The 72089-nt window shown below is 42.2% G+C and overlaps 3 protein-coding genes across 3 annotated transcripts; 1 reads left to right on the forward strand and 2 right to left on the reverse strand.

Moving 5' to 3' along the window:
• Window positions 1-8418: 8418 nt before the first annotated feature.
• LOC145356197 (immunoglobulin lambda-1 light chain-like) lies at window positions 8419-22912 on the reverse strand. The gene is made up of 5 exons (XM_080208806.1): window positions 22908-22912; window positions 20986-21130; window positions 14470-14641; window positions 11651-11998; window positions 8419-9038 (listed from the first exon to the last, which is right to left on the reverse strand). Exons 1-5 carry the CDS (start codon window positions 22910-22912, stop codon window positions 8716-8718), a joined length of 993 nt encoding a protein of 330 aa, XP_080064932.1. The 3' UTR covers window positions 8419-8715.
• Window positions 22913-29353: 6441 nt separating this feature from the next.
• Window positions 29354-32602, reverse strand: LOC145356158 (immunoglobulin lambda-1 light chain-like). The gene is made up of 3 exons (XM_080208769.1): window positions 32554-32602; window positions 32080-32424; window positions 29354-29718 (listed from the first exon to the last, which is right to left on the reverse strand). Exons 1-3 carry the CDS (start codon window positions 32600-32602, stop codon window positions 29396-29398), a joined length of 717 nt encoding a protein of 238 aa, XP_080064895.1. The 3' UTR covers window positions 29354-29395.
• A 28480-nt stretch (window positions 32603-61082) lies between these two features.
• LOC145356159 (transcription factor HES-5-like) lies at window positions 61083-62607 on the forward strand. Its single transcript, XM_080208770.1, has 3 exons — window positions 61083-61207; window positions 61299-61479; window positions 61577-62607. Exons 1-3 carry the CDS (start codon window positions 61133-61135, stop codon window positions 61828-61830), a joined length of 510 nt encoding a protein of 169 aa, XP_080064896.1. The 5' UTR covers window positions 61083-61132; the 3' UTR covers window positions 61831-62607.
• The last annotated feature ends 9482 nt before the right edge of the window (window positions 62608-72089 follow it).

A 72089-nucleotide genomic window follows, 5' to 3' on the forward strand; every position in this document is an offset into this window, starting at 1 on the left:
TGATTCACATTCTACGATGCAACACGTTTTGAAGTCAGTTAAATGATTGATTTCTACTTGGCTAAGGTAACAATTCTCTAAAATGAACTTCCCCCATTTATTTTACTGTAAGCATTTGATAGTTTAATTTAACGCTTTCCAAGGTCTTCAAATTATGTTAACCGTGTGCAGACCCATGAAAACAACTGAAATGTTTTAAATTATTTTTGAAATCCTTTAAATTCATTTAGAACTTTGGAAAGCGCCCGGCGGAGGACTGAAGGGATTTCAACGGCCTTTCTGTCAAATGATGACTTCAATCGGGCTGCCACTTCTGAGACTCGCCTATACTCCTGGTGCCTGTCTCCGTAGACAGCTGAGTCCGGCAGCAGGGAGATGAAGACCTGAAACCTGCAGTGGTAAACGTCAAGGCAGCAGATTCAATACTGGTCAGCGGCACAGCGCCAGGGACCCGGGTCACAAATTGTGCAGAATCTGCGCTTTCTCTCCGTGTCTGCGCGGATCCTCTGGGTGAATATTAATGCGATACTTACGATTCGCATTGCTGTGATGTCACCAAGCATTGTAAGGAGCTAACTGCATTACAGTATTTTTACAGACAATAAATTAAGAAGTACAAACTCGCCCGTCATTAAAAGCCGAGACAAACCTCATTCAGGAAGATATATAAAGCAGTTTAAGCAGAGAGCCTAATGGTGTAGCAACACAAGTTCTTGAGAATTCAATAGTCTGGAGCTGATTGCAGTTGCCAGGAACCCGGCTGATGTTACCTGCGAAGATGTCCCAACCTGAAGCACCGGGAAATGGGTGTGCATAAATGTGTTTACCGGATCGGTGTGAGGAATAATGTGCAAGACCCAACGAGAACAGTGGACAGCCCGGTCGGAGTGCAACACTAATACATACTAGAAAAACGACATATATACACTAATAGCACTGTAACGATCGACAACAGTGAAATGTAGGAACTACTAAACTCACACACGCACTATAGGCTGAGGTTAGACTACTTACGAGATCTGAACAATTTCAGAACTTTCCTCTCCCTGAACAACATCCAATTCAGTAGATTTATAAGTGAATGCCAGCTTATGGTTACTACACTGTATTCGATTGTTTAAGTTTATTTATTAGTGTCACAAATAGGCTTACATTAACTCTGCAATGAAGTCACTCTGCAAATCCGTTGGTTGCCATACGCCAGTGCCTATTCGGGTACACTGAGGTAGAATATAGAATGGCCAATGCACCAAAGCAGCACATCTTTGGGACGGTGGACGGAAAATGGAGCACCCGAGGAAACCCACGCAGACACGGAGAGAAAGTGCAGATTCTGCACAATTAGTGACCCGGGTCCCTGGCGCTGTGAGGCAGTAGTGAAAAATACTGAGCCAGTTTGAGAACTTATTCTGGAGAATTGAAAATATGACTTTAACTGCCTCCACAAAGATGTCTGCACTCATGCTTCGAGTCTGCGAGCTGGGACTGACCACCCCTCTTCTCTCCACAGTTAAGGTTTTCTCTCTGTTACAGCTTAAGCACAGAGGCAGTGCTTATACAATGAAAGAAAGAGCGGGTGGGAAAATCATCAGCTTTAGGAAAAGACGGATGACAATTTTAAAATAAATTCCCTGTGGAAATGCACTTTTATATGAACTTCAATTCCTGCAGTCCCAACACCAGCATGAAGAAAATCTGCCACAGATGCCAGTCAAATACCCATCTCAGTGAACTTTTGCTTTACTTTTCCTTTTGTCATTGAATTTTAATTTGGCTAAGGAAACAGCGAACTACTGCAAAGCTTGGTCATTCGACGTGTTTTCCTGTGTAGGTGATCATATTCCGAAATTGAGAGTTATCTTGTGAAATAGTCCATCACTTTACCTGGGTGGGTTTTTATATCCACGCAAGTTAACCTTTTTTCCTGCTTTAAACGCATGGAGCCTATCCAGATTAAGTGATTTGATAACGACATGTAAACGTTTAAGGGCAGACTGCTAACTTCATCTTCATTTTATACGGCGGTCACCACCCGCAGCAGCTCCACCTCCCCCGCACCACCCACCAACCCCCACCCCACCTCCCCCCCTCCCCGCCCTTCCAGCCCCAAAACCGAAAAGTCTGTTATGGTCAGATTTGGAGAGGTCTGATAGGGGAGTCGTGTGCATCCCCTCTTCAAGTGGCTGTAAGACTATCCATTGTAACATATTTCCAGTCGTTACTGCATTCTTCAATTCCAGTACCAATCTTTCCGCAGGATCTTTATCAAATGTCTCTCTGAAATCCAAGTACCAGACTTTCCAACTATCATGGCTCTTTACCAAAGAAACACAACAATTTAGGTGAATGAATTCTCGGTCATGACTCAAATGTCCTATCTTTGTAGATCTGCTTTCTGTACAGATGCTCGATGATATTATTTCTAATAAATGTTTCCCGATTTTTTCACCCAATGGGCGGCAGACTCACCACATGTGTTTCCATGAATCAATTTTGCTGCTATTAAAAGAGTTAATCTGCTTATGTCCCGTGTCCAGATACCGCCCCAGTATTCAGCATTTTCTCGGATATTTCTGCCAGAGCTCCTGCAACTTCCTAAAGTAAGATTTTGTGAAAGCAAATGATTAGGCTGTGGATCGATGGCCGAGTGCTATTATCGCTACACTATTAATCCAGAAAGCCAGCTGATGTCCTGTGGCCAGAGATTCGAATTCGGCAACGGCAGCTGTTGCAAATAAAAAAATCTGGGATTGAGAACCATGAAACGATTGTCGGCAAAATCCCATCTGGTTCACTAACGTACCTTTAGGGAAGGAAATCTGCCGTCCTTGCCTGGTCTGGCCTCAATGTGACACAAGAGCCACAGCAACAGCCCTCTGATCAAGGGCAACTAGGGATAGGCAATAAGTGCTGGCCGCCCAGCGACGTCCGTGTCCCACCAATGGATGAAAAACAATGCGCTCCTATTGGGTTTTTACGGCTGTTTGGCCATCATTTGCCCTCATTTGGGAAGCGCGTTATTTACAGAGAATTGAGTGTCAAATGCGCGCAGATATCAGGACCTGGGAAGAGGAGAGGTCACGTGTTGGGCATATCCATGAAACTGAATCAGTCTGGGTCCAGTTCATGCACTGCTCGAAGTGGAGTCTGTTCCTTAACGGCGCATTGGAAAATTCGAAGAAGTTGGTTCCAGAAATTAATTGAAATGAACACAATCCTTTATTTAGAGACCATTCAGGAGTATGAGGCGATCATGGATTCCTTTCCCCTGATTCTTCCACGGAAAAAGAAACACGTTTTTGGACGCTTCCTCTCTCACAATTCCGTCCATCCCTCAAACTCATCATTTGCAATCATGGTGCAGTAGTACATACAGAAGGAGGCGGCTCAGCCGATCAAGACTGACTGGCGCTTTGGGAGGGAGATCCGTGAAATCCCACTCAACTCATCTTTCCTCTGACAATTCTCCTCCTGACAATTCTCCCCATTACAATTACATGGCGCCTTTCACGATATCAGGATGTCCTGAGGCTCTTCACAGTCAGTGGAATAGTTTTGAAGTGTAGTCACTGTTGTGATAGGGATCAGGGCAAAAATATCTGTGCACATCTCACTTCCACAAGCAGAAAGATCATCACAGCATAATCATTTCCAGTGATGTTCATTGAAGGGAAATTGTTTTCCGAATACTTCCATGGATTGATTTCATGGATTTATTTTCTTTAATGGAGTGATACGAACCACGTAGAGGCAAGAAAATATTAGGTACGAGAGGCATCTGTATCGGCACAGACTTGTTGGGCCGAAGGGCCTGTTCCTGTGCTGTACTGTTCTTTCAATAAAAACCACATCTACATGGGGTACAAAAGGGAGACACGGTTTCATGTCTCTTCTGAAGGATGTCATAGTCAATAGAATGGCATGATTAAAGAATGCAATTCTGTCGAAATGTTGTAAATTCGTTTCAGTGGCCAGGAAACAATGTACCAGGTTTAATTTTCTTTGTCTAATGCCTATGGAATTGGTCAATCTAATTGCGAAATGGCTGTACCGTCATTAGTGGAACCTAGACAGAGTTCTTCAGCTGGCACAGGAGATAGAGCAAGTTTGCAGGTTTCAGAACCGTGCTTGGTCAAACGGCGCATTGGCTAACAGGCTGTGCAATTGAATGTGGATATCTGTGATGAAGCCAAAATCAGCAGCCACAGGCTCAAGCAAAGGATGGATTGAAACCTTGCATTGTTTCTATTAAAGTCTTGCACTGACAGTTGTTAACCTGGCTTTCGCAAGCTTCTTCATCTCGTGATTGGTCAACGAGGGTCAAGCCGAATAAAAACTAAATTACTTCCTATTCCCTTCGTCGGTCATCAACACCAGAAAACACTTAACAGCTGGACATAAGAACATAAGAAAGAGGAGCAGGAAGATGGCCTTTTGCCTTTCGAGTCTGTTGTGCCATTCAGCAAGGTCATGAACAGATCATCTACCTCAAGACCACCTTCCTGCACTACCCCCAAATTCGATAATTAGCTTAACAAGTCAAAATAAATCTCCGGTTTGAATAAACACAGTGACTGCGATTCATAAGAACATAAGAAATAGGAGCAGGAGTAGGCCATCTAGCCCTTCGAGCCTGCCCCGCCATTCAATAAGATCATGGCTGATCTGTCGTGGCTCAGTTCCACATTCCCGCCCTCTCCCCATAACCCTTAATCCCCTCTCTTATCAAAAACCCATCAACCCGCGTCTTAAAAATATTTAGCGAGGTAGCCTCCACCACTTCAACGGGCAGAGAATTCCAGAGATTCACCACCCTTTGAGTGAAGAAGTTCCTCCTCAACTCCGTTCTAAACCGCCCCCCCCTTTATCTTGAGGCTGTGCCCCCTAGTCCTATTATCCTTTCTGAGCGGGAAGAGTCTCTCCACCTCTATCCTATCCATCCCATTCATCATCTTATACGTCTCAATGAGATCTCCCCTCATTCTTCTGAACTCTAACGAGTACAAGCCTATTTTATTCAGCCTCTCCTCATAGCTCAACCCCCTCAACTCCGGCATCAGCCTAGTAAACCTCCTCTGCACTCTCTCCAAGGCCAAAATATCCTTGCGTAAATACGGCGCCCAAAACTGCACACAGTACTCCAGCTGCGGCCTCACCAATGCCCTGTACAGCCGCAGCAAGACCTCCCTACTTTTATATTCAATCCCCCTCGCTATGAAGGCCAGCATCCCATTCGCCTTCCTGATCACCTGCTGCACCTGCAAGCTGGGTTTTTGCGACTCATGCACAAGGACCCCAAGGTCCCTCTACACAGTCGCCTGCTGCAGTTTTTCGCCACGTAAGTGATAATCCTTCCTACCATTATTCCTACCAAAGTGGACCACCTCGCACTTGCCAACATTAAATTCCATTTGCCATTTCCTGGCCCATTCACCCAGCCTATCTAGATCCTTCAGTAGACTCTCCACACCCTCCGCACAATTTGCCTTTCCTCCAATCTTGGTGTCATCAGCAAATTTCGACACCCTACACTCGGTTCCCTCCTCCAGATCATCTATATAAATGGTAAATAGCTGAGGCCCCAGCACCGACCCCTGAGGCACTCCACTAGTCACCAACCGCCAATCCGAATAGCACCCATTGACTCCCACTGTCTGCCTCCTATTTGACAACCAATCCTCTATCCACGCTAACACCCTACCCCCAACTCCCTGACCTTCTGCAATAACCTCCTGTGAGGTACCTTGTCAAACGCCTTCTGAAAACCCAGAAAGACCACATCCACCGGCTCTCCTCTATCCACCGCCCTAGACACCTCCTCATAGAACTCCAGTAAATTTGTCAGACTCGACTTCCCTTTAACGAAACCGTGCTGCGTCTGCTCTATCAAGCAATTCCTCTCAAGATGCCTCGCTATTTCCTCCCTGATGACGGATTCTAACATTTTACCTACAACAGACGTTAAACTAACCGGCCTATAATTCCCTGCCTTTTGCCTGGCACCCTTCTTAAACAACGGCGTAACATTATCCGCTTTCCAATCTTCCGGCACTTCCCCGGAATCCAGCGACGTCTGGAAAATAACTACCAAGGCATCCACTATCACCTCCGCCATTTCTTTCAGAACCCTCGGATGCATTCCATCCGGTCCTGGGGACTTGTCCACAATCAGCCCCTCCAGTCTGTCGAGCACCGCCTCTCTAGTAACAGTAATGTCATTAAGACCCTCCAGTCCTACCACCTTTCCATCTCTAACACCCGGCAAATTATTCACGTCCTCCTCCGTGAAGACAGAGACAAAAAAGTTATTCAGGGCCTCAGCCATATCCCCATCCCCTACCACTAAGTCCCCCTTCTCATCCTCTAAGGGACCAACGTTCACCCTAGCCAGCCTCTCTGTGCGTAGTAATCTGAAATATTATAAATATGCTGCACATTGTGGGGATATAAGTTTTGGTCCGATGAAAAGACTACTCTTTTAAACGCCGCCAACGCAATAATGACCAATATTTCCTGTTTCCTGTTTTCTGACCATTCACCAATTCAAATTCAGGCTCATATATTGCACCCAATCCCACCTGCCCGAATTCTATCTCTGAATAGAATAATCTGTATATGTTTAGGTGAAGTTACAAGCTGTACGTAGGAGTCTTGCTAGTCAAATCTTTCCCCTGACCTCATGAATTACTTGGTCTTCCTTTGTTGAACTCTGAAAACTCCAAAACTCCTATCTTACAACTCTTTTGAATGTACAGTATATGGAAATGGGATTACAATAGGTAGGGTGCGTGATGGTCGGTGCAGTCACGGTGGGCCAAAGGGTTTCTTTCTGTGCTGGTAAGTGCTATGACTTTGAATATTTCACCCGACTCTGTAACAGTGGTGAAGTTTGTTTCCGGATAAAATTGCGCCTTGTTTACTGAATGATCCTTACTAATCCCTATGAAGTATTAGTTTTGGCAAATTTTGTTCATCAGTAAGCGATACGCAAATAAGTATTGCATTTGATCTTAGGTCAGTCCATTTATTCATCAGCTTTACTTGGAGATTCTAACACTGATCCAAAACTGAAGATACAATGACCATATTGCTTTGATTGATTTGATTTACTGCATTTTAATTAATATTATCGGATGCATAAAGGTAATTGGTAAAGAGCCTTTCACTATTACGACATCGTATTTCACCAGACTCTGTAACAGCGGTGGGTCTTTTTTCCAGATAATTTTAATGTGTAAATCAGCAGAGAAACAGAGTGAAGTCAGATACAAGGAGCTTTAAACACGATAACAGAGAGGTTTCTGAGATTTGATGAAAGAGTGTAATAAGTGGAACCCTGAGTGGGGTACAAGATTTTTGAACCAGTAGACATTAAGGCACTGACAGAACCAGCAGCATTCAGTTAAATGTCTGTTAAAGTAAGTTTATCAGCTAACAAGAAACAATTTGTACATATGAGATGTAGCTCCGGATTGAAGCAAATGATTATGATTATAAAACACATATGCTGATATTTTGGATGTATTGTTGTTGATTTTAAGCAATATTGTTCACGTTAGTCATGCAGCATTTTACAGCAAGGCACCATGATAAAAGTCATTACAGCAAGCCAAATTTCGAGAGAATTTTATGCCTTGGAAACATACAAGTTTCAGCAGTAAAAGTTTCTGATGGAAGGAACGTATCAACCACTTAATCATACATCATGAATAGGTTTATTCATTGTCTGGACGCGATAGACTGGTGTCCAGGCGTAGTGTCAAGTTGGTTGGGTGTACAGTGAACTTTAAGGAACCCGTGACAGCGTTCATTTGAACTCTGGGTGAAGTGTCTTCGGTTACCTCGGCAACCAGGATGCGGAGACAGCCAAGACGGGAGTTTCTTCCAAATTTCTCGGACTAATTAAATACCATTATGCTGAGGGGTAGAATTTTGTTGGATAATGTATTTGACGTGGACTACTGTTGATTTGTACATCTTGAAAATAATTGATTTAAACTTACTGAAAGGCTCAAATGATACATAAGGGAAAAAATATGATTGATTTGTTTTTGATTGCATATGTTAGATTCATCGGAGAGGTTTTGCTGCTCTACGTCAGAGCTACTTAACTCTTTGACGAACTCCTGGCGACCATTGGTTAAATGAAGTTACGTCTTTAATACAGAGATACTGGTTTCGTGAGTCTTGCATGGTCTAAAGCTTGGGCAATCCCGGTCACCTCGGTGACCCCACCAACAGGGAGTACGAACAATAGCTTAGATTCCAAAATTGAGAATAAAAGGTTTCCAATCTCATACGTTACGTAAGGCTGAATAATGCCGGAAAAGTGTTAGATTTGACTTATCTTGAAAATAGCACTAAAAGATACGTGAATCGTATTGCATTTGATCTTAATTATTTTATTGGACGGCTTTGTCTAAATGTCTGAAAATAAGTAGACACTTAACATGCAATAACCAGATTGTTGCATTTTAATTATGATTATCAGGTACATAAATGTAAATTGATAAACAACAAGGTTTCACTGAACACCGACAATGTTCCGATCGAAGACCCTTTTAAAAAAGCAACTGTTAAAACCCGAAGCTCCAGCCGCGGTGGTCATTTTCTTAAATTTCTGAAATACGATCAATTTCTACTCTTTTTGTCACATGAAAGCAATGAACAGAATTGAACAATCATTCGCAGCTGAGTCAAGAGCAGTTTCTGAATTTACACACAGCTGGATCTGGAGACGGTTGTTTGAAGCGGGTTTGCTAGAGTCTCGTGTTTGACCAGACAGGAGTAAAGCTCGTGTGAGTTCCAGTCTGAGGCTGACAGAGTCAGATAACTGCTCACACTGAACGTGTTGTCCGCCTCCTGCTGGACCCGACTGGTCTCAACCCCATTCCCTCTGACGCTGCCATCTACAGTCCATTGAATCTCCGCAGCTCCCGGTTTAAAACCGCTCACCAAACACACCAGGGTCGCCGTGTTCTTCGCTGCGATTTGATCCGGTGAAGGTGGGAGGAGGGAGACAGATGGTTGCTGCGGCACTGGTTTAAAAACAAAATAGGTTGAGTAGTGTCAGGGAATTGATTTGTTTGACGCATTATAATTTACCGAACAATATGATCGAATTTCTGTCATTCATTAAATACAATAAATAAATCCCTTTACTTTGTGTGTTCATCCGAGGAAAGGCGAAGGAGGGAGATCGATGGGACGTTTGGATCTAAGAAGCGAAGTTCACTTTTAATGACTGACTGGGGTTGAAGTGGAGTTGACTCTGTTCTATTTTATAGGCAACAATTCAATACATGCGCATTATATTTCGCAATGTCTCCCAGAATGCCATTAAAGATATCTTGGTTCATAATAAATTGTTGAAAATAACCCTGTTTTTTTAGCTGCCGTGTGTCCATGTTGAGAATCTGCGTTGCCAGGTAAAATACGAAATAACATTAGAAACACTGAACTTACATTAAATTTGCTCTATTGTGTTCCGATGGGAAGAAATGTTGATCAGTTTTACCATCATGTTTTTACTGATGAACTTTTATGTTATAATCCTGAGCAGTGTAGTTACAGTTTCTCTGGCAATTTCACCCTGGGGGGTTCCCCCTTCTCGGCTCAGACGGTTTCAACTCCACACGGGAACTGACCGCGCTATCTGGACTGACAGTCCAGCGAAGGGAAAGTGGCTCAGGCCGTAGTTACTCCTTTTGGATTAGAATTAAACCAAGATCGTTGGACATAAATGTTACAGTTTTGGAGGAAGTGCCGTCAGGCTATCGTCATTGTGCGAAATCAGATTAACCAGTGATTGGTCTCATTACCGTCTATGGGGAAAAAGTGGCCGGAGAGATCATTTTGCGGATCTCATTAACAAAAATATTACGAGATTTTTCCGATGAAAGCCACGAAATAAACTCAACCACATGTTAGTACGGGTTGTGTCCGTAAACGTGCGTCTTTTGTTCGAGAGGACGATGGAAACCTTGACTTTCTGCAACAGTAACAATGGTGATATCTGGTCAGATACGTTTACATTGAGGTTGACAGAAGTAGGAGTCGGGGATATGTAAAATCTTTTATCGACCCAGCAACCACCGAGTTACACTCTGGGCCAAGTTGCAATCCGCTCTCATACTGCTGGTGTGGAGGTGCTGTATTGATGCAACTTTCTGAGCGAGCTTTCGAGCTAAGAGACAGTCTTATCTTCTTATAGTGGACGAGTTCGACTGCATAATTAGTGGAAGAGGTCAGTTTTAAATATGATTAATAGCATTACTATGGTGGAATTGTTACACTGGGTCACATTCTGCCTTCTCTGATTACGGGTCTCTGCCTCGAAATAAGTAGCAAACTCAGATCAGATTTCAACAGCTGAAGTGATTGGAGATTCCTGTGGGGCGCATGCTCAATACACAGGGCAATCTGGCAATGTGAATGTTGGAACTCAATGATTAAAATTTAATAAAGTAACATGTTCACACAATGTTAGTTTTAAAAAGACTCTGAGCTGTCGTGAAACTTGGTCATGTTTCATTCATTACAGAGAAGACCAATAAGTGATTCCCTATTTTACTTACAACCCAGCATACGCTTCAGCGGAGAAGTACACAGGCCTAACTTACAGGGGTCGTGTGCATTCAAAGCTTTGCAATTAAACAATGTCCAATAGAAAGTGTTTCCTCATGAGCGGCCAATCATCCGGCATTGTCTGTTCAAATCAACACTCCGGGTTGAATCGCAGTTCAAATCAAATCCGGGATATTCAATGTAGCAATAATTCCATCTGAAAAGGGGCGGCACCATGGCACAGTGGTTCGCATGACTCCTTCAAAGCGTCAGGCAACCGGGTTCGATTCCCGCCTCGGGTCACTGCCTGTGAGGAGTTTGCATGTTTTTCCCTGTGTCTACATCGGTTTTTTCCGGGTGCTCCGGCTTCCTTTCACTCGGAAAGACTTGCTGGTTCGGTGCATTAATCCCAACAGGCGCCGAAGTGTGGCGGCGTGGGGAATTTCACAGTAACTTCATTGCAGTGTAAACTTGTGACTAATTAATAAACTTGAAAAGTTAGCAGGAGATCCTAATGCAGAGCGTTACAGTCAGTTTGATTTGCCGTCCATTGTTTGCCTTCCTGTTTCTCTTGCTATTTTTGATGGGTTATTTATAAGGGGCTATTTCAACGCGAGGTCAATCAGTTCAAGTAACTGGCGCAAGTGATCATTCTTTACTTGTAACAACAGGCAGTGTGATTTTGTCTTTACGGAGCGGGATTTTAAACCGTTGAGACCTTTATTGGCATTACTGGGGGTCTACATGTTGTCTTTCTCTGTAAGGTCATTTGACGGCACATTAAGATTAAAGCGCTTTGTTCACCCCACTGATCTGATGGTAAAGAAATTTTGCGGCCTGTTGTTATTCTGCCTGAGCTAAAACAACTCAATGCAGACCGACAGATAGATCAGAAAACATTATCGAATTGGAAGGCGACAGATAGTAACGTTACTTGCAGGGTCGCTTTGTATAGGGTAAATTGAATTCATGGATGTGTTGTTAAAAGAACATTTCAATTTATTCAAAATATAATACCGAGGGAATGTTTTGTTATTAACCGGAAGCGAGTTTTGAACAATGTAACAGAAGGAAATTTACTCACTGCCAACGCTTAGCTTGGTTCCGCCTCCGAAGTTGTACACGTTGTTTTTCCATATAGCACAGTAATACTCTGCGGCGTCCTCCGATTCAACTTGACTGATACTTAAAGTTCCCGTGTTACCGGATACCGAACCTGAAAACCGGCCTGGAACTCCCAGGGCTCTGCTAGTTCTGCTTCCAACAGAGTGATAAAGCAGATACCGGGGAGCATTTTCAGATTTCTGCTGGTACCAATATATGTTGCTGCTTCCTAAACTGGCGCCAGACAAGGTGCAACTTATTTGGACGGTTCCTCCGAGAGAAGTAGATTTCGAAGGCGGTTGACGGACTGTAATCGCCGCGTTAGAAACTGAAAAAGAGATTCCGAATATTATTGTTAAGCTACTCAAATTAATATCAGAACAAAATTGCCGTTTGAAAAATCACCGAAGTAGTCCTCGAAAACGCGCGTTTACATCGACCCGACGTTTTAAATACTCACACGCCAGGCTCAAAATGAACACAATGATCGCATGGACCCAGTCAGCCATTGTGAAAAGTTTGCTGAGGTAGCGAGTTCTGCCAGTTATTTGACAAGATGGGCTAACTGTCTGAATCTCTCTCTCTCTTAATAACCCCTGTCACCAGGAAGGTGTTACCTTGTGTTGGAATGCAAATTAACCTTTTCATTGCAACCAATCAGATTAGCTCCTAAACCCTGTGACGGTGACTGTAATCTGCTACTTTTTAGTGATTGTTAAAGCAGCTAGTTTTTCGCCACAGAGCTGAAACTTCATTTTCTTTCAATAATTAAACTTGACTAAAACTGCAAAGCATTTCTAAAGTTTGTTTCACGAAAGGACATCGACCTGAAACGTAAACTCTTTCCTTCTCCACAAATGTGGAGATGCCGTTGTTGGACTGGGGTGGGAAAAGTAAGAAGTCTCACAACACCAGGTTAAAGTCAAACAGGTTTATTTGGCATCACCAGCTTTCGGAGCGCTGCTCCTTCATCAGGTAAGCCACTCTTCTCCACAGAGGCTGTGTTGAGTATTTCTAATATTTTCTTGTTCTATTCTGTCTTTGAATTTGTTGAACTGAACCTTCCAATGTCTTGAAAAGCTTACCATTATCATGGTTACTTCCAAATGTATTCCGGTAAATAGCGGGTCCTGTAAATATCGATGTTCAGTGAGACTGCAGTGTACAAGTACATAGACTCAAGTAGGCAAATTATAAGATTTATCTTCCTGTAAGTGGATTAGAGTACAGGAATAAGACAATCTTGCTGTAGTTGTATAAGACCCGGGCACGGTGGAGAAATCATACAATTCCTCAATGTGGACGAGGCCATTTGGCCCTTCGAATTTGCGCCGACAATTCCACCCAGGCGCAGTAACCCCTGCTAGTCGTGCTGACAGTCACGGGTAATTTTGCATGACCCAAGTTAAACTGCACATTTTTAGAGTTTGAAGGGAGACCAAGCGAAAACACAAACAGACACGGCGGAATATGAAAACTTCACACTGATAGTGACCCGAGTCTACAATTGAACCCGGGTCCCTGGCGCTTTGAGGCAGCAGTGCTAACTACTATGTCACAGTGCACACCTGAGATAGACAATTTGCCAGAACATGAAGGAAAGATATAGTTTCATTAATTCCTCGGACACTGTGTTGCCCTACTATCAGAGTCTGAGTAAATGAGGTCACCACTCTTTGAATTTTTAACGAATTAAAGATTAGTTTATTGAAATATGGAAGATTGGGAAAGGGAGGTCAAATCGTACAGAGGAGGTGATGACAAATGAGACAACAAAGTGTATTTTCCAGCATTTATTTTATCATCAAAAGCTCGTTGAAAAGATGTTAGTTCTTCAACATGACAGCAACATTCTGTTAATTCGCGATGTTTTGAAATGTTTAACGTTTTGCAACTTCATTAATTAAATTTAAGTTGATAATGTTATTGTCGATATGTTACAATGACTACAGCAACTAAAGAACAGGCACGACAGAGTTGAATTAAGCTCAGACATTAGAGAGAAAAGTACCATTCTAAATTTTCAATGAACAACACAAAGATAAATAAAAGAGCTGAACGGAACACAAACTCTGAACAATGAAAGGTAAGCATAACTTTAGCTAAAGATTAGAAGCACAACTTAAAACAAGAAAATACAGAAACCTCAGTCTGCCACCTGAAGCTGTGAGCGTTTGCCTTGGAGTGGTCGACAGAGTGTCGAGAGTCGAGGTATCAGGAAACATAGAGACAATGAGCAGCAGTAGGCCATTGGGCCCTTCATGCCTGTTCCACCATTCATTCTGACCATAGCTAATCATCCAATTCAATATCTTGTTGAATCCTGAATGGATGCCCATTCCCCCCATATCCGTGGATCCCTTTAGCCACAAGAGCTACATCAAATATATTCTTACAATCAGAGAACATTTTGGCCTCAATTACATTCCATGGTAGTGAATTCCACGTATTCACCACCCTCTGTGTGAAGAACGTTCTCCTCACCTCAGTTCTCGAAGGTTTACCCCTTATTCTCAAACTTTGACCCCGTAGTTCTGGATTCCCCCACCACTGAGAAAATTCATTCTGAATCTACCCTGCCTAACCCTGTTAGAATTTCATAACTTTCCCTGACATCCTTTCTCATTCTTCCAAATTCAGTGACTATAATCCTAACCGACTTAGTCTGTCCCCGTACGACAGACTTTCCCTCCCAGGAATCATCCTGGTAAACCTTTGCTTTACACCGTCTATAGCAAGGACACCCTTCCTCAGATATGGACACCAAAACTGCACACAATGCTCCATGTTTAGCCTCACCATCGCAGTAGTAGGGAAATTGCAGTTGAATTCTTAGTTTTAGATTAGTGTGCACACAGTCGAAGTATGTCAACCCAACCCGGTGCTGTGCTGAACTCTGGGACACAAACGCATCACATGACTTGATTTTAGCATCGCAGTCAAACTTGACAAGGAATAAAGGACACACGACCTTAAGGCAGTAAGGTAAAACATCAGGTTTAAACAATTACCAGTATGGAACTATCGACCACCCTAGCAATGAAAATGATCAGCCCCATTCCCTAAATTCAAAGTTCTTCTGTGCAAGGGAAAAGTAAGTACTAAATCATTCAGCCATGTTTATTGAATCAGTGCAGTTTCTGTGGGCGGAATTATGCGGCTGTGCCCTACCCGAAACTGGAAAATCCTGCCAGAGATGAACCGGTCTTTCTAATCTCCACCCCTCAAACATTAAGATTCCTGTGGTGGGAAGAAAGGGAAAATTCACCGCTATGATTCTACGACTCTAAATAATACTTTCACAACTTGAAACCAATAAAACATTTGTTCATTTATACATATTAAATAATACTCATATTCAATAATTGAAACAAATTTAACAAAATACGGTTGGAGTGAGCCATCTGTATGAACTACGTAAAAGAAATCGCAAAAAAAATTGAAATGCAAATATAAATACGTATTTTTCTGAGAGCAGGAACCAGTTTTCAGTGCAAAACTGCCTTTTGGAACGCGGACCTCAAAGGGCGTTCCCGTGCTGGCCGCGTCATAAGGAAGCGTCTCTCTTGCGATACGCTGGGGCCTGGTCAGATGACTTTGTTGTGTGTTCCAGCCTGTTGCGTACATCGGTAGTTTCGGCGCAGCTCCTCAAGAGGCCTGAGGATGCAATTTGTTTCTATTTTTAACAGATCGTACATTGGCCATTCGAATTTATGGGCCAAGGAATTTTTCGGTGCTGACTTGGTCTGGGAAATTGTGTCCGAATTTCCAATGGAAGTGCATCCTCCCGCTGCGAAACCGTTTCCCCAAGAACCAGCGTGAGGCAGAAGAGTCCTCACCACATCCCCTAATGATGCCGGCAGACTTGGAATGTCCATCAAGGGCCGCTTTGGAACTTGCAATTTTACATTCAAAGCAGAAGGATTTCCCTGCTGTTATAAAGGTATATTTGTTCGAGGGTTTTAGGGTAACTTGAGACTAAAAGACAAATAGATTAAGATAAACTAATTTAGAGTGGGTATTGTACAGAAAAATTACAAAGTACCTGGAACCATAAAGATACTGTTTGCATAGAAACACATATAAGCACTGTTAGACAATTTAAACTTTTTTTTTAATATTCTGTATAGCTTGGCTAACTACACACTGCCCCAAGGCATGGTGGGATGTAGGTGAGTAAAAAGAACCAAATTCTTTGAAAACATTACAGCCACTAAGTGAAGTAGAAAAAGACTCTCTTTTCAGCATGGGCATCAGATAGTTCGAGCAATCCCAGACAGACAAATGAATGGAATAATACAATTTTCCCATGAAAAAAAGTCCGTAGTACACAGTGGGAAAGGAACTTTTGAACGCTATGAACTTATATATATAGGGCTGTTAGGAGACAGTGGGCAAGGGCGCCTGGACTCCATGGATATATGTATTTTTATGCTACATGAGGGTTGAATGATACTGGCCAAATAATTCATACTAACACGATTGGCTTATCTGGTTAGGACGAACAGAGTAGGCAGATGATTTCTGAAAAATGTATGTAATACCTCTAACAATATAATTCTAAATAATTTGGTCTTCCCCACATAATTCTCCAACCCACGTTGAACACGCCTGGACAACAAAGAATGTCTTCAAACACAATTAGCGTTTCTGTGAGTTCTTTATATTTACTGAGCTGTAATTAATAAAAAGAAATGCCTCACGTAAAAGCAAGCATAATACATGGGTCTCTGAAAAGCTCCTACAATGTTGAAGCATTTTTAATATTTAAGTATTTATTGTATGTAGTTGATGCTGTTGTTATTGGCTCACTTAAGAATTAATTTTTATTTTGTACTGATTGAAGAGGAGTATTATTTAATGTATAAACGGATTTGATTATTTGTTCTAAATTTGTGAAGCTACTATTTAAATCAGCATTATATTAATATCTAACTTAATGCAGAGCATGCATAGAAAAAAATTGAATCCGCATTATATTATTTCAAAAGGTTTTATAAGTGTTCCTGTGTTTTAATTTAGAACATTGAAACTGTACATTTCATTGGGAAACTGAGAGATCAGAACTTTTCAGGCCAAGATTTCCATGAGATTGAGCAAAGCAGAGTTCAGATTTTGGGTCTTGTAAAATCTAAATGTGCTCATCATTAGCATTCTTCTACCTTGCTCAATTGATTTCTGATTCTCACAATTAATTGTTCTGTGTGTTTCTACAAAGCGTTTGCATAATCCATGTTTAAAAGTTTTGTTATGTTCAGTAAAATATTCGTAGAATCTCATAGTTTAATGGGACGCATTTATCAACAGAACTAATGTTATAAAAGAAAACTTTGATACTACATTAACGTTTAACTAAATATCTTACTTTAGTAGCTGACTCATCTTAGTTGTTTAATTGCCTCATCTTATCAGATTGCTTCCAAAATGCATGTCTCTATATCAACATGCAGAGAAATATTTCACACGATCACACAACAGTTCTGTTGTCTCTAAACGAGGAGGTAAGGAAGGGATATGAAGTAGGATGGGGAGATGAAGGAGAGGATGTGTGAGGGGAGGGCAAAGGGGAAGGGATAAGGGGAGAGGTAAAAGGGGGAGGGTTAAGAGAGAGAGAGTAAATAGAGGGAGCGGTAAAGGTGGAGAGGAGGAAATGGGGACGGGAAAATGGGAAGGGGAACGGTGAGGGAGAAATGGAGGAGTGAGTGTGGGGAGGGGAAAATTGGGGAGGAGGAAATCAGGAGGGGGAAAAGGAGGAGGGGAAAAGGAGGATGGAGAAAAGTGGAGGGAGAAAATAAGGAATGGAAGAAGCAGGGTGCGGGATAATTGGGGAGTGGGATAAGGGAAAAAATGGGGGAAGATTTGCTTTTAACACATAGACTTACTCTTCCACGCCTGCATCAAAGGCTCAAAAAGAACTTCAGTTAAGTATAAAGTAAAAAGCACAGCTTTACAGCGGTGGTGGAAAATGCCTCCAGATTCTGTATCCTGTAACGTTAAATCAGGGAGACTCTTACAATAGAGTTAGACAATGTTGCAAATATATTCTGACATCCAAATGCTGAAATTTTTTCTATCTTCGTTATATAAGAACGTGTTTGCCCTAGAATTATTCTCATGACAAAATGTTTAAAATCTTTCTCTTACTTTCCTTGTATTCCAAATATGTTAAATATCTTTATTTAAAATTTGCAAAACAATCACCCATGGAATGTCTGCTGCCTCTACTCGCTGCAGCTGGACCGAAGAATAAGTGTGCAAATAAATATGGGCAAAAACTGACTTAACATCAGCGCAGGTGACGGAGGTTTTGGCACAATTGCAACGCTTCAATATCGGATCAACGCATCAACGCTTCAATATCGGCAGCTTTGCAAACCTCAATCAGAGGTACAAAACTGGTGCTCCTTGACTGCGCATGCGCTGGGACTTGCGTGTTGTTCCGACGCGCATGCGCGGGGCACGATCGACTTTAACTCGCATTCGGGCAGCAAGTTTCTGGCTTCTTATTCTGCTGACCTTTCTGATTTCTCAAACTGGGTCTGACATTTCCCACATGTTAATGAATTCCCCAGAACATGGACTTGCAAATATGCAGCACCCTCGCCACCTGCTGTTTGGACTGCGGTGTGGCACTTCCTTCCACTGAAGCCATGGCATCAGCGTTCCTCAAAGTCGTGACCTGGTATTTACACATTGCCCCATTTTCAGGAACTTGGATGTTTAAAACGAACACGACTCACTGCACCGCTACACCTGCCTTCACACACAGGTTGTACATCCCCCTGTTCCATTCGACGATGCTGCTTTTCCTCCACCAACACAGTTTAGACATCTCGTTCCTTTGAAACTCTCTCCCCTGTTTCCCCTACAGCACCTCTTTCACTAACTCACCACCATGGCCTACTGGTATGTCCAAGGACAACTGTGAATCCAGCAGAGGAAAATATTTGCAATTATTCATCGGATGAAGTAAACGTTCCTCCTCACACACAGTTTAAACATTCAGTTAGTGATATCTCGTTTGCGCATTATAACACTCGAATGAACACTAGCTACTTGAGGGTTAATGATCCCCGCCCCCCTCCCCCCACAGTTACCGGACAAATTCCCGGTATTCAGTGCGGTCATTCAGGAGGATAACACAGCCCCTGGGCAAACGGTGCCCCCTGACATTCTGGGCAACCGTTCCTTGTGAAAGCAAATATTGATACATTTTTTGCAGTTACTCGAGACAGCTTTGACCATACTAAAGCAAACGGAAAATCCCACTCTGAGAATAAAAATTAGACACAACATTTGGTGAGAAGTCAGCACCATCTCGAAACCACGGAAATTTGCCACATCTTCAATGAGGAACAGTTCAAATCACGTGTCCTTTTAACCTAAGATTTAAATTGTATAACGAACAGCATGGATTCATATACATGCCCAGGCTCAACTTCCAAGGCATTGAATTTCTTACGGCATTCACAACATAAGAACATAAGAAATAGGAGCAGGAGTAGGCCATCTAGCCCTTCGAGCCTGCCCCGCCATTCAATAAGATCATGGCTGATCTGTCGTGGCTCAGTTCCACATTCCCGCCCTCTCCCCATAACCCTTAATCCCCTCTCTTATCAAAAACACATCAACCAGCTTCTTGAAAATATTTAGCGAGGCAGCCTCCACCACTTCAACGGGTAGAGAATTCCAGAGATTCACCACCCTTTGAGTGAAGAAGTTCCTCCTCAACTCCGTTCTAAAACGCCCCCCCCCCTTTATCTTGAGGCTGTGCCCCCTAGTCCTACTGTCTCTTTTGAGCGGGAAAAGTCTCTCCACCTCTATCCTATCCATCCCATTCATCATCTTATACGTCTCAATGAGATCTCCCCTCATTCTTCTAAACTCCAACGAGTACAAGCCTAGTTTATTCAGCCTCTCCTCATAGCTCAACCCCCTCAACTCCGGTATCAGCCTAGTAAACCTCCTCTGCACTCCCTCCAAGGCCAAAATATCTTTGCGCAGGTGCGGCGCCCAAAACTGCACACAGTACTCCAGCTGCGGCCTCACCAATGCCCTATACAGCTGCAGCAAGACCTCCCTACTTTTACATTCAATCCCCTTCGCTATGAAGGCCAGCATCCCATTGGCCTTCCTGACCACCTGCTGCACCTGCAGGCTGGGTTTTTGCGACTCATGCACAAGGACCCCGAGGTCCCTCTGCACCGTCGCCTGCTGCAGTTTTTCGCCCCTTCAACGGGCAGAGAATTCCAGAGATTCACCACCCTTTGAGTGAAGAAGTTCCTCCTCATCGCCAGCTTATCTGCCAAAGGACACCTCTGAACCCGTCAGAATGAAATGTTTATAAATATTTATGACATGAATAAATATTCCATTCTCTTACATGGTTCAAACACTCAGTTAGTGACGTATCGTTTGTACGTTCCAGCATTAGTCTGAGCCCTGGTTCCTCTCACGCTACTGGTTCCCAATAGTTACCTAGGCACCTCAGTGAGGTCAGACACGAAGGTGACACCGCCCAGTTCATTGAGTGCCTCCAGGCATTATGGGTAACCATTTTCTCAATAAATGAAAAAAACCTTATTTTCTTGCTAACTTGTCTTCTGAAACCCTTTGTACAGTTAATGGAGACAAACGTAATGATACAGAAACAAACTGAAACGTCCACATTGTGCCAACGAAGGTGGAGATTACAGTTGATGTCAAGGGCGGCACTATCTTCAAACAACTGGATTTTTCGACACTTATGAAATGAGGAAACATACACATCCAATTGCCTTTTAACTTTCTACAATCAAACTGAGATTTTTTTGTTCAAATATCATGGATTCATATCCATGTCCTGGCAGAACGCCCAAATCATTGATAGTTTTACGGCACTTGTTCTCCTGTAAATAAATGGCACGCTTCTACTTTCAATCACTGCCTGTCAATTTCTTTCCAGGCTAAGGTGTTGATTTTTCTTGGACGACTTCAACCTTCCATTACCGAAGACGCGGCGATGCCTCGTTTCAAGTTCACAAAGCCGAATTTTCAGATCTGTATCCATTACATTATGAAACAATTTATTCTGATTCACATTCTGCGATGCAACAGGTTCTGAAGTCAATCAAATGATTCATTTCTGCTTGGCCAAGGTAACAATTCTCCAAAATGTACTTCCCCATTTATTTTACTGTCAGTATTTAATGGTTTAATTCAACGCTTTTCGCGTTCTTTAAATCAAGTTAAAGGTGTGCAGACCCCTGAAAGCAACTGAGATGTTTAACATTATTTTTTAAATCCTTTAAATTCATTTAGAACTTTGGAAAGCACCCGGCGGAGGACTGAAGGGATTTCAACGGCCGTTCCGTCAAATGATGACTTCAATCGGGCTGTCACTTCTGCGACTCGCCTATACTCCTGGTGCCTGTCTCCGTGGACAGCTGAATCCGGCAGCAGGGATATGAAGACCCGAAACCTGCAGGGGTAAACGTTAAATCTGCAGATTCAATAGTGGTCAGCGGCACGACAGCCTCGCAGCCAACCGGATCCTCTGCGGAATAATTCTTTAAAAATTCAGATGTGCATTGCTGTGACGTCGCCAAACATTGTAAAGAGCCAATTGCATTACACTATTCTTACAGACAGTAAATTAAGAAGTACAAATTCGCCCGTCATTAAAAGCCGAGACAAACCTCATTCAGGAAGCTGTAAATAGTAGTGTAAGCAGAGAGCCTAATGGTGTAATAACACAAGTTGTTGAAAATTCAACAGTTTGGAGCTGATTGCAGTTGTCAGGAACCTGGCTGATGTTATCTGAGAGGATGTCCCAACCTGAAGCAGCGGGAAATGGGTGTGTATAAATGTGTTTACAGGAATGGTGTGAGGAATAATGTGCACGACCCAACGAGAACAGTGGACAGCCCATTCGGAGTACAGCACTATTAAAGACTATTTACTACAATAAATCGACTTATACACACTAATAGGACTGTAATGATGTAAGACAGTGATGTATAGGAACTATTAATTCACCGACACAGTATACGCAGAAATTAAATTACTTACGAGATCTGAACGATTTCAGGACTTTCCTCTCCCTGAACAACATCCAATTCAACAGATTTGTAAGTGACTGTCAGCTTATAGTTACCACACTGTATCGGATTGTTTAAGTTTATTTATTAGTGTCACGGGTAGGGTTACATTAACACTACAATGAAGTCACTCTGCAAATCCATTAGTCGCCTTACTACGGTGCCTATTCGAGTACACTGAGGTAGAATTTAGAAAGGCCAATGCATCGAACCAGCACGTCTTTGGGAAAGTGGAGCACCCGACGAAACCCAGGCAGACACGGAGAGAACGTGCAGATTCCGCACAATTATTGACCCGGGTCCCTGGCGCTCTTAGGCAGTAGTGCTAAACACTGAGCCACAGTGAGAATTTATTCTGGGGAATGTCTCGTCTTCATTCAGTGAAAATATGACTTTAACTGACTCCATTAAGATGTCTGCACTCATGCCTCGAGTCTGCTAGCTGGAACTGGCTTACAGGTTGCTGGATGGAACCAGCCTCTCTACTGTAAATGTGTGGACATCAGGATTACTGTAAATTCCAGAGGAGTAATGATATCAGACACCCACTGATTCACTGAGAAAGGTACCCGCAAAAATTTAGAGTCCCAAAAGCAGACATCCTGGTGCCTGTCAGCATTTTCACTTGCAGTTAGCGCAAGCTCAATTTGCATAATTGTTCTTCATGTTCCAACCTCTCTATCCTTACACATTCCGTAAGGCCTATTCAGAATCCTCTCAATATCAATGATATATGTTGTCTTATGGCAATTAGAATTATACAGTAAGAAGTCTCACAACACCAGGTTAAAGTCCATCAGGTGAGTCACCTGATGAAGGGGCAGCGCTCTGAAAGCTTGTGGCTTGTACTACCAAATAAATCTGTTGAACTTTAACCTGGTGTTGTGAGACTTCTTACTGTGCTTACCCCAGTCCAACGCCGGCATCGCCACATCATAATTAGAATTGCACACAGCATTCTCTGTGTGGATTTACCGATGACTTGAATAGTGACACTGTTATGACTCTATTCCTCCTCGATGTTGATCGCTTGAAAGGAACCCAAAGTCTCATTAGAATTAGTCACTGCTTCCAATATTACTGAGAAATCTTCGACTTATTATCAATGAATAAGACAGCACCCCTTTTTTCTCATTTTTCATTTTGTACCCACATTACCTCATCGCTATAGAAATATGAGTACCCTCCTGAATTATTTTCCCCACTTCACATTTCTCTATATTGAAATTCATCTGGTGGAGGTCTGCAAAATTCCAAGCCCCATTCAAAATCTCTCCAGGGTGAATATGTTTTGCTTCTGAGTCCATTGTTTCCTCACCTACTTTCAGTTAGACCTTTTGCCATCGTGTCCTTGACTCCCAGCTCAGGTCGCATATGAAGATATTAAACAAAATACATCCTCCCATATTGCACACGTGGGTAATATTCCAAGGATGACGAAAATCTTTGGGACACAGGCCTCCGGAATCTCGTGATTAACAATTATTTATTCTCACGATCATGTTAATTGGATGTGCGTGATGTTAACCATTCAATTTATCAGCTGATTGAATTCATATTCAACTGTTTAAAATATGTTTACAAAACAAACTAAGTCACTGAATAAAGATAGCTGCCGCAAGTCACCTGGAGCCTGGTATTACCCGATGACCAGTTTTACGGACAGTTCCGATGAGGAATACAACTAAGACACCTTCATGGAATGTAACATTGCCGATTTCAAGAACTACTTTAAAATAATTACCGAAAATGTGCCGCCCCTCAAACGTATATTTCCATAATGCGATCTGTTTCTCAGACTCAGAACGACGACCAGTACAAAAGTTAAATAGACACGCAATCCTCCTGTCTCATCAAGATGCATAATGAATCTGATGTACCTGATGACAGGGATTTTACGGATGTGTGTTCTGGTATCAGCTGAGATGATTATGGCGAGAGAGGTCAGGTGACTCAAATAGCAGAATACAGAACACAAGCTGCGACAACAGGTATCGGAGATCAATGTGCCAGTGAGCCGAAATACAGCACCATCAATTTAAATCAATTCTCTGTGGAAATGCACTTTTAGATTGATTTCAATTCCTGGAATCCCAAGACCAACATGAAAAAAATCTGACAGCCACAGATACTAGTAAAATACTCGTCACAGTGATATTTTCCCTTACTTTTCCTTATAGCATTGAATTTTAACTTGACTAAGGAAATAGCCGCCTACTGCAAAGCTTGGTAATTCAGCGTGTTTTATTGTGTGGGGTGAGCATATTCCGAAATTGAGATTTACCTTGTGAAATATCCCTTCACCTGGGTGGGATTTTATATCCACGCAAGTTAACCGTTTTTCTTGTTTTCAACGCACGGAATCTAGCCAGATTAAGTTATTTGATAACGACACAAAAACGATTAATCACAGACAGCTAACTTCATCTTCGTTTAATACAGACCCCACCACCCATAGCTCCACCCGCACCTCTCGTCCACCCCCACCACCCAAAATACAAAGGTCTGTTATGGTCTGACTTGGAGAGGTATGATAAGGGAGTCCTGTGCACCCCTCTTCAAGTGGGAGTAAGACTATCCGTTGTGACATATTTCAAATCGTTAGTGCGTTCTTCAATTCCAGTACCAATCTTTCCGCAGGATCTTTATCAAATGTCTCTCTGAAATCCAAGTACCAGACTTTGCAGTTACCAAAGCCCTTTACCAAAGAAACACAATAAGTTAGGTTAATGACTTCTCGGTCATGTCTCTAATGTCCAGTATTTGTAGATCTGCTTTCTGTACAGACGCTTGATGATATTATCTTTAGTAAATGTTTCCCAAATTTTCCACACGATGGGCGGTAGACTCAACACATGTGTTTCCATGAATCACTTTTTCTACCATTGAAATAAGTAACCTGCTTTTGTCCCGTGTCCAGACACGTTCCCAGTATTCAGCAATTTCTCGGTTATTTCTGCCAGAGCTCCTGCAGTTTCCTACATTAAGATCTTTTGGAAGCAATTGGTCTGGCTATGGATCGATTGTCAAGTGTTATTATCGCTGGACTATTAATCCAGAAACTCAGCTAATGTCCTGTGGCCAATGGTTCGAATCCCGCTACGGCAGTTGGTGCAATTAAAAAAGCCTGGAATTGAGAAACATGAAACGATTGTTGGAAAACCCCATCTGATTCACTAATGTACCTTTAGGGAAGGAAATCTGCCGTCTTTGCCTGGTCAGGCCTACGTGTGACACGAGAGCCGCAGCAACGTGGCTAATTCCCAACTTCCGTCTGATCAAGAGCAACTAGGGATGGACAATAAGTGCTAGGCTTCCAGCGACGTCCGTGTCCCACGAATGAATAAAAAACAATGCGCCCCTATTGGGTTTTCACAGCTGTTTGGCCATCATTTGCTCTCATTTGGGAAGTACGTTATTAACAAGGAATTGAGTATCAATTACGCGCCGGTATCAGGAGTCAGGAATAGGAGAGATCACGTATTGTGCATCTCCATGAGTTTGAATCAATCTGGGTAGAGTTCATGCATTGCTCAAAGTGGAGTCTGTTCCTTAACGGCGCATTGAAAAGTTCGAAGAAGTTGGTTCCAGAATTTAATTGAAATGAACACATTCCTTTATTTAGAGACCATTCAGTAATATGAGGCGATCATGGATTTCTTTCCCACGTTTCCTTCACGGCAAAAAAAAATGTTTTTGGACGCTTCCCCTCTCACAACTCCATGCCATCCCTCGAATGCATCATTTGCAATCATGGAGCAGTAGTATATACAGAAGGAGGCGGCTCTGCCGGTCAAGACTGAATGGCGCTTTGGAAAGGAGATCCGTGAAATCCCACTCAAATCATCTTTCCCCTGATAATTCTCCTCCTGACAATTTTCCTCCTGACAATTCTCCTCATTACAATTCCATGGCGCCTTTCGCGATATCAGGATGTCCTGAGGTTCATCACAATCAATGTAGTTTTGAAGTGTGGTCACTGTTATGATATGGGAATCACGGCAGAAAACTTGTGCACATCAAACTTCCGCAAGCAGAAAGTCATCACAGCATAATCATTTCCAATGATGTTCATTGAAGGGAAAATTGTTTTTGAATACTTTCATGGATTGATTTCATGGATTTATTTTCTTTAATGGAGGCATATGGACCACGTAGGGGCAAGAAAATATTAGATTCGAGGGCATCTATATCGACACAGATTTGTTGGGCCGAAGGGTCTGTTCCTGTGCTATATTGTTCTTTCAATAAAAAAATCACATCTACATGAGATACAAAAGGGAGACACGGTTTCATGACTCTTAAGGATGTCATAGTCAACAGAATGGCATGACTAAAGAATGCAATTCTGTCGAAATGCTGTAAATCAGGTTCAGTGGCCAGGAAACAATGTACCAGGTTTAATTTTCTTTGTCCAATGCCTACGGGATTCATCAATCTAATTGCTAAGTGGCTGTACCGTCATTAGTAGAACCTAGGCAGAGTTCTTCAGCTGGCACAGGAGATAGAGCAGGTTTGCAGCTTTCAGAACCGTGCTTGGTCAAAGGCCGCATTGGCTAACAGGCTGTGCAATTGAATGTGGATATCTGTGATGAAGCCAAAATCAGCAGTCACACGCTCAAGCAAAGGATGGATTGAAACCTTGCATTGTTTCTATTAAAGTCTTGTTCTGACCGTTTTCAATCTGGTTTTAGCAAACTTCTTCATCTTGTGATTGATCAACGTGGGCCAAGCGAATGAAAATTAAATTACTTCCTATTCCCTTCGTCGGTAATCTACACCAGAAAACACTTAACAACCTGGACATAAGGACATAAGAAAGAGGAGCAGGAAGATGACCTTTTGCCCTTCGAATCTGTTGCGCCATTCAGCAAGGTCATGAACAGATCATCCACCTCAAGACTACCTTCCTGCGCTATCCCCAAATTCGATAATTAGCTTAATAAGTCAAAATAAATCTCCGGCTTGAATAAACACAGTGACTGCGATTCCACAGCTCTGTGCGTAGAAAATTGAAATATTATAAATATGTTGCACATTGTGGGGGTGCAAGTCTTGATCCTGTCCAAACACTGCTCTCTAAACGCAGCCAACGCGATAATGACCAATTTATTCCTGTTTCCTGTTTTCTGTCCATTCACCAATTTAAGGTTCTAGATTTTTGCCTGCGCTTGGTGCTAGACTCACTGTCCTCTGATTCCACAATTTTTTCCCCTCCTTTCATAAATTTCAGGATTGACTTTGCCACATTCCAACCTTCGAGAACTATTGCAGAATCAAGGGATTCCGGAAGTTTGACTACAATTTCTCCTTGCAGTTACCTCGGTTAAACTATATGCTTTAGAACCTCAGTCCCATGGGATTTGTCACGATTTATTCTCATTATTTTCACATCTACAACTTCTTGTCTTATACTGATTTATTTAACTTCTTCGTTCTTGCTGAAACATTGATTTCTAATTATCTTTGGATTGATTCTCTTTCGTAATTCCATATGATTTCACCAATTTTTGCCGCTAACCACACATTTATATCAATGGATAACTTCTTATCTCTATATGTTTAGATGAAGCTGTATTTAGGACTCTTGCTAGTCAATCTTTGCTCCGACCTCATGAATTTCTTGGTTCTCCTCTGTTGAACTCTGAAAACCCCAAAACTCCTATCTTACAACTCTTTTGAATATACCCTATATGGAAATGGGATTACAATAGGTAGGTCTGTGATGGTCGGTGCAGTCACGGTGGGCCAAAGGGCTTCTTTCTGTGCTGTTAAGTGCTATGACTTTGAGTATTTCACATGACTCTATAACAGTGGTGAAATTTGTTTCCGGATAAATTTGCGCCTTGTTTACTGAATGGTCCTCACTAATCCCTATGAAGTATTAGATTTGGCAAATTTTGTTCGTCAATAAGAGACAGGTAAAAACGTATTGCATTTGATCTTCGGTCAGTTCATTTATTCATCAGCTTTATTTGGAGATTCTAACACTGATCCAAAACTGAATCTACAATGACCATATTGCTTTGATTGATTTGATTTGCTGCATTTTAATTAATATTATCTGATGCATAAAGGTAATTGATAAAGAGCCTTTCATTATTATGGCAATCGTATTTCACCAGACTCTGCAACAGCGTGGGTCTTTTTCCAAATAATTTTAATGCGTAAATCAGCAGAGAAATAGAGTGAAGCCAGATACAAGGAGCTTTAAACACTATAACAAAGAGGTTTCTGAGATTTAATGCAAGAGTGTATAAGTGGAACCCTTAATGGGGTGGTAAGATTTTTGAACCAGTAGACGTTAAGGCACTGACAGAACTAGCAGCATTCGGTTAAATCACTGTTAAAATAGGTTTATCAGCGAACAAGAAGCAATTTACACATATGAGATGCACTACCTGATTCAACCGAATGATTGTGATTATAAAACACATATGCTGATATTTTGGATGTATTGTTATTGATTTTAAGAATATTGTTCACTTTAGTCATGGAGCATTTTACCGCAAGGCATCATGATAAAAGTCATTACGGCAAGCCAAATTTCGAGACAATCTTCGGCCTTGGTATGCAGGTTTTATCAGTAAAAGTTTCAAATGGAAGGAACATATCGAACACCCAATCATATATCATGAATAGGTTTATTCATTGTCCAGACGAGATACACTGTGTCCAGACGGGGTGTCGAGTTTAGTTGGGTGTACAGCGAACTTTAAGGGAACCTTTGAGAGCGTTCATTTGAACTCTGGGCTAAGTGTCTTAGGTTACCTAGGCAACCAGGATGTAGAGTCAGCCAAGACAGGAGCTACCTTCTAGATTTCTCGGACTAATTAAATACCATTATGCTGAGGGGTAGAATGTGGTTGGATAAGGGATCTGACGTGTATTACTGTTGATTTGTACGTCTTGAAAACGATTGATTTAAAGTTACTGAAAGAAGGAAATGATTCATAAGGGAAAAAAGTATAATTGATTTTTTTTTGGTTGAATATGTTCGATTCATCGGAGAGGTTTTGCTGCTCTATGTCAAAGCTACTTAATTCTTTGATGAACTCCTGGCGGCCTTGGTTTAAATAAAGTTACGTCTTTAATACAGAGGTACTGGCTTCGTGATTCTTGCATGGTCTAAAGCTTGGGCAGTACCAGTCATCTCGGGTACCCCACCAACAGGGAGTGCGAACAATAGCTTGGATTCCAAAGTTGACAATAAAAGGTTCTCAATATGACATGTTACATAAGGCTGAATAATAACGAAGAAGTGTTAGATTTGACTTATCTTGAAAATATTAATAAAAGATACTGTGAGTCGTATTGCATTTGATCTTAATTATTTTATTGAACGGTTTTATCTAACTGTCTGACTGTGAGTAGACTTTTAAATTGCAATAACCAAATTGTTGCATTTTAATTATGATTATCGGATTCATAAGTTTAAATTGATAAACAACGAGGATTCACTGAACACGGCAATGTTCCGATTGAAGACCCTTTTAAAAGAGCAACTGCTAAAACCCGAAGCTCCAGCCGCGGTGGTCATTTTCTTAAATTTCTGAAATAGATCAATTTCTGCCCTTTTTGTCTCATGAAAGAAATGAACAGAAATGAACAAACATTCGCAGCTGGGCCGACAGCAGTTTCTGAATTTACACACAGCTGGATCTGGAGACGGTTGTTTTAAGTGGGTTTGCTAGAGCCTCGTGTTTGACCAGACAGGAGTAAAGCTCGTGTGAGTTCCAGTCTGAGGCTGACAGAGTCAGATAACTGCTCACACTGAACGTGTTATCCGCCTCCTGCTGGACCCGACTGGTCTCAACCCCATTCCCTCTGACGCTGCCATCTACAGTCCATTCAATCTCCGCAGCTCCCGGTTTAAAACCGCTCACCAAACACACCAGGGTCGCCGTGTTCTTCGCTGTGATTTGATCCAATGAAGGCGGAAGGAGGGAGACAGATGGTTTCTGCGGCACTGGTTTAGAAACAAAATAGGTTGAGAGTGTTGGGGAATTGATTTGTTTGACACATTATGTTTTCCCAAACAGTATAATCTAAATTCTGTCATTCATTAAATACAATAAATAGATCCCGTTACTCTGTGTGTTCATCCGAGGAAAAGTGAAGGAGGGAGATCGATGGGACATTTGGATCTAAAAAGCGAAGTTCACTTTTAATGACTGACTGGGGATGAACTCTGTTCAATTTTATAGAAAACTATTCAATACATGTGCATCATATTTCGTAATGTCTCCCAGAATACTATTAAAAATATCTTGGTTCATGTTATACTGTTGAAAACAACGCTGTTATTTTTAACTGCCGTGTTTCTACATTGAGAAGCTGCATTGCCAAACAAAATTAGAAATATAATTAGAAACGCTGAACATACATTAAATTTGTCCTATTATGTTCCGATGGGAAGAAATGTTGATCAGTTTTACCATCATGCTTTGCTGATGAACTTTTATGTTATAATCCTGAGCAGTGTAGTTACAGTTTCTCTGGCAGTTTCACGCTGGGAGGTTCCCCCTTTTCGGCTCAGGCGGTTTCAACTCCACACGGGAAGCTGACCGCGCTATCTGGACTAATAGTCCAGCGAAGGAAAAGTGGCTCAGGCCGTAGTTACAGCTTTTGGATTAGAATTAAACCAAGATTTTTGATTGATGGACCTAACTCACTAAATGTTAGGAAGTGGCGACAGACTATCCTTATTGTGCGAATAGAGGTTAACCAGGGATTGGTCTTATTACTGTCTGTGGGGAAAAAAGTAGCCGCGGAGATCATTTTGAGGATCTTATTAATAAAAATATTTCATCAAACGCTCTGGTATGTTTCAGATACAAACGACTAAATGTTAGTACGGATTGCGTCCTTAAATGTGCGTCTTTTCTTAGAGATGATGATGTAACCCTGACTTTGTGCAACAGTGTAACACTGGTGATATATGGACAGAAAGTTTTACATTGAGATTGACAGAAGTAGGAGTCGGGAGAAATGTAAAATCTTTTGAGGACCCAGCATCCACCATGCTACACTCTGGGCCAAGTTACAATCCGCCCTTAATACTGCTGGTATGGAGGCGCTATTTTGATGCACCTTTCCAAGCGAGCTTAAGTGCTGAGAGATGGTCTTTTGGTCTTATAGTGGATGAGTTCGTCTGTATTATTAGTGGAAGAGGTAAGCGTTAAATATGATTAACGTTATTAATACAGTGAAATTGTTATATTGGGTCACATTCTGCTTTCTCTGATTACGGGTCTCTGCCTCCAAATGAGCAACAAAACCAGATCAGATTTCAACAGCGGAAATGACTGGAGATTTTTGACTGTGGGGCGCATGCTCAATACACAGGACAACCTGGCAGTGTGAATTGTTGGAGAACAATGATAGAATTCAATAATGTCACTGATCACATGTTCACACAATATGTTAGTTTTAAGAAGACTCTGCGCTAGCGTGAAACTTGGTCATGTTTCATTCACTACAAAGAAGATCAGGCAGCGATTCGCTATTTTAACTGCCACCCGCATACGCTTCAGCAGCGAAGTATACAGGCCTTACGTGCAGTGGCTTTGTGAATTCAAAGCTTTGCATTGGGTGCTCCACAATTAAACAATGTCGAAGAGAAAGAGTTTCCTCATGAGTGGCCAATCATCCTGCACTGTCTGTTTAAATCCACATTCCGGGTTGAACCTCAGTTCAATTCAAATCCGGTGTATTCAGTGCAACAATAATTCCAGCTAAAAAGTTAACAGGGAACCCAGAGTGCAGGGTTAAATTTATCATCCATTTTTCACCTCCTATTTCTCTTGCTATATTTGATGGACTATTTAGATGGGGTCACGAGGTCAATCAATTCAAGTAACTACCGCGTGGTCTTATTAACCTGTGCCAACAGGCACTAACTTCCAAAAAACAGGCACTGAGTTTTGGCGATGTCTTTAAGGAACAAGATATATAACTATATAACCATTACTGTCACTACTGGGGGTCTACATGTTGTCTTTCTCTGCAAGGACATTCGATGGCAGATTAGGATTCAAGCGCTTTGTTGATCTCGTTGACCTGATGGTACAGAAATTCCCCGGCTATTTGCTGTTCTTCCTGAGCAAAGACAAATCAACGCAGTCCAACCGAGAGATCAGAAAGCATTATAGAATTGGGAGACGCGGGTTTTAAGTTGTTTGCAGGGTATCCTTGTATAAGTTAAATTGAATTGTGGTTCTAATGTTAAAAGGAAGTTGCAATTTATTCTAAATAAAATACCCAGTGTCTGTTTTGCTGTTAACCTGAAGTGAGTTTTGAACAATGTAACAGAAGTGCATTTACTCACGGCCAACACTCAGCATGGTTCCGCTGCCGAAGTTCCACGTGCTTTTCCACATAGCACAGTAATAGTCCGCCATGTCCTCCGATTCAACTTGACTGATACTTAAAGTTCCCGTGTTACCGGATACCGAACCTGAAAACCGGTCTGGAACTCCCGGGGCTCTGTTAGTGCTGCTTCCCATGTAGTGATAAAGCAGATACCGGGGAGCATTTCCAGATTTCTGCTGGTACCAAGATATGTAGGTGGTTCCTAAACTGGCGCCGGACAAGGTGCAACTTATTTGGACGGTTCCTCCGACGGAAATAGATTTCGAAGGCGGTTGGCTAACAGTAATCGCCGCGTTAGAAACTGAAAGAAAACAGATTCCAAATATTAAAATTAAGCTATTCAAATTAATTATTAAAAAAAATTCCTTTTGAAAAAATCACCGAATCACTTTTCGAAAATGCTCATTTACTCTACGTTTTAAATACTCACATGCCAGGCCAAAAATGAACACAATGATCACATGGACCCAGTCAGCCATTGTGAAAAGTTTGCCGAGGTACCGAGTTCTGCCAGTTATTTGACAAGATGGGTTCACTGTCTGAATCTCTCTCTCTTTTAATAATACCTGTCACCAAGAAGGTGTTACCTTGTGTGTTGGATGCAAATTAGTCTTTTCGTCTGAACCTATCAGATTTGTTCTTAAAACCTGTGACGATGACTATTATCTCGCTCTCTTTTGGAGATTGCTATTGCTGCTAAGTTTCCTGTCTCAGAGTTAAATCCTTATTTAGTTTCCATAATTAAAGTTGACTCCAACTGCAAAGCATTTCCAAAGGTTTTTCTTTGTCATGACAGAGCTTAAATGTACTCCTGTAAATAGAGGGTCAAATGAAATTTATAAATATTAGTTTTCAGTGAGACTGAAATGTACAACAAGTACAAACAATTACATAGGCAAATTAAAAGATTAATCTTCTTGTAAGTGGATTGGGGTACAGGGATAAGACAATCTTGCTATAATTGTATAAGACCTGGGGACTTTGGAGAAATCATAGAATCCTCTCAGTGAGGACGAGGCCATTTAGCCCGTCGAACCTGCACCCACACCAATCCCACCCAGGCCAAGTAACCCCGCGCACTTATCCTACTTGTCTCGCTGATACTAAGGGGCAATTTTGCATGGCCAATCAACCTACTCCGCACATCTTTAGTGTGTGGAAGGACACGAAGCGTAACCGAAAGCAGACACAGGGAGAACGTGCAAACTCCACACAAACCCGATTCCTCTGCGCTTTCAGGCAGCAGTCTAACCACTGTGCCACCCTGCACACTTGTAGGACTAATTTGCCTGCACATTAAGGAAGAGTATAGTTTAATTAATTCTTCGGACACGGTATTGCCCTACGATGGGAATCTGAGTAAGTTGGGTCTTTGAATATTTAATGAATTAAAGACCAGTTCTTTGAAATATGGAAGATTGGGAAGGGGAGTTCGCATAGTAGACACAGAGAAGGTGATGACAAATCAGACAGCAACGTGTATTTTCCAGCATTTATTTTATCATCAAAAGCTCATTGAAAAAATGCTAGTGCTTCAACATGACAGCAACATTCTGTTAATTCGCGATGTTTTGAAATGTTTAAGGTTTTGCAACTTCATTAATTAACTTCATGTTAATAATATTCCCGTCAATAGATTATAATGACTACAGCTACTGTAAAACAGGAATAACAAAGTTGAGTTAAGCTCAGACAGTATAGAGGTAAATATAATTCGAAATTTTCAATGAATGACACGAAAATAAATCACACAGCTGAGCTGAACACAAACACTGAACAGTAAAAAGTAAGCATAACTTTAGCTACAGATGAATAGCAAAACTTAAAAGAAGAAAATACAGAAACGTCATTCTGCCACCCGTAGCCATTGAGAGGTCGAGGACTCTGGATGCGAGAGAGGTAGGCACAAAAATCCTTCTGCACCTATCCTGTAACTAGTCCTAGTTAGAGGTATGCCAAGCAGAGGAGATCTCGGTGCTGGGCTGTAGCATCCGCCGCTATATATTCAGCAACTTACTCAAATACTTACAAGCTTGTACCCTTGTATTCGTTGCTGCCACACCAGACACAGGCACTGATGCGCGCCGACAGTCAAGGTATCATAGAAACTAGAAGCAAGAGTGGGCCGTTCGGATCTTCGAGTCTTCTCCGCTATTCATTTTGATGATCTTCGAATTCAATATCCTGATTTCCCTTCCTTCATATCCCTCGATCCCTTTAGCCCCAAGAGCTACCTAAATTCAATGTCCTGCCGTGCAAGAAAAAGACAAGTACCATCTCATTCAGCCATGTTCATTGAATCAGTGCAGTTTAACTTGTGATATTTAAAGGAAGTCATTTTCTTCATTCAACCATCATTGACGTTGTAAGATTAGAATTAAGTTCTGTAATTAGCATTTGCAACTCTACAATTCGTTCAAATTTAACATCTATTAATTGAATAAAACGTGTTATGTTTAACAGCCTAATCTCGATCAAGCATTAATATATATTTTGTATAGACTGTGTGTAATTTTTGTAACTTTGTAAGCTCGGAAAAGTATTCTGCAAGTTTAATCGACTTATACGAAGCACTGACAAGTACAACAAATGCATACTATTGAAATGCAGTTCTCTTCACAAAAAACACATTGATAAGCCCCGTTTTAATCAAGTCTTATAGATCAATTAGACATCCAACCAGTCCCTGTTCCTGCCTATTCATCACGTGCTGTCTGATCTCAGGTAAACGCAACCATGAAAACTATTCTCACTTATATTCTATGCAAAATATTGTATATGTTATATTAGTGGTTTGTAAAATTCTTTATTATTTTTAAGGTTATAAGCAACTTTACAATTATATTACTTGGTATAAAACTAAAGCAACTAATTCCAAATGATCTCAAAGAGAAGCAGCAGCAACCTTCAAATAACCTGTCCAAAATATAGTCTCTAATCGGGATCTGATTTAATAGCAATTAAATGAAATTTTGAGACGATGAACTCAAGAAGTCAATCTTGGAGGCATGACAGCATATTTCTCCCACCCTGGACAAATGGGCAGGAAGGTATCAAACCATCATTTTATCTTAGCAACAAGTAACACAAGTAAACTTTAATGAAAGAGCTGGTTTCTCAGGTAACTGACACCTCAGAAGGCCAGCGGTAGAAGATGGGAAATGACATCAATGGTCATTACCCTCAAGAAGCCAATTAGAAACTGATCATGCCAGTCTAGACCAATCACAGATTTATCGCGCACAATAGGCCACAAACAATTAGTCTCGCCTCGTTTAGGCCAATCACAATGCAACACCATCATTGATCACGCTGTGGATTGTGGGCTTGAAATGAGTTAAACAAAAGCTTTCACTGAGCAAGTTGTGCAGCAAGTGATTGCTGTGCAGAGGGAAGCAAAAGTTAGGGAGAGAGTTCGAGTGTCAATCTGAGCCCAAGGCCGGAATTCAACTGGCAGAACGGAATTCTCCGTTGACACCGGGCGGGATTTTATGAGTTACTTTCAATTTCAGATAACACCCTACGCCAACTCCTGCACCTTCAACACCACCGTAAATACCCAGGCCATTATTTGTATCCTTTTCAAGTTCCCAAAATAAACAGAAATCCTGTTGCTTCTCGGCCTTTTTCCAGTCAGTGCAGCGCAGTTGACTCCTTCTGCGCCCGTTGGGCACGGCAGGGGCTGGGGCGCATTATTGACCCTAATAATCACATTTTAATTTGATGTTTTCAAGTTTCCTTTCTACTTTGATTTTGTTCGGGCTTTTCCCCTTCCTTTTGGGGAGATGCCCCTTTTACTTTGTCTTGATTTAACTTGAGTTTGTTTATTTGGTTTGACCTCAAAAGAGACCAGTCAGTGCAGATATGATTTGCTCATTGCTGTTCGTCGCCCAATCTCTCTCACCTCAATCATTCTGCTAACTCTATTCCTTATCCGCTCCAGCGCTGCGATATATTTTATCCCGGGGCAAGTAGAACTGTACACAAAATGTAAATGTAAATGATCTCGAAAATGGCAAGATTACATTCTACTTCTGCGCATCACTTTGATCTTATAATAGATCCAAAATTATCATTCGCTACCAAGCACAGTTCAGATAGATTCAATTTGCTCTCGATCAGCAGCCCAGCTCTCTTTCGTTTTCTATACGCATTATTTTCTATTGTTAAAATTGCAGTTCCTTCCTGAATTATTTCCCCCATTTTGCATTTCTCTATATAGACTTTCTTCCAGTGTATGTATGTGCAATTCGAAGGTAGATTCAAATTTTCCACAGGGTTACCCTTTTGGGCCTAGGGAGTAACCACATTCCTTAGCTTTCATCCCATTACACTTCTGGGCATTGTACTCTTGTTAGAGATGGCTATATATGGGCCTGTTCTCGTCTGTAATCGTTGGAGTTTAGAAGGCTGAGAGGGGGTCTTACAGAGACATATAAGATAATGAACGGGATAGATGGAGTAGAGGTAGAGAGATTCTTCCCACTTAGAAAGGATAGCAGAACTAGAGGGCACAGCCTCAACATAAAGGGGGGGGGGGTGCAGTTTAGATCAGAGTTGAGGAGGAACTTCTTCACTCAAATGGTGATGAGTCTCTGGAATTCTCTGCCCATTGAAGTGGTGGAGGCTGCCTCGCTGAATATATTTAAGTCACGGTTTCTGATAGACAAGGGAATTAAGGGTTCTGGGGAGAAAGCGGGAAAGTGGAACTGATCCACTTCAGATCAGCCATGATCTTATTGAATGGCGGGGCAGGCTCGAAGGGCTAGATGGCCTACTCCTGCTCCTATTTCTTATGTTCTTATGTTCTTATTGCTTGGCACTTACATGGCGCGGCTTGTTGCTCACAACTTTGGAAATTCATGATTAAAGGCATTCAGTTGTCCAAATGTAGATCAGCATGCACTTTTTTCAGAATACCCAACATCTCCACTCAGTATGGATATCCCTTGTTTCTCGATGCAGTTCGATGTTGGAAGAAGTGTTTCACCCGCACGTCCCCGCTCTTCTCCTTTTGCCTTCCCTGTGGATACTCAAGACTTTCGAACGGAAGAGTTAATCCTGCCTCTCTCATTCTCCTCTCTTTTCCGCTTAATCTGTGTCTCGTCATTCTTTAACACTTATAAATTACCCCATAATGCGCCAAAAGACAACCCTACTCCTTCCAAATATTGCCACCCGATTAATTCACAAACATTTCGCGGTCAATTTCACATTTTTTAACGCGAATTTTGGGAAAAAGCGATTTAACTTTAACCAAGGAAATTCTTCCTAAACCTTAATCCGAGGAGTTCTCAAAGCACCTTCACACAAGCGTGTCCATGGAATCCCCAATTAGCCAATCGGAGCGCCCTGGCGGAATGACCAATCGGAGTACTGAAAGGCGAACCAACCAGACCTGCGAAAACCTATCCCAATGGCAACCATTGGCTGGTGTGGGATTGGTGTCTGTTGGCCCATCAGTTCTATCGCTTTTCAACCCTTCTGCAGCAGTTCGATGCAACGGAATGGATTACAAGATCCTAGGTTCCTAATCATTATCGTTCACAAGGAGGCCATTCAGCCCATCGAGTCTGCATCGACTCTCCGACAGAACTTTTTACTCACATCTTGCCCTATCTCCATGTATTTATCCTTCTAATCCCCCTAATCTTGGGATACTAATAGCGTAGCCAGTTTCAACTAACCTGCACAGCTTTGGACTGTGGGACGAAACTGAGCACCCAGAAGGAACCCACGCAGACACTAGACAAAAAGCCAAAGTTGGAATCGAACCCAGGCCCTGGAGCTGAGAGGCAGCAATTCTATCCACTGCGTATCTGTGCTATGATGTGGAGATGCCGGCATTGGACTGGGGTAAAAACAGAAAGAAGTCTCACAACACCAGCTTAAAGTCCAACAGGTTTATTTGTAGCAAACGCCACAAGCTTTCGGAACACGCTGTTCCGTCGTCAAGTGGGTGTTCCGAAAGCTTGTGATGTTTGCTACAAATAAACCTGTTGGACTTTAAGCTGGTGTTGCGAGACTTCTTTCTATCTGTGCTATCCCAAAGGATAGTTAAGGGTAAGTACAGAACGTGTGGGTCTGGAGACACAAGTTGGCCAGACTAGGTAAGGAACTCTTTAAAAAGACATCATTAAACCAGATGGGGTTTTATATCAATCAATGATGCCTTCCTGGTCAGCATTAGCTTGCAATTCCGGACTTATAAATGATTAAGCTTAAATTCCACCCGCTGCCATTTGAACGCAATGGCCCAGGCGTCTTGCTCACTCGACATTACCACCATGCCACCATTCCCCTATAGTGAATTGAATTGACTGCCCATGAAATCACCGCAACATTTGGCCAAACATGGCATCAAGGCGGCCTAGCAAAACTTAAGTTAATGGGGATCAGAAAGACCTTTTTGGAGCATGGTGACTTCTTGCAAGCTGTCCCCAGTACACACTGTAATTCACTCTTTTACCCTCGTTCTAAGTTAAATCATTCCTCAAATGAAGGCGGTTGGTTCTGGTTGTTGGGTCATTGCAGTTTCAGGATATTGTCGCAGGGGTTCTCAGTGTGATACTCTAGGTACAATTTTCTTTGGCCTTTCATCACTGATCTTCCCTCCTTCTCTCTATGTCACTGTCCTTAATGTAAAGATAATCTAACCCAGTCACTACTAGGAGCTCTATAGAAGTTAAGTAAATGGGAATCAGAGGAAGCTCTCCAAAGCTTGGAATCATATCCATTCCACAGGAAGATGTTCAGTCCAAGGACGTTGCTGCAGGAGTTTCCTTAAGGAGCATCTTGGATTCAAACACCTTCAGCTGCTTTGTCAATGATCTCCTCCCAACCATCAGAACTGCGGATGTTCACTGATGATTGCACAATATTCAATAAAATTCACTATTTCTCAGATGTGTATCAATGTGTGTCAATATACAGCAAGACCAGCATTCAGGCCTGGACTGATATGTAACAAGTAACATTCATGACACACAATGGCCATCTCCAACAAGAGAGAATCTAATCATGACACAGTCTGCCGCTTCGCCCGCCCCAGATGCGGAGCGGGCGAGAGACCTACAATAGAAATGTCTGTTGACCTCGGGCAGGAATTTCCAGTCTCGATCGAGCGAGGTCGCAAAATCCAATGACTTTAAATGGAATTACCATCACTGAATACTCCCGTAACAATATCCTGTGAGTTACAAATGACTAGATTCTAAATTGGGCCAGTGGTATAAATACTGGGGCCTGAGTGCAATCAGAGATAAGGAATTAAGTGGCGAATAACTCACTTTCTGACTCCCCAAAGCCTGACCGTCATCTACATATGTCAAGTCATGAGTGCCATGGAATATTTTCCACTTTCCTGGATGAGTGCAGCTCCAACAACACTTCAAAAGCACCTAGGTCAAAGCAGCTAGCTTGATTGGCGCCACATCTATCGCCTTAAACATTCAATTTTCCCACACAGGTACACAGTGGCAGCAGTGTGGACCATCAAACAGATGCAGCAAATCGCCAAACTCTTTCAATAGCTTCTCCAAGCCCATGATCTAAATTAATAGAGTCAGCAGCCGTATGGGAGCACTGCTAACTGCATATTCTCCACCAGGTCTCAAAGAATCCACAATTGCAAGATTTTGGCCATTCCTTCACTTGTCGCTGGCTTAAAACTCGGGAGCACCCTCGCTGACAGCACTACCCGTGTATATACACAGTTCAAGTAAACGGTTCTCTACACTTTCTCAAGAGAAATTAAGGATGGACAGTGCATGTAAGTGGTGCCAATCATCCAGGAAGGAACTTCCCAAATTCGTTTCTTTCATCCTGATGTTGCTTTTCTTTGGGAACGGATATAATGAAAATCTTGCGATAAGATGCCACTGGGAGAATAAATGCGTTGAAATTTAAAGAAATTAACAGGGTGGCTTTTTGTCATTTTGCCGAGTTTTAAGGGTTGCGAACATTTTAGACTGACTACCCTGTAATATAATCTCCGATCTGGAATTCACCGAGCGAATATATACAGAAACATTGATGGAAAATCTCTCTAATTCCATTTATTACCACTAGTTTTACAATGTGCTTTCTCAGAGGGGTGCATCTTACAACATCCTGACAGGAAATATCACTTCTTGTTCATAAATGTAATGGTGTGTTTCGTCTTTCAGACCATCTGCGAACATTGAAAATGGCGAATGAGTTCCTGTGCATCTGAGGCCTGATTTTGTCGTATTGGTTGTCTCGGCATCAGTTACGCTGTGCAACATCACCACCTGCCGGGAAAGAAATGTAACGACAGTTTCTCCAGAATGCCGGCTCATTTTCTATAATTGTTTCTATTCATTTTTTGCTTTTCGCGTATTAGACCAAATCGTTAACTATAAAAGATGAAGCAGCATTTTTAAAATCAATGCTTAACCTGCTGAGTTTTTCCAGCATTTTCTGATTTTTCTTAATTGTTTGTTGCTATATGTGAACATACCATTAGGAGCAATAGTGCACTCGGGCCTTCGAGCCTTTCTGCATTCGATAAGATCATGGCTAATGTGACCGTAATAATCTTTCACCCCTATCCACCTCCACCCCTCCCACCACCCCCCCCCCCCACCCCACCCCGCAGCCGCTTAAGACTCAAACTACCTCTGCCTTGTAAGTATTCAAAGACACTGCTTCCACTGTCTTTTGAGGAAGACAGGAACCGCTCTCAGATCTAAAATCTCTTCATCACCATTCAGATTAGAGACCCTTCCTTTTAAACAGTGACCTCCAGGGTCTAGAACAAGAGCATTCACTTTGTTAGGATCTCTCAAGACCTTGTGTGTTTCAATCAAGTCATCTCTCACTCTTCGAAGCTCCAGCAGATACAAAACTAGACTCTCCAACCTCCTCATAAAACAATCCACTCCATTCCGGATTTAGTCTGGTAATCCTTCTCTGAACTGCTTCCAATGCATTTACTTCCTCCCTTAAATAAAGAGACGAACACTGTACACACTACTCGGGATATGGCCTTGCTGATATCCTGTACAACTGAAGCATAACTTCCCGAACTTTATATTCAATTCTTGTCACCATAAACGAAAATATTCTATTAGCTTTCCTAATTTCCTGTACCTGTATTCCGAATTATTGCAGTATTTTTTTTTGCAATTGATGCAGTAGAACATTTGGATTTCTTTGAACGTCCGAGCTCTACAATCTCTTCATCATTTAGATAATATGCTGCTATTTTAATTCTTCCTGCCAAAATAGATAATTTTATTAAATGTTCAATCTGAAATCAAAGTTAACTGCACAGAGGTGTTGGGGATAGAGGTGATGTTGCATTAAACTATTATGCAATGGGTCTTTGCTTCACTGCAGCATTTATCAGCTATTATTGAGAAGGTTGCAGGGAGCATTCCCAGAATCACTATGCAATCAGAGACAAGATAGTTTTGTGAAAGGAAATCGCATTTAGTTAATTTCTCAGAGCTTTTAGAGGAAGCAATAAGCAACATGAATAAAGGTAAGCCCTTAGATGTGGTGTACTTAGATTTGCGGAGGCATTTGGCAAGTTGCCACATCAAAACTTACTACACAAAATAAGAGCTCATGGTGTAGAGGGTAACATTAGTATGGATGGAAAGTTTCTTAACGAACTGGAAACTGAGGATTGGCACACACGTGTCACTTTTGGCTTGGCAGGATGTAACAAGTAGAGTGTCATAGGGATCAGAGCGGGGACCTTAAATATTTACAACCTATATTAATGACTTTGATGAAGGTGTTAAATGCATGGTTGCTAAATTTGCTGATGATGTGAAGAAATGCAGGAAAATAACTTGTGAAGAGGACATGACGAGTCTATAAAGAATTCTAGAAAGGTTAAGTGAGTGGGCAAACATTTGGTAAATGGAGTATAATGTGGGAAACAGTGAACTCATCCACTTTGGCAGGAAGCATTGAAAAGCATAAATTGAGATAAATTGCAGAATTCTGAGGTACAGAGGGATCTGGGTGTCCTGATACATGAATCACAAAACGTAAGTGTGCAATTACTGCAAATGGTTAAGGAGGCAAATGGATTCTTGTCATTTATCACAAGGGAGTGAAATTTAGAAGTAGGAATGCTTTGTTACATTTGCATAGGGCAGTGATGAGACCACATTTCGTACATATTGTATAGTTTTTGGTCTCCTTATTTAGGAAAGGACAAAATTACATTAGAACCAAGTGACAGAAGGTTCACTCCAGTGATTCCTGGGGTTAAGTAGGTGGGGCGGAATGGGGATATAGTTAGCATGTGCAGATGGGTTGGACATATTATACATATATCTGTTAGAGGTTAGAAGATTGAAAGGCAATCTGACTGAGACATATAGGCTGGGTTTCTCCCCAAAAAAGACTAATTGTCCAACAGGTGGGAAAACAGGAGAACTTCCCACCCATTTTTTGGGCATACTTAGTACAATGAATCTCCGGCACTCTGTGCCCTACAGGCTGAGGGAAGCAATTGAGAGCGGGCTGCCAATGTGGTGCAGAGCTGGCAAAGACACTGCAATCATCTGCAAAATGTAAATCATGTATAATTATGGTGATCAGTTAACTCTTGGCATGAAGTGACTAAGGTGAAAGCGATTTCCATTGGGATGGTATTTAATACTGACACCAAAGAAAATTTAGCAACTGACACCAAAGGTCAGTTCATCTTTGATGATTGAACAACTACTAACAGTGGTTCAAGAAGGCAGCACGCCACCACCATCTGAAGGGCAACTAGAGATGGGCAATAAATGCTGGTCTAGGCAACAATGTCCACATCACATAAAACTAAATTTTAGAAGGTTGTTTTCAGGTAAGACATGAGCTATTAGGCAGCCTTATTCGAACACAGTCTGGCTAATGAAGGTATCTATTTCAGATCTCCCACTCAAGGCAGTTGTAGTCCGATCATCATACAGCAATTAATTACAAGATTGCAGTGAAGTTTCTTGGACATCAAAATCCCACCTGCCCACTGCTGAGCTAAATAGACATGTGATCCTGCATCCAGGAACATAGTTATTCTGTGTCTGGGCAGTGACTGTACCTATTCATTTTTAGAAATTCATAGAAACTCTACAGTACAGAAAGAGGCCATTTGGCCCATGGCGTCTGCACCAACTACAATCCCACCCAGGCTCTACGCCCATATCCATACATATTTTACCCAATAATCCTCTAACCTTTGCATCTATGGTCAATTTAGCAAGGCCAATCAACCTAACCTGCACATCTTTTATGTTGCAAAATATGCTCTCTCATTGGAATCCTCCTGATGTGAGTTTTGCTAACGATTCAGTTCCCAGGCCTTTGGCTCTGAACTTTTTACTTTTACCATCAAGCCTTTTGGCAACTTGCTTTGACTAAAGTGAACAATATCACTTTAGTGATATTGTTAATACATTTAAAATATCAGCATATACATCTTAAAATCATAACTATTTGTTTTCATTCTCTTACTGCATTCAGCTCGGATAAATAATTGGCTTCCAGCAAGTCATGAGAAAGTGTTGTTTTTCAGACTGGATGCTGGTAGGCTGTCATGTTCCTGAGGGTCACTGCTAGGAGCACTATTTTTTTGATGATTATGTGTGTGGCTTGGATATCGGAATACAGTGTAAAATTTCAAAATTAGGAAACTTGGAGGAGCAACAAGTTTTGGGATGATATTGCTCGACTATAGCAGGACATATATAGGCTAACAGAACGGGCGGACAAGTAGCTGATGGAATTTAATGCTGAGAAGTACAGGTTGATTTTTTTTGCAAGGAAGGAAAGGAAGAGGCAATGCAACTTAAAAAGTTCTGGAGACAAAAGAATGAGGGGGTTCATGAGCACCAGTTGTTGAAGGTGGCAAGATGTATTGACAGAGTGCTTATTGAATCACATCTGTTTTAGGGCTTGATAAGTAGGGGCATTGAATGCAAAAGCAGGGAAGTTATGCTGAACCTTTAAAAAAGCTGTGGTTAGATCACAGCTAGAGTCCCATTGTGATTATCACCACAACTGAGCAATGATATCGGCGTCCATGAAAAGTGCAGAGGAGATTTACCAGAAAGGCTGCTAGGATGGTTGGGGTTTTAATTTACAAGGTTTGGATGGAAATCCAGGGTTGTTAACTTTGGAGCAAAGGCGATTGAAAGGAAATTTGATGGAGGTGCACAAGGTTAGAGTGGGTGAAGATAAAATAGATAAAGGAAAGCTGTGTTCATTAGTCAATGCTACAAGGGCAAGGAGACACAGATTTAAAGATTTGGACAACTGATGCAGGGGGAGGTGAGGAAGAACCTGTTTATCCAGCAACTGGTAATGACTCACTACCAATCAGGGTGCTAGCAGCAGGAACAAGTGATTTTGAGAAGAAATTGGATGGGCACTTGAAAGAAATATATTTGCAGAGATAAAGGGACGGGACAGGAAATGAGACTAATTGGATTGTCCTACCACAAGCCTGCATGGACTCAACAAGCCAAATAGCTTCCTTCTACACTGAAATGACTATCATTTTGACTCTAATTAGTTTGCTACACAAAATTATGCAAAAACGTAACCTCTCCCACAGACAAACATATGAGATCCCATTCCATACGTTAAAACGCAGCACCTCATATGCAACCAAAGACAAGTTCCTCCAGGAGGAACAAGTAAAACCTCCTCATGTACACAAAATACCCACACGAAAGGGCAGCATGGTGGCAGAGTGGTTAGTACTGCTGACTCAGGGACCCAGATTCAATTCCAGCCTCGGGTACTGCCTGCGTGGAGTTTGCACATTCTCCCCGTATCTGTGTGGGTTTCCTCTGGGCGCTCCGCTTTCCTCCCACAGTTCAAAGACGTGCAGAATGGGTTGATTTGCCATACTACATTGCCCCTTAGTGTCCGCGGGACCAGAGGGCTATGTAGAGTTTGTATATTGTTCTTGTGTCTGCCTGGGTTTCCTCCAGGTGCTCTGGTTTCCTCCCATAGTCCAAAGATGTTTAAAATGCTTCCTGGGAAATGTTCTGGCAACCATTCCTTCTCAATAATTTCAACAATTGTTGTCCAAAATCATTTAAAGCTAAGCTTCACAAAGAAAATATTCTACATTTCGCATTAATATGATTGCATGAACCAAGAAGGGCCTGTTTCCCGCGCTGTGTTGTTCTTTGTTCTTTGTTTATTAGAATAGTGTTTTGATGCCTTCATTGAAGTGGACTGAAGGCCAGACTTTTTCGTTCATCAATGACCAGAACAGCTTCTCCCAGAATTGTGTCTTTGTAGGATGAATACATGTGCAGTGTGCCAAATTAACCTTGCTGTATCAATACCATTTAATTAACCAAACTGCATTCGAATTTCATTGGGGGCAGGTTTTCTTCATTTCTTTCCCAAAATTCTGGAAAGAGATATAACAGGATAATTTCAAAACGTTTATGATGCATCAGTAAAAATGTTCAAAACAGACAGGGGATTGGAATTTGGAGTGGGGTGCGGGGAAATATTGGTGCTATGGTGAAGTGCCATTTTTCACCATTAATTTCCCTTTGAAGCAGAAAATTGTGAAGTTGCAGTGTGCCATTGAATACTCCACCACAGACTGAAATATGGACAGTCTGTAACATTCTCACCTCCATCATCTGAAATGTTACCATCTCTTCCTCAATGTATCTGTTGCTGAATGTTTGTTTATGTATTTATTGCATCTAGACTTGAATATCACTTCATGCTCCTGACCAACCTCTCACATTTGCTAAACTGAGGTCATATAAATCTATTTATGCCCTGTGATAACCCCCTAATTGATCTCTATGTGGGTTTGATTGAATAAGTGTTCCCTTAGTAAGAGGCAATGACCTGCCTGGTTGAAACTTGTCATCTGAGCTCTTTATAAGGCAGGCACCAAGAAGATTCTGCAAAACTATTGTCCCAGTTGGGAATTGTGTAAAGACCGTTGCAACTGGGCCCCTTGTGTCCTAGAAGGTGAAACCCGCACGACAAAACCCCGCACGGCAAAATCCTGCACGATGAAACACTGGTGAAACCCCAGATGACATAACCCCGGAAGATGAAACCTGGAAGGCAAAACCCTGAAAGGTGACAGATCCCCAAAAATGGATTCCATTTTCATTGGAAGGGGGGTTGTTTGCTGTTGTATTAACACACATGTTATATCGGCTTGTTGTTTTAATAATTCATCATTGTGAAATTATATAGTATTTGGTTTGTATTTTATAATGTATCTGGATTGTAATGTTTTTAGGTGAATTGTTTAAATAAAAAGAAAGTTGGGGCTTAAGTATGTATGCCATAGAGTATTGGCTTTACTTTATGTTTAACAATGAATACTATTCCTTTTCAGTCAGGCTTCCTGAGTTATTTCATGTCCTAATCACAATGTCCAATTCGGCCATCGAATCTGTACTTGTTACCTTCATTGGTTGGCAGTTAAGCAATGCCTTAATTTGATCATTCTCATCGGTGTTCATGGCCTCATCCTCCCGGTGTTTATAATCTTCAAACGTACAATCCTCCGAGATACTTATGATCTTAGAACATCTGCTTCTTGGAGTATTTGCAATTTTGGGGGTTGTTCCTTCAGTTGCAAAGGCTCTAAGCTCTGGGATTTCCTCCCTGGACCTCTCCACCTTTCCTGCTTTAACATTCTCCCTAAAACTGACCTCTTTGACCAAGCTATAGATCACCATCCCCTTATGTGCCCAATCTTGTTTGAGAATGCTCCTATGGAGAACCTTGGGGTGTTTTACTGCAGTAAAGGTGGTAGTTAAATGCAAATTGTTGCTGTTATAACTGTCATATGTCTTTTGTTGCCTGTTAGAAAATGCAAGCATTGTGCGTGACATTGTGTAATATAATAGGTTAATCATTTGACGCAAGTAGCGTTTTTTTCTATTTTTTCAAGGTCAGCATTTATTGTCCATCTCTAAGTACCCTTGAGAGAATGGTGTAAACTGTCTTCTTGAACCACTGCAGTCTATTTGGTGAAGATACATCCACAGTGCTGTTAGAAGTAAGATTCCAGAACTTTCACCAGATGGCACTGAAGGAACAACGATAAAATTCCAAGTCAGGATGGTGTGCAGCTTGAAGGAAAATTTGCAGACAGTGATGCTCCTACGCATCTGCTGGCCTTGCCCTTCTTTTTTGTTAGAGGACAAGTGCTTGGAATATCCTTGGCTTGTTATAAATGCTACATGCTGCTGCCACTGTCGCCAGTGCTGAAGGGACTGAATACTGAAAGTGGTGTATAGGTGCCTATCAAGCAGACTGCTTGCCCTGGATGGTGTCAAATTTCTCACGCATTCAAGTGGAGAGTATTTCAATACACTCCTGACCTGTGCTTTGTAGATGGTAGACAGGTTTTTCAGAGACAGGAGGTGAGTTACTGTCCACAGAATTGCCAGCCTCTGACCTGCTCTTGTGGACACAGTATTCACATTGCAGATCCAGTTCCATTTCTGGTCAATGTTAACCCCCGGGATGATGATGGTGTGGTGAGGGATTCGGTGATGGCAATGTTGTTGAATGCCAAGGGAAGTTTATTACATTCTGTCACTTTTTGCATAGCGCTTACTTGCCACTTTTCAGCTCAAAGCTGAATGTATCCAGGAGTTGTTGCTTTACGTGGATATGGAATGATTCAGTATCTACATAGTTGTGAACGGTGCAAAACACTGATCAGTGAATGATCAGTGACACTGATCATTCTTTAACTTTGCCTTGTTAGTCTTCCCAAAATGCATCACACTTTCCAAACTTAATTTTCATTTACCACTGTTCTGTCCATCTGACCAGCCTGCCAATATCATAGAATCCCTACAGTGCAGAAGGAAGCAATTTGGCCCTTCAAGTCTGCACTGACTCTGCAACGAGGTATTTTAACCAAGCCCTCTCCTCTGCCTATGCCAGTAACATCACACATTTACCATGGCTAATCCATCTGACCTGCACATCTTTGGACACAAAGAGGAAATTTACTGTAGCCAATCCATTTGACCTGCACAACTTTGGACTATGGGAGGAAACCAGAGCACCCAGAGGAATCCCACACAGACACGGGAAGAATGTGATTGTCACCCAAGGCTAGAAGTGAACCCAAGTCCCTGACACTGTGAGGCAGCAGTGCTAACCACTGTGCCACCTCGCTGCCCAACCATCTTGTAATCTAAGGCTTTCATTCTTGCTATTTGCCACACCACCAATTTTCATGTCATCTGCAAACTTACTGATCATAACCCCCGCATTCACCCCAGAGGACATTAATGTACACTACAAACTGAAAGGGACCCACCACTGAACCCTGTGGTATACTACTGGACACAAACATCCAGTTGCAAAAACAATCTTCGACCATCACCCTCTGCCTCCTACCACTAAGCCAATTTTGGATCCAATTTGCCAAATTGCCCTGGATCCAATCAGCTGTTAATGATTTGCTTAGTCTCCCATGCACGACCTTGTTAAAAGCCTTACTGAAGTCCAAGTAGACTACATCAACTGCACTACCCCCATCTATCCATCTAGTCACTTCATCAACAATTTTGATCATATTTGTTAGAGATGACCTCCCCCAACAAAGCCATGTTGACTATCCTTAATTAATCAAAAAACAAAGAGAAATACAACACAGGAACAGGCCCTTTGGCCTTCCAAACCTGCGCTGATAATGACGAACTAACTAACTAAAAAAACCCTTCTGCTCTAATTGGTCTCTAGTCCTCTATTCCCTCCCCATTCATGTACCCATCCGGATGTCTCTTAAATGTTGCTAATGTGTCTGCTTCCACCACCTCCTCTGGCAGAACATTCCAGGCACCCACCACTCTCTGTGCGAAAAACTTCCCCTGCACATCTCTCTTAAACTTTCCTCCTCTGACCTTGAACCTGTGCCCCCTTATAATTGACACCTCCATCCTTGGAAAAAGCCTCTGACTATCCATTGTCTATGCCTCTCATGGTTTTGTAGACCTCTACAGGTCTTCCCTCACCCTCTGTCTTTCCAGTGAAAACAATCCTAATGTATTCAACATCATCTCATAGCCAACAGCCTCAAGACCAGACAACATCTTGTTGAACCATCTTTGCACTCTCTCCAAAGCTTCCACGTCCTTCTGGTAGTTTGGTGACCAGGACTGCACACAATACTCCAAATGCAGCCTAACCTGAGTTTTACATAGCTGCACCATGATTTCCAAACTCTTGTATTCAATCCCCCTGCTGATGAAGGCAAGTATGCCATATGCTTTCTTATTATTTGCATTGATGTTCTGGGCTCCTCCATCATTAAGGATGGGAATATCTGTGGATCCTCCTCCTCCAGCGAGTTGTTTCATTATGCATCACCATTCACAACCGGATGTTATGGGAGAGCAGAGCTTTGATCTGAGTGGGATCACTTAGCTCTGTGTATTACTTGTTGCTCCCATTGTTTGGTATGCAAGTAGTTCTGTGTTGTCACTTTACCAGGTTGATGTCATATCTTTGGGTATTGCTGGCACTTCTCCTGGCATGCCCTCCCTGTACTCTTCATTGAACCAGGTTTGATGCCCTGGTCTGAAGATAATGTTGGAGTGGGAGGTATGCCAAGCCTTCGGGTACACATCGTGGTTGAATAAAATCCTTCTTCTGATGGTCTACAGAGCTTCGTGGGTGCCCAGTTTTCAGCTGCTAGGTATGTACTGAATGTATCCTATTTAGTACAATGATAATGCCTCACAACAATGGATGATATCCTTAATGTGATTATGGGACTTTGTCTCCACAAGGGCTATGCAGTGGTCTCTCCTACTGATGTGGTCATATGCAATTACATCTGTGGCAGAAAGATTTCTGAGTGTAAGGTCAAGTACATTTTTTCTTCTTGTTGGTTCCGTCACCATCTGCTGCTAGCCCAGACTTGCAGCCATGTTGATTAGCAATGTGCTAGCTCAGTCAGTCACAGTGGCATGAACCACTCTTGGTGATTGGCATTGAAGTTGCCCTCCCAGCGTATCCATGCTATCCTCAGCGCTTTATCTAAGTGATGCAGAGCATGGAAGATTACTGATTGAGGGAAAGCAGGTTTCCTTGCCCATGTTTGACCTGGTGCCTTGAGACTTCATGGAGTCGGGATTCAATGTTTGAACTCTGAGATCCCTCCTGACTGTACATCACTGTGCCACTACCTCTGGTGGATGCGTCCTAATGGTGTGACCTCAAAAAAGCATTGAAGATTGGAACGGAGGGACAGAATGTAAACAGGTTGAAAGTGAAAATGGGCAAATCTCTAGTCTATTATTACCCACCTTTGTGCTGAATAGGTGGAAGTGTGGATGGAGAGTTAAGGGTGAATTGTACACTAACAGAGTTAATGATGGAGAAGGTACAAAGTAAGAGTGGGGCGTTGGTAATGGAGGGAGAATAGACTCAAAGTTTCGAGTTAGGATGACCCTTCATCAGAACTCTAACGAAGGGTCATCCAGACTCGAAATATTCTCTCTCCATAGATGCTGTCAGACCTGCTGAGATTTTCCAGCATTTTCTGGTTTTGTTTTAGATTCCAGCATCCGCAAGATTTTGCTTTCATGTTACATTGGTAATGGAAGCAGATAAGAGAGTTAAATGGTAAAATGGGATGTAAATAATGTGTTGCTGGGGGACATGATTAAATTAAGGGATGCAGTAAAACATAAGAAATTGTGAATATGATGGGAAGTCAGTTGTTGAACAATGCAGACCAGACTTTCCATATCATCATCTCTGGGAAAACATTGGCAACAATCCTTTTGTGAATCCATTTCCTCCCAAACTCCAACTCACATTGTCACGTCTGAAAGGAGAATAAGTCAAACAGAAGAAAAGATATGAGAAAAGCCGAAGAGGCTGGACGTAGAGGCAGAAAAATGTTGTTTCTTTTGTAAAGTTGATTTTATTGGTGTCACAAGCAAGCTTACATTAAAAGTTACTGTGAAACCCCCCTAGTCGCCACACCCCAGCACCTGCTTGGGTCCACTGAGGGAGAATTTAGCATGGCCAATGCACCTAACCAGCATATCTTTCATGATTGTGACAGCGGGAGGAAACCGGAGCACCCAGAGGAAACCCACGGGGACAATATGTATATTCCACACGGACAGTGAAGTTCTCAAACTTGGAATCAAACACAGGTCCCTGGTGCCGAGAAGCAGCAATGCTAACCACTCTGCCTGCTGGAGGGAAAGAAGAAATAAGTGCCTCAAAAGCAAAAGGAGAGTGACATAGGACGAATTAGAGATAGAGACAATAAATATAATCTGGTTAGTACTGTCCACGCCCCAAAATAAATTATTCAAACACAAAAGCAACAGGAAAAGATAAAGTAGAGGCCATGTTTTCCAAATCATCACAAAATCCATTAAGTTATGCATAAAAACCAAATAGTGACCATATTTAAATGTCCTGAGTACATCCCCCTGAACTATTGCAATAATTGGGCAGCACTTCAGTGAGAGCTGAAGATAACATCTGTCATTCTTGGTTCCTCCACACGATGGAGCCATCAGCACTTAAAACAGTCACAAAATCAATGCATTGGGCCCTTCGAGTCAGTGCCGACTCTCTGAATGAGCTGTCCAATCACTGCCGCTGCCAGGCTTCCCCTCCCCTGCACTCCCCACCACCCCCACCCCCATGCCCCCACCTCCCCATGCACCCCATGGCATTGCCAATATTTCCCCTTCAAATCCGATTGCCTTTTGATAATTGTTAATGAATCTGCCTCCGACACTTTTTAGGCAGCACATTCCTCAGCTCGTCACCTCCTACCCCACCTGGTCCTTTTACTATTGACCTAAACCTGAGTCATCAGTTTGCCAAAATTTCTGCCATTGGAAACATGCTCACATTATTTATACCATCCCTTTATGTTTTGAACACCTCTGTCAAATTCCCTTCAAAATACTCTGTTCCAGGAATCACAGCTTCTCTGTGTAACTGAAGTATTGCATCCACAGTATGATAAATCTCCTCTCATCCCCTCATAGAAACCATGGAATCATAGAAACCTTACAGTGCAGAAGGAGGCCATTCGGCCGATCAAGTCTACAGTGACAACAATCCCACCGTATCCCCACAACCCCACATATTTACCCTGCTAATCCCTCTACCTACGCATCCCGGGATACTAATGGGCAATTCAGCATGGCCAATCAACCAAACCTTTGGACTGTGGGAGGAAACCGGAGCACCTGGAGGAAACCCACACAGACACAGGGAGAACGTGCAAACGCCTCACAGACAGTGACCCAAGCCGTGAATCGAACCCAGGTCCCTGGAACTATTCTGTTAATTTACCAAAGAACTCAATGTAGTCAAGTCTGAGTTCCCTTTACCGAATCCGTGTTGACTTTTATTTATCAGCTCATAATTAGTGTGAGAATGGTGCGCTCAATAATTTTGTTAGGGGCAGTGTGATTCTTACTGTAGATTTGCTGTAGATATGTACATGGGCCCCTAGCAGAGTCATGAGCCATAATGAAAAGTGGATAACTCCTGTCACCCAATAGCCAGTCTTTGACCCCCCACACTGGATAATTGCATATCGCATAAAGAGGTGCTGCAGAGTGAAGGCATCAGGACTGCTGTCAGGATAATGGACACTCACCTACATGAACATGCAAACATATATTAGGAGCAGGAATAGCAAATTTGCCGTCTTGAGCCTGCTCCGCCATTCTGTAAGATCATGATCATCTGATTGTGGCCTCAACCCTACTTTCCACCTATCCTCAATAACCTTTACTCTCTTGTTAGTAAAGAATCTATCTACTTCTGCCTTAAAAATATTCATTGGCCCCGCTTCCACTGCTACTGGGGAAAAAAGTTTCAACGATTCACAACTCTCTGAGGGAGAAAAAGTATCATCAACTCTATTTTAAATGGGAAACCCCTTCTTTTTAAACTGTGTTTCCATGTTCTAGTCTCTCCCACAAGGGGAAATATCATTTCATTATTTGCTCTGTCAAATCCTTTCGGGGTCATATAAGTTTCAATAAGATTTTGTTTTATTCATTCATGGCTCGTGGGCAATGCTGGCTGGCCAGTACTTGCTGCCCATTTCTGAGGGCATTTGAGAGTCAACCACATTGCTGTGCCTCTGGAGTCACTTGGAGGCCAGACCAAGTAAGGATCCTTCCCTAAAGCATATTAGTGAATGAAATGGATTTTTTTTTCTGACAATCGACAATGCTTTCATGGTCATCAGTAGATTCTTAATTCCAGATATTTAAAAAATTACATCTTATTCTTCTAACCTCCAGTGAATGCAGTCCCTTTTCCAACCTTTTTTTCATAAGACAACAGCCCCAGCCCTAAGCATCTCTGAACTCCTTCTAATGCATTTGTAATCCATTCTTAAATAAGGAAATTAAAATTGTGCACAATACTCTAGATGTAGTCTTACCAACTCCCTGTACAACAAACTATCCCACTTTTATGATCCATGCCGCTTGCAATAAACAACATTCTATTTGCCTTTATAATCACTTGCTGCATTTGAATCATAGACTCCTACAGTGTAGGAGGAGGCCATTCAGCCCATCGAGCCTGCATTGACAACAATCCCACCCATACCCTATCCCCATAACCCTACGTATTTACCCTACTATGTCCCGCTGACACTAAGGGGCAATTTAGCATGGCCAATCAACCTAACCAGCACATCTTTGGACACTGGGAGGAAACCAAGGCACCCGAAGGAAACTCACGCAGACGCGGGGAGAACGTGCAGACTCCATTCAGACAGTGACCCGAGGCCAGAATTGAACCTGGATCCATGTGCTGTGAGACAGCAGTGCTTACTTCTGCGTCACAGTGTTGCATACTAAGGTTTGCATGCTAACGTTTCTTGATTTGTGGACCAGGACATCCAGATCCCTTTGTACCTCTTTTCTTTTAACTCTCCATTCTTACAGTTACAGAGCCAATTTTCAGCGTGGACCGAGCAAACACAAATCCACTTCCTTACTTGCTCCAAAAACCAAATTGAAATTGAATCCAATTCATGGTCCCCACAACAGAGACATACTGCTGTCTCACAGTGCCAGGGACCCGGGCTCGATTCCCAGCTTGGTCGCTGTCTGTGCGGAGTCTGCATGCTCTCGCCATGTCTGCGTGGGTTTCCTCCGGGCGCTCCGGTGTCCTTTCACAATCCGAAAGATGTCCTGGTTAAGGCGCTGGGCCATGTTAAATTCTTCCTCACTGTACCCAAAAAAGTGCTGGAGTCTGGCAACTAGGGGATTTCCACAATAATTTCATTACAGTGTTAATGTAAGCCTATTTATGACACCAATAAATAAACTTTAAACTGGCAAGAAAAGGCAACTTTCTTTCCAGAATTTATTAATTTTATTTTCGCAAATCTTTACACAACCCGACCGCTAGATGGCAGTATCCGTTCAGTTACATGTTTTCAGAAGGCCGGTATTGGTGAAGGTACCTGCCACTTACAACTAAAAAAGACAAATTCTAATACTCACCATAGAAACCTATATAAATCCACAAAGCCTTTAAGAACATAATAACATGGAGTGTATACTTTTGCCGACCAAATTATATTTCTTGGAGAAGGTGGGCCATAACTTTCTGTCAAAAATAATTGTGTTTCCTTGGGTTTTGAGCTGAGATTTCACCTGTCTTATTCAATAGGGATTGTTCCGAGAAACGACATGTTTTGTATCTATATGAGGCCGACGGCAAAGCGTTAAGATTACGCGTTGACGTTTGCTGTCAATTTCTTGTTGAGTAACTCTAACCTCTCAGTAAATGACACAAGACTCAATGGCTCACTCTTTGCGGGGCCAGTCACGCTTTTCGTTAAGAGTTGGTTTCAGGCTATTAACTGCTGTATTGTCTTAAATCCGTTTCGAAAAGTAATTCGGTCGCAAAAAAAACCTCAAGGGATCTCGAAGTATGAATACACAAATTACTGAGCGTTGCCTCAATAAAATCTTAGCAAAGGGAAACCGAACACTGGCATTTATTTCTGAAGGGATAGAATTGAACATTCGAGAAGTCGTGGTGAATGTGTATGGATTCTGGGATAGACCACACTCGGAGTGCCGAGTACACTTCTGTTCGCCACATATTTTTTTTTAAGATCAAGAAAGCGGAGATGGGGCCATTGAAAGATTTACAATCTTTAAGAGACTAGAACTTCGAGCGATCATACCTGTCAGCAAAGGAGGAACTACCCGGATTTATTTTCCCTTGAAATCAAAAGGCCCGGGAACGACTTGTTAGAGATCTTCCAAATTTTGAAATGTTGTTTTGTGGAGTAGTCACACAGAGTGTTTACAGTAACAAACCTGAGGCTAGAAAAAAAAATAGCCACCAAGAAAATCAAATAGTGAATTCAGAAGAAACTTCTTGCTGATGCGGAATTCTGTTCCACAGGGAAAGTTAGAGTGAAATCGCATAGATGCATTTCAGAGGAGTTACGTTCTATGAAGAGGTTATACAGATTGGAAAAGAAGGGATATAAATGTCGACATAGAATGGTTGACCCGAATGGCTGCTTCAATGTGTAGATTCTATATAATTCTACTTAGAATGCTTAGAATATAGTTGAATATTAATCAGCAAACCAATTCTGCCGTTCTCAGATGTGAGCTTTTACTTTTGACTGAAGTGGAGTGCGGAGTTTGCATTTTAATATCTGTTAATGCATTGGAACGTGGTTGAAATGATATTTACCAAGATCGTACCCTTCTTCCGTGCATCATGTACCCACGTGCCTGGTTATATAAATATAGCTTTATATATATGCCTATATGTATATATATATGAATGTATTTGTTTATTTATATCCCCTTAAAAGCAACTATAGAAGTTGGAACTCGCAGCAGAACTGCAATGTTAGCAAGAACATCCTACAAATGAGAAACGAGCTATCCCGAGGATCTGTGATACACGTCAGTCACGCCAGCGCTGTGAGTCATGTTAATGGAGAAATCTTCGGTGCTGTTTAGCGTACTTTATTCAAATATATACTGATTCCAACAATGTGTGGAAAATAACACCAAAATATTATTGGAATGACCAGCCCCGGGTGCATCATTGACCGTCACCCCCGCCCACCCCACCGCATTTTGATTTAATTCTGATCATTTTCCTTTGAGATTTTGTTTTTATTTACAGATCCCCTTAAGCAGGTTTGCACCTTAATTAGGCTGGTTTGCTTCGTCAGTTTTACCTTTTGTTTGCTCAATGGAATACGTTCAGACTGGAAGGTATCTGGGCTCTGTTACGGGTAGGTTTTCTTATATATATATTTTTCTGTTCAGACAAGATAACCCCCACTTTCGGAATAACATTGATTTAAACAAAAACAAGTAAAATCATAGCCTGAGCAGAAGACAGCCCCAGAGTTCACAGGAACCTTTGGGAGTCGGGAAAGGCCGAGTTAAGCCGTAGGTACAGCGCTCATTTATCCATAACACCTGAATAGTGTGTTGTCATACAGAGACTTTCGCACGTTCCGGGCGTCTTAGCGCATTTTAGATCCAATTAGTTACTTCTGGAGCACAATCATATTTCTGGTATGGATAACAGCTGCAGTCATTGCCCAGAGAACGTTTCTACAATTAGCAAATGTGATGAATGATCGGATCATCTGCGAAAGTGGCGTCTTCTGATGTATAAATGCGGGCTACAACTGGAGATGTTGGGCTAGTGTTGGGGGGGAGGGGGGTTGGGAGTTAGGGGGAAGGGGCGGTGGTGCGGAACTCCCACAATCTGTTTTCAATGGGTCCCAGGGATTGTTATTCATCCACCACAACATGTAGGCAGAGCTTCGCTTCACAATTATTTCCAATGAGAAACCTCTTAACAATTAGCATTCGCTCTAATGTAGCATTCAGTCCCCTGGTGCTGGGGAGGGGGAGGTTGGGGGGGCGGCTGGTTATGTGCAAACCTATACAAATTTCGTGCTTGATAGATAAAACTGTCTTTTGTATAAAAACCATCTAGTTATAAAATATGTGTGGGTGTGTGTAAAATCTACATGCTGTCAAATCAATCTTCATGCAGAAACTGTGCGTGTTTAAAATGATATTACACGTACAAAACATTTTATGTAAAAATATGCATGAAACTTGCAATTATATAAAACCTTCACTTAAATGAAAGCTGTTAGTTGCCCAAGCATGAGTATAAAACTATATTTACAAAGCAAAGAAGTACAGGACCTGCATTTGTACAGAACCTGTATAAGCGGAAACCATGCTGAAATTAAGGTATGTTCATAGCTGGTAACGTAATGAAAATTGCCACGTTTGTATTTGTGTCGACTTGATTATGGGCCATGCCTCACAAGTATAAATTATCAATGTCAATAAGATAAATACTTCATTATCTACATGAAATCTACATATACGTAAAATCAGCGTAAAAACTACGTATAAACATATTAAGATAATATCAAACTTGCCTATTTGTATAAGATACACATTTGAAAATGTCTGAAGTGGGTCTGTGTGTGTATGTGCCTGTGTGTGTATTTGTGTGTGTGTGTTGTTGTGTAAGTAAAAATCGCGTTTGTAAAACCGGCAAATTTATGTAATCATATTTGGATAAAACTTATTAAAATGTGTATTTATAAAACATCATATATGCATTATATGTATACAATATATATTATATATGTATGTAATATATACAACCCTGCTTATTTATAACTCTGGATAAAAATATTTTGGGAAAAAATGCGCGAAAGTGTTCAAATAAAAGGCATTTTCCAGAACTGATGCCTGTTCGCAGTCCCCACACCACCTGCGTGTACATCACCGAGACATAAGGCTTCATAACCTGAATTGCTTTGGTCCCTGGAATAAAATCAATGTCTCCATTGAACTGCAATTTTACATGGCCAGCGGCCTTCTGAATGTACGAAAGCTAATGCTTATTAAAGCGTGTGATACCAGTAAACAAGAAGGGTGTTGTTCGGGGGGGGGGGGGGGGGGGGCGTGGGGAACGCTATTATCTGACGCGGTTTCAGAAGCACGCTTAGCCTCCAGAATGCATGCAGATGTTGCTGGTAGTTTCCCACGTGTCGAAAAGAAAGGAGCGTTTAGTAGCGGTCACAGAGTTGACCTGCGCCAACAAAGCAAGTGGACTAATTGGCCTGCACGCCGCGCATGCGCCTTCCAATCCGCCATTCTGTTCAAAGAGAATAATGTGGACCAGCGAATGTACGTATGTCACGCCAGAGCTCAGATATTAAAGCCAGAGACTGTCCAACATTAGTCATATATCTGGAACTTTGACTTTAATGACCCCAAGTGGCGCGCCTATTATTTTCCACAGATTTATTAGTTGCCAATTTAAAGCCATAACTATTGTAATCTTGACAGTAATTTGGATCTTTGGCCCCGGACCTTGGCAGTTACCAGGTTCTTTCAATATCCAGGATGGGAGATGAACATTCCTCCCCAGTTGCTGAGCATTGAACACGTCCACCTGCAAAGATTAAGTATCAATCAAAGAACATGTTCTGATTAAAATCCTTGTTACTCTCCCCCCCCCCCCCCCCCCCCGCCCCGTTATAAACCGCTGTTTTGCCAATTTCCCCGAGATTTTGTTTTGGAGAATTCAGTCTGCCACATTCAACAGCTGTCCTTCCCAGTATCATATTCCTATTGCCTCCCAGTAGGGTCGAACTATCACAACAATCGCTAATTTACAAGACTGGGGATGTTGGAAATCGGAATTAAGAACAGAAAATGCTGGAAATTGCCCAGGAGGTCCGGCTGTAACCGGAGAGAGAAATAGGGTTCATGTTTCAGCTCATGACCTTTCATCAGAACTTCTCATTTATTCAATCAATTGGAGAAACTAAGGGAAGAAACCTGATATGAACATAAGCGAGAAACCCCCATCCACCCACACATACTGACATGGTGATCCTCATGAGAAAATGCAGACACCCACGTGTAACTTTGAGAATTTATTGTAACCTGTGGTTTGAGGTGTCAAACGTGTGATTTACATACAATTCGCCTTTTAATACCGGTGAAGAGGTTTTTGACTTCAACTCTGAGCTGCGCAGGTGGCTTCTACCGCTGCTGCGTGAGGCGAGCAGGCTGAGCGCACAGCGGATTTGATCTGGGATAGTTTCCGCGCTGCTGGGATCGCTGGAGTTGCCTCTTTCCCACGTGTTGGAAAACAAAGGGGACGCGTGCAGCTGGTGCCTTTCAGCAGAGACTTGGCTCACATCATTTATTCGGGCATTAAACACCGAACAGTTGGTGAAATGGATCTGAAACACTAACAGAATGTTACACATTCGATTCCCACGTTTGAATGGGCCATTTATCTTTCTAGATCTCTCTCCCACACACACACGCGCGCACATACACACACATCTGTTGTACATGTATTCATTCAGATATACACATGCAGATACATTAAGTACAGCTGTGAAATATTAATTTCACATAACTATTTTCCCTCAATGAATAGATACTATGAACTCTAACAAATATTTCAATATTAAAATGCATTTATTTTCTCTCCGTGAGAGAATTGTGTTATTGCAACCTGCTTTGAATGTGTAAATATCACACCTTAGATCCTGATTTTACATTTTTGGGAAATTCTGTTGCAAAACACTCCATGGCTGATGGCATAGTCGCTTTCTTTATCTATATGCTTTGATTATATTTATATATACATACTATATATATATTTCTCCGGTCTTAATGTAGTTAACAGTGAGCATGTTCGAATGCCTACAACTCTGCATTTAAATTGGCAACGTTACTTAAATGAGCTAGGAGATAGGTTCAAGGGGAAAAGGAGACTTTTTTGGCGCAGCAGGGGCGCTATTCGGCTAATTGGGATGTGTCACAGTAAGGGCATTTTCCTCTGCAATGAAACCCGCAGTACCTGTATGACTTCATGACGCTAACGGTTGGTACCTGAATCGAAAATGATAACTGCCCTTATCCCGGTCAACATAAAAATTGCAAAAGGAAGCATCAATTCCGTCTTTAATGCGAAACAAAGCAGTAAAGATACATCGCAAGATGCTATGATTCGCCATACTTGGTTCTTCCAGATTGAGACAGCTAAAAATCTTAATCTTTAAAAAAGTACTTTTATTTTACGCTCAGAAAAATGACTGTAAGACCTATATTTTGTTCTTCCAGAATGGTTGAAGACAACTGAAGTTGGCCATTCATGTTAACTTTGCAAATAGTACATTAAGCAGGAGAAATACAGCTAGACTGGTATTGATATTAACATATGAATGACCTGTGCATCAGCACAAGTCTACACGTTCCTGTATTGCTGAGCTATTGTAACACAGCGTTGCAAAATATCCGCCGACTGTGGATTTATTTCAGAGCAAATGTTCGAAATATTTTCATATTTGAAATGGAAAATGTTTGCAAAGGTTTTATTTGAAATATCGCTCTTAATAAAACAATCTCATATCGACTGATTGTTAGAACTGAACGTTTAGCAGGATGAGTTAGTATGAAATCGACACTCGCCCGCATGATAACATCTGTGATTACACAGGTCTTATTCTTCAAAGTGAAATAGAGGGGGAGAGATTATTTTAAAATGAACCCGCGGTGTGGGGACGGGCATACTTTCTGTCATAGAATTCCCTGCATGACAATGACGGGAGGGTCTTTCCCAGGGTCCTATAACCTCACATGAGAGTAATTTCCTCTGACTTGCTGTGTCATACGTGCCGTCCAGATGGTCCTCAGAGACAGGCAGAGACAAAAGGTTCAAAACGGCCCTTAATTCAGCATTTAGAAAGAAAAGCTTCTGTTGTCTCTCTGGCGGTACTGATTGGCTGCCGAGTGTGGGAAACACTAAGTGAAACGGGCACACGCTGTCCCCTGGACAGGAGGCTGTATAAATGGGAGCGCAGTTCCCGCTTCCCTCAGCACAACCGCTCCAACCGAATCGAGTCTTCACTGCTCCTTGCGGCTTTGCTGGCGATAAGTCCGGACAGAATGGCTCCCAAAACCTCTGGCGTTATCCCAAAGGAACATTGCGAGGAAAAAGTCACCCGGAAGGAAAAATACAAAGTAAGTCACTCCGCCTTTCCGAGTTAGGGAATTTCTTCCCTTTATATTAAAATGCCTTACTCACTCTTTTTGTCCATTTTTTTTGTTGCAGTTGATGAAGCCGATTATAGAAAAAAAGCGCCGGGATCGCATCAACAGCAGCATTGGCCAACTCAAGGCTTTATTGAGGGAAGAGTTTCAGAATCAGGAGCCCAATATGAAAATGGAGAAAGCAGATATCTTGGAGATGACCGTGAATTACCTGAAACTTCACAGCCAACGCATGCTCACAGGTATTGGTCGTTTTGTGTGTTTGAGTGCTCTTTTGCCATTATGGTCAATTCTTCAATGGCGTCCATCTAAACCACCCTGTGTCTTTCCCACCCACAGTGACCTACAGCAAGAGCCTCACTCAGAATTTTAAAGAAGGATATTCGCGCTGCCTGCAGGAGATTCAGCATTTTACCTTCTCCCCTGAAAGCAAGAGCGACGTTCAGAACAGACTGGTGAACCATTTGCACGGAGCCCAGGAGCCAGCTAAGGGCCTGTGTTACTCGGGCCCCGCTCTGCACCTTCCCAGTTATCAACAGGGTACCAAGCAAGAAATGAAAGCCAGCGTCACAGCGCTCTGGAGGCCCTGGTAGATAGGACTGAAACACCTCCGGACGTTTGCTCGAAGGAGAGAACGTTTCACGGCATTGAAACGCTCGGGCTGTGCTCTGGTGTGAAATAGTATTCCACAGTGGAAGAAATGTCATTAATATCTCTTCTGTGAAGCAGATGGGAATTATTTGAATAAATGAATTATTTCATTTGAAACCATGGCCTGCGGGACATGGCGTATTCTGCAATATTTGTAGGCGACTAGTATCATACCTAAACTGGCAGCTAGCTCGGTTCTTGTGTTGTCACATGTAGACGGCACCACCCGAGTTATTCTTTTATAAAGGAATGCCAGTGGTGTGTTGTGAGTAGTCTTCTTACTGAGGACTGTTTGCATCTTTTTTTAAAGGGTGTGGGTTGTATGTATGTTCATATATCAGCATTACACGGGTGTCATCGGTGCCTTGCATTCTAGTGAGTTTTCAGCATTTAGAGATGAATCGATTCGATTTTCCTTGTATTGTCGGCTCGGCGGGATTCCTGGACAGGAGGTGTCTATTTGTACATTGTCGTAAATGTGCGTTGTCCGGTTGCTATGTAACTGTCCCTGCATTGTAGCAATGCTCAATGTGATTCAGGCCTTGCTGTCAGTTCCATATTTAACTGTAAATTGCATTGCAGCAATGCTGATCTGAATGCGCCTCTGTATTCGTGGTTCTGTTTGTAAATATGTCCTACCTGTACTGATATTGAATCAGTAACCAAGTTGCATTCACAATCCCGAGTTAAGATGGGTATTTCATTGTAACAATGTTAATTCCGAATAAATGATTGTATTCAGAATTTCTGTGTCTAAACGAATGTGTTTTGAGGCGTCCATATTTACCTGCAGCAAGAAAATACATTGCATGACAGTAAAATACTGCAGTCAAAATAGATGAGATACGTTTACAAGGTCTTATTTTAAAACCATATGAAAGTGACATATTTGCGTGTTTTATTATAGTAAGGTAAATCCTCTGCTTTATTGGTTATATAATTACTGCACGTCTATTTTAGTAACTGGCCATTTACTTTCTGCCTGGCTTGAAGGATTAGACCAAGAGATAAGTCTTTTTTGTGGTGTATGGCGTTCGCTGGCTGGGCCAACATTTATTGCCCATCCCACTTGCCCGAGGGCAGGTGAGAACCAACCACATTGCTGTGTCTCTGGAGTCACATGTAGTAAAAAGTCTGACAACACTAGTCAGACTTTTTACTGTGTTTACGCCAGTCCAACGCCGGCATACCCACATCGTCACATGTAGGCCAGACCAGATTTCCTTCCCTAAAGGACATTAGTGAACCAGATGGGTTTTTCCGACAATGGTTTCATGGTCATCTGTAGATTCTTAATTCCAGGTTTTAATTTACTGAATTCAAATTCCGCCGTCTGCTGTGATGGGATTCGAACCTGAGTTCCCAGAACAGTAGCTGAGTTTCTCAATTAATAGGCTAGTACTGCTGGGCCATCGCTTCCCCTGAAGTCTATTGTCAGCTCACCAATTCCGTCAATATTTTGTCATAGTGGATTACCATGCATTTCCAGAGGCGCTAGCCCCCATCTCTCTTTTTTTTAATCTGTCTCATTTTCTCTCCCCCTCAATTTTTCGCCTCAAGACAACTCCATCTGGGCGCATCATTTCTTGGTTGTTAGCGTCATTTTACTACAACAAAGCAATTTGACACGGAATAATTATCGCTCAATTAGTATTCAATTGAGACAGAATGTGTATCATAATACTGTTTCAAACATTCCGAATTCACCGGTTAGTATTTGTTGTTTGGCTTGGTATTTGTGACATTGAGGGGAGCGATAACTTGAGAAGATGGAAGGCGTTCAAAAGACAAATGTGGAAATTCATAGCCTATTCAGATACATCTGGTTTTAACGCATTCAAACCCATTCATTTACATAAAGTCAAATTCGGCCCGAGGCAATGTTTGGAGTAGATGGTGAGATAGGGAGCAGAGTGGGGGAATTGAGGAGGGGGCGGAGGTAAGTGGTTAGAAACATATGACCTGATGGGGCAAATATATTATAAGACAAAAAAACACGGGGAGATGCGTACAGTCAGCATGGAATGAGTGGGTGCAGAAGTGCAGATTATGGCAAAATGGGAAGGAGCTGGATACTGGATGACCGACAACAGATTTTGGAGGGTTAATGAGGGGAGAATGGGTTTTGGGAAAGACTGTGGGGGTGGGTAAAAGAGTCAATATGTTGCGGGCTATTTGGTAGCATGGCTGAAGTAGGGTCAGAGTGATTGCTCCCAGTCCTATGTCCAATGTTATCTGAGCCCCTCGGTTGTACCACAAATTATAATCCCTCTAAATTATCCAATCTATCAGTTCCCATTCTACTGCATCCTCACATCGGTCCTGATATTCTCCAGGAAAATGAACCTTAAAGAATATCTAAACAGATTTGTTCGTTATGAAAAATATTATAGACGTTGTGTAACCTTATTTCGCAGACCAGCCAGGAATGACCAGACGCTTGTTCTTTTTTTAATCGACGCTCCAATGAACTGTTCCTTGCAATAACATGCCTTTCATTTCTGCTATTCCATTTTCAACCCAGGACAGCAAGGGAAATCGTTCTGAGCATTCTCTCTGAGATTTAAAATAAGGCAGGGTCTGGATAAGGTAGAGTGGGAACAGTTACTTGTGGGGAAATCTGCAGAAAAACAGTGGGGGTAATCAAATAGAAAATGAGGAGATTACAGGCCCAACATGATCCCTGTAGGGAGATAGGAAGGAGTAACAATCCCAGAGAACCGTGGATGACCAGAGAAATCCAGGATACGATGAGGAGGAAAAGAAGTTTTTAGCAGGTAGAAGGAGGACAAATCAGTGAAGTACAGAAAGTACAGGGTGGAGCTTAATAAAGTAATCAGGAGGATAAAGAGGAATATGAGAAAGCTCTGGCTGGTAAAAATAGGGAAAATTCCAAAATAGAAGATATTGTATATCAATTGAAAGAGGATAATGAAGGAAAGAATGCGGCCCATTGGGGACCAACGGGGCAATCTGTGAGTGGAGCCAGAGGTTATCGGCAAAATGTTGAATGAAAACTTCACATGGCTTCACCCAAGAGAATGAGGAATAAGGTATTGAATTCAGAGACAGAGACTGTAAGGTTCTTGAGCAAACTGACATAAGGAATGACAAGGTATTCGACGTGCTTTAGTGACTGGTAGTGGGTCCCATATTATTATATGTCATTTGTATAAACGACATATATGACTATATAATAAGTTTGTGGATGATACAAAGATTGTCAGTTGGTTAATGGTGAGGTTGAGTGCGCTGAGCGACAGGAAAATACAGACAGAATAGTAAAATGGGCAGATGGAATTTAACATTGATTTAGTGTGAGGTGATGCATTTTGGAAGGAGTAAATTGACAAGCAAGTATTCAATGAACACTAGGAGGTTCTGAGGAACTGAACTGGGTTATCCATATAAATACTGTTGCTACAAAAGCAGGTTAAAGGTCTAGAATCCAACAGGGAATAACCCCAACTCCTGATTTCTCAACACCTTTCCATGACTAGCCATGAAGGTGTGGGAATACATTCCCTAATCTGGCTAAGTACAGCTCCACTCAAAAAGCTAGATATCATCCAAAGCATATCCAATGCATTTGATCCACACCCCATCCACCAGGAAAATATACTGGCACTCACGGCAGTCTGGAGAAGGTTCACTAGGTTATCGCCAGGTATGGAAGGACATTCCTATGAGGAGAGGTTAAGTAGATTGGGGATGTACTCATTGGAATTTAGAAGAATGAGAGGCAACCTTATTGAGACATGTAGGATTCTCAGGGTAGATTCTTGATAGGTAGATGCTGAGAGGTTGTTTCCCCAATTGGGAGGGTCGAGGACATAATCACAGATACGTGTCGCCCATTTAGAACAGAGATGAGGAGGAATTTCTTATCTCAGAGGGTAGCGAATCTGTATAATTCTTTACCGCAGATGGCTGTAGAGTTCAAGGTTGAGATAGACAGATTTTTAATCAGTAAAGGAATCAAGGGTTATGGGGATAAGGCTGGAAAGTGGAGTAGAGGATTATATCAGACCAATTGTGATCTAATTGAATGGCGGGCGGACTCAATGGGCCGAATGGCCCACTTCTGCTCCTATATGGAATGATCTTACTATTTTGTAGCTACGATATAGATTGACAATGATGAATGCATCCAGGGAGGCAGCAGGATTGTGATATATAGGGTGATAAAAATCACTCCGTTATTGGTGCTTTTCTGAGGTTATAGCTATGTTGTTCTGTTCAACACACCGTTAGATTTGTTCTCACCTGCCAGACTGTAGCTCGGGCCCTCAATGTTGGATAAGTACTCCATTGTCCCAAGTTGGTCCGAAAGGCCTGTTTCCTCTATGCTGTAAACTTCTATGACTCTATCCATACGTTCCTTTTGATAGAATATACCTCAGTGCCAGATTGAAATACTCTACTGAGCTCAATTGCACCCAGTGTCACCATTCCCATTTGCTGTTTGATTGCCAATCTTTATCTTCCATCCTCACTTATTTAATCCTAACCGGTTTGCTTCATAACATCTTTAAAACAGAAATCAAACGTTTCTGTTCCATTCCAGGCAGTAATGTATTTTGATCGCATGGTGGCACAGTGGTTGGTCAGTTGGACCAGTTAGTCCCTTTCTCTTTGATGGAGTGGACACAATCGTTTAAATATTAAGCTTTGGCCCCTCATTAAATAGCAACCTTTCCGTCACATTTCTAACTTTTGCCGTAAGATATGAGCAGGTGTGTATTGACGGTTCTTGGTTAAAGATCAGAAGTCCAGCTTTTTCCCTTGCTCGGAAATTACATTTATTTGTTTCTTTTTCTACCATCACTGAGTTTCACTAAAATTATTTCAGTGATGTAAGTATCTGTAGCTGTAATCAGCGGCGACCCTGTCTTGTAACCTGGTGACACATGCCTGCCGTATCTGCCGAGTATGTTTGTTCCTTCTGCCTGGTAACTGCTACCTTGCCTGTCATTCTTCGACTGCAGGTCGGTGAGTCGACCTGCAATGAGTCGGTGCTGCGTGTCTAATGCGCCGGAAAGGCAGCTGGAGAAAAATAGCCGAATATTCAGTGTTTGAGATGAACCAGTGCCTCCTGCACTTCGCTCCTGTGCAGATGCACTGTGAGTGTGTCCCTATCTAGAATGCAGTCCTAGAGTGTAATTGTATTTGGGGGTAGCAGTTTGGTAAGTGTGGCTGGTGTAACCTCTTTCCCACATGTCGCAGCTGAGCAGAAGTCGAGCCCTACACCGCCAGACAGAAAGACTGGACTCAATGGGAATGAAATTGAGTGGATCTGACAAGCGGATGTGGGAAGGAGAGTGATATACATTCGAAGCGTGTATAACGTTTCTGTTTGCCAGTGTTTTTTCACGTTTGTTCGTCTCATTAGCGTGCAATCGTCTCTGTGCAGCCTGAACTCATTCTTAAACACCAGGCAGTGCATATTCCACATCCTGCCTAGCTGATTAGTTGCTCCGTTCCTTTTCAGAGTTCAGTCATATCATAAAGAGTTACATCTCAGATTGAATACTCGCCAACTTTAAGGGCTTTCAAATGGTCATTGGATAGGCATATGGATAATATTGGAATAGTTTAGGTTAAAGAGTCCACTGGTCGGCGCAGCATCGAGGGCCGAAGGACCTGTACTGCGCTGTAATGTTCTATGTTCTAAAAATGGAGCAAAACTCTTCATATCTAACGAGCGAATTTGCAGTGCTGTAGTTGCTATTAGTAAGTGTTAGGATATCAAAATACTTGCTCATTCTTCTCGCCAGCAACACTGAACATGAGAGATAGTTGGTATGAATCCTCAAAATTGACGAAGGATAATAACGCATTCGTTTCCGTAAACTTTCTCGCTAACCTATTATCTTGCAGTAACCCGATCCATTTAGATACTGAGCAAGCATACTCCAATGCTGAGATTACAGCTGTTAATGTTTGATCCGATGTGGAGATGCCGGCGTTGGACTGGGGTAGACACAGTAAGAAGTCTCACAACACCAGGTTAACATCCAACAGGTTTGTTTGGCAGCAAAAGTCACTAGCTTTCGGAGCGCTACTCCTTCATCAGGTAAGTGGGAGTTCTGCTCACAAACAGTGCATATAAAGACACAAACTCAATTTACAAATTGAGGCGACCTTCACGACAATGCAGAATCGTTGAGCAGAAACTGATAGCCAAGTTCCGCACACATGAGGACGGCCTCAATCGGGATCTTGGGTTCATGTCACACTATCTGTAACCCCCATGACTTGCCTGGACTTGCAAAATCTCACTAACTGTCCTGGCTGGAGACTCTTTAACCTGTGCTTAGCCCTCTCTCCACTCACATTGTCTGTACTTTTAAGACTTGATTACCTGTAAAGGCTCACATTCCAACCATTATTTTGTAAATTGAGTTTGTGCCTTTATTTTTTGAACAGAACTCCCACTTACCTGACGAAGGGGCAGCGCTCTGAAAGCTAGTGGCTTTTGCTACCAAATAAACCTGTTGGGCTTTAACCTGGTGTTGTGAGACTTCTTACAGTGTTTGACCCGCCAGTGTTAATATAAATAAAGGCAAAAACTGGGACCCAGTGCTCCAAGGTGATTATTCTCCTGTTCAATATTTGTCGCTTGGAAATGAACCAGCGTTACTGAAACCTCCCTACGTGCGATTCAAGCGAAACAGATCAGAGATCAAAGTTCGGGTTCCAGTGACCGGATTCGAAATATTCTGACTCTTAAAAAAAACTCCAAGAAATACATCCAAGCAAGCAGATTTTTTTTTACATATTGCAAAGAAGAAGTTGACATCTGGATGGCCCCCTTCTATGAAGAAAAGGACAATTCCTTGATTCGGAAAGCTAACTTAATTTTGAAATTTTACATGTTTTGTTCAGAATTTGAAAGAGAGAAACAGCGTTTGCTAGTGTTTAATCTACAGGAAACGTTGCTTTCCTTGTCTCAGTTTGTTTGGGTGAAAACCATAGGATTCAGCACTTAGTTCTCGGGAACCTGACTGCAATTTGCGGATGATTTGTAAATCTGGCCCTGGTTGAACTCAGCAATAGATGAGGCTGAAAGACCATTGTAAAGCCGGTGAGAGCCATTTGCTGAGGTTGAACCAGAGAAATGGCGTTAGCGTCCCTTGCGTTTGTTTTTGGTTTGTCATTTATACTCGAGGCGTTTTAAATCCTTTTAACGAGGGAGGCGCCCAGCAAGTGTTACTACTGAATCTGCTGCTGCGTTGAAAAAAGTAAGAGTGAAACTGGGGATTTTAAAGCATCTTGAGACTGGAGAACGAGCATTCAATGCTGGCAAAAGTCTTGGGCTGCGACCCACTGCCTCAAACAAATTCCTCTTAACACTGCTTGGCGTCCATGGCACAGGCTTTATCCGTTCGAGTCCTTTCAGGTCAAGTGCTCATTTTCGAGCCTTCGGCTTTCACACTCAAACGTTGCCACCAGCCACACAAGAAATTCAAGAAGACAAATTTTCGTTGCACGGTTCCTAACAGCTTGAGACGTGAATCAGATGATGAAACTGCGATGTTAGTCGACAAATACATGCAGAGAGATCATGGGCATATGGGTTCGGTATATGGTTGTGTGACGTTTGCACATTCTCCTCGTGTCTGCGTGGGTTTCCTCCGCGTGCTCCGGTTCCTCCCACAGTCCAAAGATGTGCGGGTTAGGTTGATTGGCCATGCTAAAATTGCCCCTTAGTGTCCTGGGATGCTTAGGTTAGAGGGATTAGCGGGTAAAATATGTAGGGATATGGGGGTAGAGCCTGGGTGGGATTGTGGTTTGGTGCAGACTCGATGGGCCGAAGGGCCTCCTTCTGCACTGATACCCAATAGGGTATCAGTAGGGTTCTATGATCTATGAAAATATCACGGTGGTATCAGCGCTTCTCCGTGGCTAGCGCCATAATGTGTATAATGTGCCCTCGAGATGCTTATCAGAGTGGAATTGCATTCTATATGCATTGCACTGATTCAATGGACTTGAAATGTATGAAATGTATCTCTTAGTTCAAACCTAACGTAATGGTATATTACAATCCTGAAATTTGATTGAAAATATGAAACGAGTACAGAGTGCTCGTTGACAATGAGCAGAACTCCACATGTTTTCTTTCATAGTAACATTTCTGCATGTTTTCTGCACCATTCCGACCTTTTAATGAAATATGGATTACAAACGTTTGCCCTTGGTATCAGTAATAGCTCAAACCCATGGGCTACTTATAAAGTGGTGGCCTACGCCAGCCTTAACCCCTGGCCATTGTTTGTCACTTCTGCCAAGTGCTATTTTGTCGGTCATTCTTTGGTTACAGACTCTTGCAATCCTTGTCTAATGTAAATTGTAGGGTAGCGAGGCAGTTGCAGGGAAATGTTTGGATGCCATTGTTCACTGCTGATATGTAAGTTGTAAGGGTAGATGCAAGAATGATGTTCCCGATGATGAGGGGTGTCCGGAACAAAGGGTCACAGTCTAAGGAAACATGGTCGGCCGTTCAGGAGTGCAGCGTGCAGGAATGGGACAGCCGTAATTATGGGGGATTTCAATCTGCATATTGATTGGTCGACCCATGTTGGACGCGGTGGGCTCGAGGAGGAGTTCTTGGAATGCTGCCGGGATAGTTTCCTTGAACAGTGTGTGTTGGAGCCGACGAGGGAGCGAGCTATCTTGGATCTGGTGTTATGTAATGAGGCGGGTAGAATCAGAGACCTTGCGGTGAAGGATCCTCTTGGGGAGAATGATCATTGTATGGTGGAGTTTCTGGTGCAGATGGAGGAGGAGAAAGTGGGTTCCCGGACGCGCGTCCTTTGTTTGAACAGAGGGGAGTACGGTAGGATGAGAGAAGAATTGGCGAATGTGGACTGGGGGAGCGTGTTGGAAGGTAGGTCTGCTGAGGAGCAGTGGAGGATCTTTAAGGAGATCTTTCTTGGTGCTCAGCAGAAATTTATTCCGATGGTCAAAAAGGACCGTAGGAGGAGAGGTAATAAGCCGTGGATAACGAAGGAGGTGAAGGAAATTGTTAAATTAACAGTGGAGGCGTTTAGAGTAGCTAAGAGTAGTGGGCGAGAAGAGGATTGGGAGAGGTTTAAATGTCAACAAAGATTGACAAAGAAGTTGATAAAGAAGGGTAGGAGAAACTATGAAGCTGGGCTAGCGCTTAATATAAAAAAGGATAGCAAGAGTGTTTATAAATATATAAAAAGGAAGAGGCTGGCTAGGGTGAACGTTGGACCCTTAGAGGATGAGAAGGGGGACTTAGTGGTAGGGGATGGGGATATGGCTGAGGTCTTGAATAACTTTTTTGTTTCGGTCTTCAGGGAGGAGGACGTGAATAATTTGCCGGGTGTTAGAGATGGAAAGGTGGTAGGACTGGAGGGTCTCAATGACATTACTGTTACTAGAGAGGCGGTGCTTGACAGAATGGAGGGGCTGATTGTGGACAAGTCCCAGGACCGGATGGAATGCATCCGAGGGTTCTGAAAGAAATGGCGGACGTGATAGTGGATGCCTTGGTGGTTATTTTCCAGACATCGCTGGATTCCGGGGAAGTGCCGGAAGATTGGAAAACGGCTAATGTTACGCCGTTGTTTCAGAAGGGTGCCAGGCAAAAGGCAGGGAATTATAGGCCGGTTAGTTTAACGTCTGTTGTAGGTAAAATGTTAGAATTCATCATCAAGGAGGAAATAGCGAGGCATCTTGAGGGGAACTGCTTGATAGAGAAGACGCAGCACGGTTTCGTTAAAGGGAAGTCGTGCCTGACAAATTTACTGGAGTTCTATGAGGATGTGTCTAGGGCGGTGGATAGAGGAGAGCCGGTGGATGTGGTCTTTCTTGATTTTCAGAAGGCGTTTGACAAGGTACCTCACAAGAGGTTATTGCAGAAGGTCAGGGGGCATGGAGTTGGGGGTAGGGTGTTAGCGTGGATAGAAGATTGGTTGTCAAATAGGAGGCAGAGAGTGGGGGTCAATAGGTGCTATTCAGATTGGCGGTTGGTGACTAGTGGAGTGCCCCAGGGGTCGGTGCTGGAGCCTCAGCTATTTACCATTTATATAGATGATCAGGAGGAGGGAACCGAGTGTATGGTGTCGAAATTTGCTGATGACACCAAGATTGGTGGAACGGCAAATTGTGCGGAGGGTGTGGAGAGTCTACAGAAGGATCTAGATAGGCTGGGCGAATGGGCCAGGAA

The sequence above is a fragment of the Carcharhinus amblyrhynchos genome, chromosome 20 (assembly GCF_965287045.1).
Source record: "Carcharhinus amblyrhynchos chromosome 20, sCarAmb.v2.hapA, whole genome shotgun sequence".
NCBI lineage: Eukaryota > Metazoa > Chordata > Chondrichthyes > Carcharhiniformes > Carcharhinidae > Carcharhinus > Carcharhinus amblyrhynchos.

Coding starts and splice junctions, on each gene's coding strand:
- LOC145356158 (XM_080208769.1), bottom strand. CDS start 32,602: ATGGCTGACTGGGTCCATGTGATCATTGTGTTCATTTTTGGCCTGGCA. Junction 32,425..32,553: donor GTTCATTTTTGGCCTGGCAT/GTGAGTATTTAA, acceptor GTTTTCTTTCAG/TTTCTAACGCGGCGATTACT. Junction 29,719..32,079: donor AACCATGCTGAGTGTTGGCC/GTGAGTAAATGC, acceptor TTTCTAAACCAG/TGCCGCAGAAACCATCTGTC.
- LOC145356197 (XM_080208806.1), bottom strand. Junction 14,642..20,985: donor TCCCTTCAGTCCTCCGCCGG/GTGCTTTCCAAA, acceptor TACTGCCTTAAG/GTCGTGTGTCCTTTATTCCT. Junction 11,999..14,469: donor ATTTCCCTACTACTGCGATG/GTGAGGCTAAAC, acceptor TCTCTTTTTCAG/TTTCTAACGCGGCGATTACA.
- LOC145356159 (XM_080208770.1), top strand. CDS start 61,133: ATGGCTCCCAAAACCTCTGGCGTTATCCCAAAGGAACATTGCGAGGAA. Junction 61,208..61,298: donor CCCGGAAGGAAAAATACAAA/GTAAGTCACTCC, acceptor TTTTTGTTGCAG/TTGATGAAGCCGATTATAGA. Junction 61,480..61,576: donor CAGCCAACGCATGCTCACAG/GTATTGGTCGTT, acceptor TCCCACCCACAG/TGACCTACAGCAAGAGCCTC.